At 46.1% G+C, this 71,701-nt stretch overlaps 3 protein-coding genes across 3 annotated transcripts in view; 2 read left to right on the top strand and 1 right to left on the bottom strand.

The window, feature by feature from the left end:
- LOC309669167 (uncharacterized protein) overlaps positions 1 to 6,210 on the top strand; it is a gene marked incomplete at both ends in the record, with an annotated part of 12,403 nt that extends 6,193 nt beyond the window's left edge. Inside the window, 3 exons of the mRNA XM_082479770.1 lie at positions 1 to 74; positions 178 to 359; positions 652 to 6,210. The exon at positions 1 to 74 is cut by the window's left edge and continues 130 nt beyond it. Coding sequence (XP_082335896.1) covers positions 1 to 74; positions 178 to 359; positions 652 to 6,210 — 5,815 coding nt within the window. The remainder of the gene's footprint in view (positions 75 to 177; positions 360 to 651) is intronic.
- Positions 6,211 to 17,625: 11,415 nt separating this feature from the next.
- On the bottom strand, positions 17,626 to 25,914 carry PTCHD3 (patched domain containing 3; the record flags this gene model as incomplete). Its single annotated transcript, XM_082479781.1, has 4 exons — positions 17,626 to 19,878; positions 22,377 to 22,522; positions 24,720 to 24,841; positions 25,189 to 25,914. 4 exons carry the CDS (start codon positions 25,912 to 25,914, stop codon positions 18,278 to 18,280), a joined length of 2,595 nt encoding a protein of 864 aa, XP_082335907.1. The 3' UTR covers positions 17,626 to 18,277.
- Positions 25,915 to 57,760: 31,846 nt separating this feature from the next.
- Positions 57,761 to 70,173, top strand: LOC309669166 (mycocerosic acid synthase-like; the record flags this gene model as incomplete). Its single annotated transcript, XM_082479769.1, has 6 exons — positions 57,761 to 57,821; positions 59,819 to 59,972; positions 61,477 to 61,637; positions 63,834 to 64,037; positions 64,141 to 64,322; positions 64,615 to 70,173. 6 exons carry the CDS (start codon positions 57,761 to 57,763, stop codon positions 70,171 to 70,173), a joined length of 6,321 nt encoding a protein of 2,106 aa, XP_082335895.1.
- Between the last annotated feature and the right edge of the window lie 1,528 nt (positions 70,174 to 71,701).

Genomic DNA, 71,701 nt, shown 5'->3' with positions numbered 1-71,701 from the left:
ATCACTGACGATTGACACTGCATGTTCGTCTTTTCTTTTTGCTCTGCACTACGCCTTGCGAGCAATTAAATCAGGTAACAGGACTGAAGAGAAGCTGGACAACAAAATTTGGATTGCTACAGTTTCTGTCTGTCATCTTGGACATCTCAACATGAGTATGTTTCTATTTTACTCCAGGAGATTGTGAGGCAGCAATCTGCGGTGGAGTGAACTGCATAATAGATCCCCGCACCTTTGTATCTCTCAGTAAAGCAAAAATGATCTCTCCGGAGGGAATAAGCAAACCCTTCTCCAAAAAGGCAGATGGCTATGGAAGGGGAGAAGGCTGTGGTGTTGTTTTCCTCAAACCTCTGAAAAAGGTAAGATGTCTTGTGAAGCAGCCTAAAGTAACACTGGTTGCTTACCTGAATTCTGCGTCTCCAATTCTCAAAATTAGTCCAGAAAAGATTTTCCATTTCAAGCTTAAGATTAATGAAGCGCCTTATTAAGCGTTAAGCATTTATGCGCTTTCCATACCATGGGGAAGGGCTCACGCATTTAAAAGTTAGTATTATACTCTGTCTGCTCTTGGTTTTGTTGGCTTGTGTTGTTTCCTCCTATAGAGAGAAAGCATGAGATTATTGAAGATAATTTTACCTTTTTATGAAACAGGCAAAGGAAGACTACAGCAAAATCTGGGGTGTTATAAACATCAGTGCAGTAAATCAGAACGGTAGGTCCATGACTCCAATCACAAGACCGTCTCCAATAGAGCAAGAGAAGTTACTGCGCAGCATTTATGGAAGTCACGTTGATCCCTCAGTTGTGCAGTACGTTGAAGCCCACGGTACAGGAACTGCTGCTGGAGATCCTACTGAAGCTGAAAGCCTAGGTAGTGTCATTTGTAGAAACAGGTCTTCACAAGTCTCCATCCTGAAGATTGGTTCAGTGAAAGGAAATATTGGCCACACTGAATCAGCTGCTGGAGCAGCAGGGTTAATCAAAGTGCTTCTGATGATGCATCATGGAAAGATTGTTCCATCCTTGCATTACTCGAAGGAGATGAGCAGCATCGATACAGAGAAATTAAACCTTGCAGTTCCCACAAGTGTAGAGCCCTGGGAAGAATCCAGTGAGTATGGAAGAGTAGCTGGCATCAACTGCTTTGGATTTGGAGGAACCAATGCTCACGTTGTAGTCAGGCAGATCAAGCAGCTAGAGCCTCTTCCTGCCTTTAAGAGGCCCCTTGAATTAGTTCTGCTCTCAGCAGCATCAAGTAAGTCCCTTCAGATGACAATGGCCGATACAGCTGAGCAGCTGAGCACAAGAAACTCTGTCACTCTCCCAAGCCTGGCCTATACGTCTGCCTGCAGAAGAAGCCACGCCAACTACAGGTACCGGAAAGCGTTTGTCACTAATTCTCTCCAACACTTGCAGCAAGAGGTGATGTCGGCCACGAGCACTGAACTTGCCACGTCAAAGGTGGAACCGCAGCTGGTGTTTGTGTTCTGTGGCAACGGCGTAACGCTGAAAGAGTTCAGCGAGGTACTGCTCAGCTCAGAGCCAGTGTTCAGAGACAAGTGTAGGGAAATAGAAGAGCTTTTTCAGAAACACGCTCCCATCAGCCTCCTGCCGGCAAGAGGTCACAGCCCAAAGGATTTGTTGAATCCAGAGCTTTCCCAGCCCTTGCTTTTTACCCTGCAGGTTGCCTTAGCTTGCCTTCTGAAATACTGGGGCATCAAACCAGTCACTGCTGTTGGCCACTCGGTAGGGGAAGTTGCTGCTGCGCATTTTGCTGGGTACCTTTCCCTGGCAGACGCAGTCAAAGTGATTTATCACCGGAGCCGGCTGCAGGCAAAGACTGCCAGTGGCAGAATGCTGGTGGTTGGAAACATCCCTGTTCAAGAGATTGCTGAATGTCTGCATCGCTACTCGGGAAAGGTGTGCATTGCAGCTTTCAACAGCCCAGTCTCCTGCACCTTGTCTGGGAATTCAGACTCTGTGGATGCTGTCCAGAGAGATTTAGCTCAAGCTTTCAGCCAGAGAAACATCTTTCTTCATGTTTTAAATGTCCCAGCTGCGTACCACAGCCCCAGCATGGATGTGATAGTTGGGGAGTTGGAAGAGAACATACAGCCTTTAGAAAAACAGAAGGGGGAAATTGAAGTGATTTCAACACTGACTGGGGTGGCTGCTTCTGGAAACGACTTTGCTCAGGGCAAATTCTGGGCCCGGCATACTCGTGAGCCTGTTGCTTTCACTCAAGCCATCAAAACTGCAGCTAGAGACAGGGAGAACTTGGTGTTTGTGGAAATAAGTCCTCACCGAGCACTGCAGAGAAGCATAAAGGAAACTCTAGGAAAAGGCGCAAAGGTGTTCTCTTCTTTGCAAACTGATGCGGAGTATCAGACGCTCTTCTCCCTGGTAGGAAATCTGTTTGAGCTGGGATATAATCCCAACTGGCAGCACTTTTATAACGGATACCAAAGCGTTCCAGTGGCCATTCCGCGGTATCAATTTGATCGCAGAAAACTCATGGCCTGTCTGGATATCCATCAACAAGCAAACCGAAGAGGCGTCAGTTCCAGTCATCCTTTGATTTATGGCATAAACAGTGACAACATGGAGTTTGGCTGCCTGCTGTCTCAGGACACGATATCGTACTTATATGAGCACAAGAACAATGATGTGGCTTTAGTCCCTGGTGCTTTTTATGTGGAGCTTGGCCTGGCCTCTGTCATGAGCAGCTCAAGACCTCGAGTGCCTCTGAGTACTTGCCAGATGAGTATCAGTTTTTCTGCGCCGTGTGTTCTCACACAGAATTCCCAAGTCTTGAGTATCAAGCTGAGTCCACAAAAAGCAGTGACAGCCTTTGAGATAGTCTCTTCCTCCAACGCAGTTTATGCTGCAGGCCATGTTACAAAGGGGCCTGAAGCTGTGGTGGAAGAAAGCACCATCTCCTTCCAAGACATCTATCAAAGGTGCAGGTCAGTGGTTAGCAGAGAGGAGGTTTATGAAGCACTGTCTCAGGTTGGCTTTCAGTATGGTTCCATATTCAGGCAGCTCGGTGATGTGCACTATTGCCAGGAACTAAAGGAAGCTATAACAAGCATCAGGGTGAACAAGGAGACTGTCAGAGAGATGTACAGCTACTGCATCCATCCAGTGCTGCTCGACTGTTTTCTGCAGATGACTGCTGTCATGACCTCAAGGACGTTCCAGTCTAGAGCAGGCTTTCCTTCAGGCATAGGCAGCCTGGTGGTGCTCCGACCGCTGGAGGAAGAAATGATGATATATATGAGAACAAGCAAATCCATTGGGAACTGCCTAGAGGTCTGTGGATGCTTTATGGACAAGCATGGCTCCGTTTTGGCTGAACTCAAGCGTGTTGCCATCACTTTCATGAAGCAAGCATCTTCCAGAGACAATGAGTTCATGTTTGAAAACAAGTGGAAAGAAGTCTCTCTTTCACAGACAACTGGATATGTGGGAGCTATGCCCAGAGTCCTAGTGTTTGCTGACAAATTCGGGATAGCCGAGCAGCTCAAAAAATATTTGCACCCTGGTTCGAGATACGTTATGTATGAAGACTGGGAAGCCCTCTTGGAATATCACACACAGAATAAAATGAGAGCAGAGGTTGAGGACTATGATGAAATTCTGTTCCTGTGGGGAATTCAAAAGTTAAACGAAGAGTTCCCAAGCAAAGTGGTAGACCAATTGGCAAAGTGTTGCGAAGCGTATCGCCAAGTGATTGTGGCATTAAGAGAGAAAACGTCCCGCTCTTCAGTGAGAGTGATCACCTACAGAACAACAGACAGAGATGTAGACCACGTAAACTGTGGGTTTGCATTGTATGGCATGACCAGAACCTGTGTTGTTGAAGTTCCAGAAATCACATTTCAGATGATTGACCTCAGCTCTTCCAGTTCCCTGGACATCTCAGTGCTAGCAGATGTTCTTGTCAAATACAAAGGCATGGACTATCCAGAAGTTCGCATCAGCCGAGGGAGAACTTATATGGCTGAAATCAGACGCACACCTTTTGTAGATGCTGACTACAGCGAACCCGTAAGATGTCTCCAGAAGGCAGAAACATTCACTTTGTACACTTCTGATCCGTACACAGCAAAAGACTTGTCTGCTGAATTACCCATCAGCACTGCTACTCAGCTTGACAAACAGAGCGTTGAAATCCAAGTGGACAAAATTTGTCTCCACTCAGAAGATTATTTTCCCGTCAGTGTTTCTAGTTGTAACTTTGGTAACACACTGTATTGGAATTCACAAGCAGTAGACAAACACAGACTTTTAGCTCTTGATTTCAGTGGCACAGTAACAGCAACAGGCAACGATGTGAAGAAAGTTAAAGTGGGAGATCGCGTGGTTTTATGTTATCCAGCTGCTGCGTCATCCAGAGTTCGGATTCCAGGAACAGTTTGTTTCAACGTAAAGAAATTCCCATGCTTTCAGAATGTCCCTTGTATGTCATACTTTATCCTTGCATGGGAAATCTTCAATCAGAGGTTACCCAAGGGGAAACATGGCAGAACACTGGGTATTATTTCTACAGAGCCATCATCAGTTTTGTGCCATGTTCTTTCTGTGGCAGCAGAATCCATGGGTTGGAGAACAGTACTTGCGAGGCCCACTCCCGATAAGTTCCAGTATATAAACTTATGCAATGCCCTTGTTGTTCTTCCTCCAGCAAACAAGCTGTCTCCGGAGGATCTGGCCCACATGTACTTTCTTAAAGATGTGGTGATAGTGTGTGGCAATCGACAGTCTGAATGTATCCAGAATGTCAGCGGAATTGATCATGAAAATATCAGCTTTCATACCCTTACACTTGCCAGCATTTTCCAGAAAGCATCTCTGAAGGAATTGCAAAAGACTGTGCACGCGTGGATCAGTTCCATGGATACGAAACAGTTTAGACATCTATCAGGTTCTGTTTTTCAGCAGACTGAAAACTTTGAAAGCATGAACTCTGTGATGTCCTATTTTACATGCAAATCTGTCCCACTTGCTGTACTGAGAAGGCAGAAGGACGTCACTGTGCTTTCAGATATACCATTGTATGAATCCCAGAAGCAGTTGTTTAAGCAGAATGCTGTTTATGTTGTAGTTGGGGGACTCACTGGGCTTGGCTTTGAAACGGTGAAGTTCATAGCTGAGAACGGAGGAGGCTGTATTGCAATACTCTCCAGGAAAATTCCAAGCAATGAGAAGCAAGAAGAGATGAAGGCTTTGCAGCAGCAGTACAAATGGAGCAAAGTAGTGTTTGTGCAGTGCGATGTTACTTCGACCAGTGATGTTGAGAAGGCTTTCCAGTCCATCGTGAACATCTTTGCAGGGAGTCCAATCAAAGGTGTATTTCAAAGTGCTGTTGTTTTACACGACGGCCATCTTGAAGTTCTGAACCTGGCTGACTTTCAGAAGGTGCTCAGCCCAAAAGTAGCAGGGACCCTAAATCTTCATTGGGCTACCAGAGGCCAGCAGCTTGACTACTTTGTGTGTTACTCCTCTGTTACTTCCTTCCTGGGAAATTCCACCCAGGCAAACTATGCAGCTGCAAACTCTTTCTTGGATGTCTTCTGTCTCTACAGGAGGAACTGTGGGCTTTCAGGCCAATCCATTAACTGGGGGGCTTTGAACCTTGGCATACTGCTCAATCAAACCCATATTCAGAACATTCTGGGATCCAAGGGCATAGACATTCTGCAAGTGGATGAAATCCACGAGTACCTCAGGAGGAGCTTACTTCTGAATAACCCGCAGCAAGCTGTCACCAAATTAAACTTTCAAGCTTTATTGCGTCATGTCTTTTCTCGGATTATTTCACTCAAAATTCGCTTCATGTCACTTATGTCAGAAGAATTCAGGAACAAGCTTGAAACCTCTGAGGAAACTCAAGTCCAGGATACTGCCCTAATCAAATCTGAAGACTATATCACCTCACTGGTGAGTGACCTCACCGGGTTGAACCCAGATGAACTAACCATGAATACACCGCTTTCATCCTTGGGCATAGACTCTATGTTAGCTATGACAATTCAGAACCGTGTCTTTCAAGAGAGAAAGGTGGACATACCTCTTCTGAAACTGCTTGATCCTCACACAACTCTGTCAAGTTTAGTAGTAGTTTTAGAAGAAACAAGCAATGCAAATGGAATAGTTGAGGAAAAAATGGCTGTGGTTGAAAGTGCAGAAAATGGGAGCTGGCTGTAGGAGTCTTCTCATTCAGGAACTGTGTAACTTTGACGATACCTGGACAGACCCTTTGCACTTTCTCAGAATATGTCGTTGCAGACAGGGTAGAACATGTGGTGATGCTGAATGGACTCTTCTGCGTCGACCCAGAAAAACCCACACCAGGTTCTTCTGCCATTGCACTAGCTGTATTAATTTCAGTCAATTGTTTGACTTGTTGCTTTCAAATATTTTTACCTTCATTTTTCTTAAAAAACTAGAAATAGGTTAATACATATACAATTTCATTTGGTAAATCATGTTCAATGCACATTGCACTTTTTAGATCGAAGTCCTGATGAAAACGATGTGTTTACACTTCTTAATAATGACTGTACATGTATAGCAGCGTGGGTTTATCACCATTTTTGTGGTTTTTATGTTTTTAATGTATTATTCTTGTTTTGAATATTATCAAATGTGTATAAATACAGGTATCTTTTTGAGACTTCTAGATATTGTGAATTTCAAAGTTTTCTTCTCAAAAAATTAAACTTAATTTTTTCCTTATGTCTGCAAAAATATTAAATGTGTACATTATATTAAACATGAATAAAAAATTAAAATAAGAGAAAGACAGACTTTAAGTTTTGCTTTTTAAATGTTTTTTACTCTTTTCAGTTTTTTGGGCTTTCACAAAAGATGGTTAATTAATGGTGTGATTAATTAATAACTCTGTTAAGCTATTTGTCCTTCTGAATAGTGGCCCTCCCCTTTGATGTGCTTAAGCTTGTATGTTTGCTGTGTCTCTATACATGGATAGACCTATGGGATATACATTTATACTTTTACTGAATTTGTATTCTGAGACATTTTTCAATCTCATAATGCAGCAGCTGTTAAAGCAAGCACTGCAGCGCCAAGTGTCACTGAGAAATCACAGAATACACACATTACTGCTCTGCTATGAAGTCTTAGTGTTTTTCAAGCTTCCAACAAAGTGGGCCTAACTACAAGCACAGCCCATAAATCATTTCCAAAGATCCAACCTGTGCCAAACAACAGCAAAAACATGGCAGCAAGTCCACAAAACTGTTGCAAGTGCTCTGGAGAGAAGGACAGCAAAGCCCCGAGCTTCTGAAGTCGTCTTAGTCTGCAAAGAAAAAGGTGGAATCAAAGGTTTCACATGGATCAGCGGGAGGTGGGTCTTCCCACTTGCTGGATTTCAGGAAGGCAGGGCTTTGGCTGTGACACAGAAACACCTCTTCTCTAGAGAGCAGCTGAAGGCTGATGACTGCACTACATAAGGAGGCATATTGTTATGCAATTAAAAAAAAAATTCAAGCCAGTTAATTGTTAGTTTCCAGACTTTTTAATATTTTGTTTAGATTTTTTAAAGGCAAGTTTTTATATTTGAAGATCGTTAGGGGTATTTCTCTAAACACGCTTTTATTTTCCCAGTAACCTTCTAGTACTGTGATTGTTGTACTCTGCCCAGACATTTTCTTTGATAATCTAAGAATTAAACCATAACCACATGAAGCACACCAAAAATTTCCATATAATTTTTATAGAGATGGTCTTACTATTTCTTTAAGGTGCCAAACATGTTATTGTTTGGTGATGCCCTACATTTGAAAGAGCGATCTGTTGTCACTCCGAAACAAAGTTTTCCACCCCGTGTTTTGTAAGCCACTAGTGCATTATGTTGATGGAATCAGAAGTGGAGATGAATTTGTGAAGCTAGAGGAGAAATGGGGAAGAGAGGATGAAGGGAGCCAGAGCTTGACAGGGTCATGCAAGTCAACATGACTCAGAGCTTGCATACTCAGGTCCTGAGGCTGGTGCACACGTTGATGAACGTAGATGGCCAAGTTGTGTTGTTCAGTAGCCATGAGAATCTCTCATACATCTCTGCATCATGTAGTTGCAATTGAACCTATTGATTTTAGTCTTGGGAAAGACAGGTCTGGTCTGGGTGACCTCTGGACATCCCTTCCAACCACAATCGTGCTGTGATTATCTGAAATCCATTGGCAGATGGATTTGATCATTTTCATTAGTTCAAATCTTGGGGAACATTTCTTCATCTTAGAGGAAATCATTCTAGATTAGTCCAGGGTGAGAACAGTACTTTGTATTAAATCCCTAGCAGAGATGAGAATAGCTGACACACTATAACGAGCTCTGAGCCTAGTTTAAAACAAAGCAGTTATTTAAAGATTAAAGGTGGGTGTTTCTGTGCACACCTATACATGTACCTGTATAAGGCCGTATACTGTACGTATGTGAAATATTTTCTGTCGAAAAAGTTGTTCCCAATTATTTGAGTTAATAAGGACTTGAGTTGCCTTAAATGTTATTTAGGGAAAATATCTTTTTACAGTTTACTGCCTGAAACTGTATTACAGCAAATAGAAGCCCTTTATTAAACTGAGTAGGCCTGCTGAAGCTAACAGATTTATGGTGTGTAACAACTCCTGGGTAGGGCTCCTCAGGTTTAAAAAGCTGGCCTGTGCTTAGCAACAAGGTATTTTTTGCAGCAGCAGCAAAATACTGAAAAGAATAGCGCAGGTCTTCAAACACAAGTTTATGTTTTTCAGAAAGGGATTTCTGACTTAATGGCAAGCTCCTCTTTAGCTGGTGTTTAGACCAGAAATGAATAAGCAGCAATTCCCTGGGCACTTCCTGGTGGGAAGATGATACTGTACCAGTCATGTATTTTTCACCCACACAGCAGCAAGACATTTGGAATTTGTGAAACGGGGACCAAAGATACAGATGCAAAGGCTTTTTTGCTCACAGAGTCAACAGTCTGAGGGTGAGACAGTTTTTACAACTTGAGATAATGTATCCCCTCAGATAGATAGAAGTAATTAAAATTTATGGAAACACTAGAGTCATTGAACACTAGAGTTAAAGTCACCATGGTAGGAACGGCTTTGATAATTCTCATTGACCCTTCTGAATTACTACTATGACTGCATTTTACAGATTATATGTTATAAACATTAGTGTGGCAAATTAGAACAGATGGTCCATACTCTGATTGCAAACCCAGCTCAGTCGCAAACAAGAAAGCCCCTTCTGCTCTATTTATCAAGTTGACCGTTCATAGACTCATAGAATCATATAAATGTTTTGGTTGGAAAAGACCTTTAAGATCATCGAGTCCAACTGTTAACCTAGCACTGCCAAGTTAGCACTAAACCATGTCCCTCAGCACTACATATACACGTCTTTTAAATACCTTCAGGGATAGTGACTCAACTGCTTTCCTGGGCAGCCTGTTCCAGTGCTTGAAAGTCCTTTTGGTGAAAAAATTTTTCCCAATATCCAATCTAAACCTCCCCTGGAGCAACTTGAGGCCATTTCCTCTTGCCTTATCACCTGTTACTTGGGAGAAACTGACCCCCAACACTCTACAACCTCCTTTCAAGTAGTTGTACAGAGCAATAAGGTCTCCCCTCAGTCTCCTTTTCTTCAGGCTAAACCACGACAGTTCCCTCAGCTGCTTGTGCTCTGGACCCCTCACCAGCTTCGTTGCTCTTCTCTGGACGTGCTCCAGCACCTCAGTGTCTTTCTTGTGGTGAGGGGCCCAAAACTGAACACAGTATTCCAGGGGCGGCCTCACCAGCACCAAGTACAGTGCCATTCTCCAGGAGAATGTTGTGGGAAATGGTGTCAAACGGTGTCTAAAGTCTGGGTAGACAACATCCACTGCCTTCCCTTCATCCATGAAGCCGGTCACCTTGTCAGAGACGGAGATCAGGTTAGTCAAGCAGGACCTGCCATTCATAAACACATGCTGTCTGGGCCTGATCACCTGGTTGTCCTGTATGTGACATGTGATGACACTCAAGACAATCTGCTCCATAACGTTCCCTGGCATTGAGGTCAGACTGACAGGCCTGTGGTTCCCCAGATCCTCGTTGCAGCCCTTCTCGTAGATGGGCATCACATTTGCTAACCTACAGTCAACTGGGACCTCCCTGGTTATCCAGGACGGCTGATAAATGATGGAAAGTGGCCTGATGAGCACTTCTGCCAGCGCCCTCCATACCCTTGGGTGGATCAACTGTTGAGCAGTCTTCACTAGTGCTTATCTGAAGACTGACTTGGTTAAAAATCTACTGGGGTTAATTAAATTTGCTTCTAATGATCATATCAGTTAAGAGATTGTTTGATATTCACATTCTTTACATATCTGTGTGGCACAGTAATGAAGAAGTGAACCCCCCTCTTTTCAGTATCTCTATGCAAATGAGAAGCAGCTGGTCAGTTTCGGATTGTATGGGGATGAGCTGGGCTACGTTATAGGTTTAGGAGAAACCAGGCCTCAAATGACTTATGCAAATACAGTCTGCTCCTTCCTGTAGAGGAGCACTGGAATTATTTCTCCTTTCTGCATTGAAAATAATACCTTAAATTCACAACAGAAAGCACAGCTGAGAAGCTGAATGCAGGAAATCAATTGCTCGCTCTGACCCCCCTCTTTTCAGTATCTCTATGCAAATGAGAAGCAGCTGGTCAGTTTCGGATTGTATGGGGATGAGCTGGGCTACGTTATAGGTTTAGGAGAAACCAGGCCTCAAATGACTTATGCAAATACAGTCTGCTCCTTCCTGTAGAGGAGCACTGGAATTATTTCTCCTTTCTGCATTGAAAATAATACCTTAAATTCACAACAGAAAGCACAGCTGAGGAGCTGAATGCAGGAAATCAATTGCTCGCTCTGGACTTGCCAAGTTACTTGCCCATCAAAATGCCAAGTTTGCTAGTGCTTTTCAGAAATAATTGGTTTTAGCGCTCACCAGAAGAAATGTCTGTCTTCATCTTTTAAATGTCCCAGTTGTGTTCCACAGCTTGAATCCAGCACTAGAAACCATGGGAAAAAACCAGCCTGAATTTATACCAACAGAATTGGATTCAACACTGCCTGGGATGGCTGCTTCTGCAGAGGAGGTCACAGAGCAATGCACAAAAAGCTTGAGATTTTGTTGTTTTCAGACAAGCAATAGCACAAAAATAGGAGAAAACGTGAGAGTTTGTAGAAACACATCCTCAAAGACACATGATATGTAATAGACACTCGGCCAAAAAGGAGGATTACTCCTCTTTGTGCGCTAGCACTGAATATTACAAGTCTGTTTGACTTGGGCTGTAATCCTGACGGGCAGCCTGTCTGTGCACCTTTTGCTCTTTAACTGAATCATTTATGAGACTGTCTGGGTGGCTGTTCCATGGTACCTGTTTGATCAGAAAAAACTCGTGGCCTGTCTGGACATTTCTGCTGCTGTCAAAGGCTCTTTCACCGCTAGCTCTGGACTTCAAAGGCAAGGCTGCAGTGGCAAAAATAAAAATGTTAAACAAAAAATTGGCATTTTTCTCAACTTAATTTCCATTACTACATTTGCCATATCAAGAGAAAGAACAGGTGCGTGACATCCGAGTGTTACAATAAAATTTGTTGAACGGTTAGGGTTGCTTTTATGGAACAGAGAGGAAACCTGAAAACAGTAACTACTGCTAGCAACTATAGAGTCACCTACATCTGTCTCCCGAAATTTTTATTTCCCCCTGCAAGTTTTGTTGTGTTCACAAAATAGTGCAGCTAGATTTGATGGACACAACAATATGAACAAATGCTGCCAAGAAGCAAACTAGTCATATATAAATCACAGAATCATGGAATTTTCAGAGTTGGAAGGGACCTGTAGAGATCATCTAGTCCAACTCCCCTGCTAAAGCAGGATTGCCCAGAGCACATTACTCAGGACTGCATCCAGGTGCGTCTTGAAAATCTCCAGAGAAGGGGACTCCACAACCTCCCTGGGCAGCCTGTGCCAGTGCTCTGTCACCCTCACCGTAAAGAAGTGTTTCCATGTATTTGAACAGAACTTCCTGTGTTCTAACTTGTGCCCATTACCCCTCATCCTGTCACTGGGAACCATTGAAAAGAGCCTGGCTCCATCCTCCTTCAACCCACCCTTTAGATACTTGTATGCCATAATAAGGTCTCCCCTCAACCTTCTCTTCTCCAGGCTAAAGAGTCCCAGCTCCCTCAGCCTTTCCTCATAAGGCAGATGCTCCAATCCCTTAATCATCTTAGTTGCTCTTTGCTGGACTCGCTCCAGCAGTTCCCTGTCCCTCTTGAACTGGGGAGCCCCAAACTGGACACAGTATTCCAGTTGTGGCCTCACCAGTGCAGAGTAGAGGGGGAGAATGACCTCCTTCAACCTACTGGCCACACTCTTCCCTATGCAGCCCAGGATTCCATTGGCCTTTTTGGCGACAAGGGCACATTGCTGGGCCATGGATAATTTACTGTCTACCACGACCCCCAGATCCTTCTCCTCAGAACTACTTCCCAGCAGGTCCGTCCCTAACCTACACTGGTGCTTTACGTTCTTCCTCCCCAGGTGCAGGACCTTGCACTTGCTTTTGTTGAACCTCATTAGGTTCTTCTCTGCCCAGCTCTCCAGCCTGTCCAGGTCATGCTGGATGGCAGCACGGCCCTCTGGGGTGTCAGCCACCCCACCCAGTTTGGTATCATCAGCAAACTCTGCCCCCTCATCCAGGTCATTAATGAATATATTAAACAAAATAGGACCAAGTATTGACCCCTGGGGGACACCACTGGTTACAGGCCTCCAACTAGACTCTGTGCCGCTGATCACAACCCTCTGAGTTCTGTCCCGCAGCCAACTCTCAATCCACCTCACTGTCACCTCATCTAGCCCATACTTTCTCAGCTTCCTAATGAGGATGTTATGGGAGACAGTGTCAAAAGCCTTGCCAAAGTCAAGGTAGATGACATCCACGACTCTCCCCTCATCCAGCCAACCAGTTATAACATCATAGAAAGCTATCAGATTGGTCAAGCATGATTTACCCTTGGTAAATCCATGTTGACCACTTCCAATAACTTCCTGTTCCTCAACGTGTTTGGAGATGACATCCAGAATGAGTTGCTCCATTACCTTCCCAGGGACAGAGGTGAGACTAACTGGTCTGTAGTTCCCTGGGTCCTCCTTCTTGCCTTTTTTGAAGATTGGAGCGATGTCAGCCTTCCTCCAGTCCTCAGGCACCTCTCCTGTTCTCCATGACCGTTCAAAGACGATAGAGAGTGGTCTAGCAATAACATCCGCCAGCTCTATCAGCACTCGCGGGTGCACGCCATCAGAGCCCACGGACTCATGAATGTCCAGCTTGGCCAAGTGGTCTCTGACCCGGTCCTCCTCAACTGAGGGAAAATCTTCCTCTCTTCAGACCTTCCCCTTTGCCTCCAGAGTATGGGATTCATGAGGGACAGCCTTAGCAGTGAAGACCGAAGAAAAGAAGGCATTCAGTAACTCTGCCTTCTCTGTGTCTTCCACCATTAGGGCACCTGTCTCATTCACCAGTGGGCCTACATTTTCCCTAGTCTTTCTTTTTCTATTGATATACTGAAAGAATCTCTTCTTATTGTCTTTAACTGCAGTGGCCAAGCTGAGTTCTGATTCAGCTTTGGCCCTTCTCATTTTCCCCCTACATAGCTTTGTTATATCTTGATAGTCCTCAAACTAGGATGTGTTCGGCCAAGGGTTAACTTGGTGTGCCGGCATCTGCACTGTGAAACTCCAGGGACACAGCTCTGCCGGGCATGGCATGGGCCGTGCTCAGGAGAAAAGCTGAAAGCAGTGGAAGTGTCACTTCTATTCTGGTCAGTATAATGAGGTGTGGGCCGTATCTTCGTTTCTATTTCAGGCATTTCTGTTGAAGGGTAGGACAAGGAAGTGGGTTCTGCTTTGACTCTATAGGCATCAAGTTTCCCCATTCCTTTCACTGGGGAGGTCCCAGTCCCAGAGCCATTTCTCAGCAATGATGCCTCCCATACCCAAGTGCTTCCCGGAGACTGATAAACCCCTGCTGTGCAGCAGTGCAGAGAGGATCACTGTAGGAAGCCCTCTGCCCATCCTGTCCTGTCTCCAGGGCTGGACGCAGTGCCTTGTTTCCCCTGACCTCATGTGGTCCATGCAGTACTGCGGTGGCATGCTCTCTCAAAGTCTTTGAGCCCTCAAAGTCTTTACTCCTGGCCCCGTGAGTGCCCCCAGGTCCACCCTGTCCCCTGACTCTGCTCAGGTATTCCACCCTTTCCAGCGACTGGAAAGCTGCCTGGTGGAAAAGGACCTGGGGGTTGGTCGACAGGCAGCTGAATATGAGCCATCAGTGTGCCCGGGTGGCCAAGAAGGCCAACAGCATCCTGCCTTGTATCAGATATAGCGTGGCCAGCAGGACTAGGCAAGTGATCATCCTCCCGTACTTGGCACTGGTGGGGCCACCCCTGGAATACTGTGTTCAGTTTTGGGCTCCTCACTACAAGAAAGACATTGAGGTGCTGGAGCATGTCCAGAGAAGAGCAATGAAGCTGGTGAGAGATGCAGAGCACAAGTCTTTCAACAAGCGGCTGAGGGAACTGGGGTTGTTTAGTCTTACGCAGCCTAAAGTCTGCCCTTCCAACATCCAGGACAGTAGCACTGCTGACAGTTTTTCTCATATCACCAAAGATTTAAAACTCAACCATTTCATGATCACTGTGGCCAAGACAGCCACCAATCATCACATCACCCACGAGACCATCTCCATTTAGAAACAACAGATCAAGGACAGGACCTTTCCTAGTCGGCTCCCCTAGTGTCAATATCAAAAAAGTTACCTTCAACGTGATTCAGGAATTTCCTGGGCCTGTCTGTTATGTGGACATGAATCTGGATCTGACCCATGAGTAAGCTTTGCCTGGGTCTGATGGGTTCATTTGACTAAGAGCACAGGCATCTGTGTCTGAACCAGGTTTCCAGATTCCCTTCACGTCAAGGCAGAGATAGGAACTTCTTTGGCAACTATCCACAAATAAAGTTTACATGCAGAAACAGGCCGAGGGCTTGAAACTTAAAGTCTTCTTTCTCTCTACTGAACATAAAAGGAGCATAATGTGACACGCTCAACCACGCATGTCTTCCATCTGTGAGGATTCCCTCATTGCTCTGGGAGATCCCATAGCTTTCTGCCATTCTCCTGGACACCAGCTTCCCTGTGCTGCTGAAACAGGCAGCAGTGACAGTGACATGGCCCACCTGATGGGTCTGGCAGCGCTGGGGCTGGTGAACTACTTTCTGCTGAGCTGTCTGCAGTAAAACTGTCCAGAAACCTCAACAAAAATTACTCTGGCAGCCCTGGAATTCTCATATTCCCCGTGGCACTGCAACAGGGAATGAATGAATGTCCATCTTGGCCAAGTGGTCTCAGTCGGCACATCCCCTTCAGTGCCATCGCGTGCCGACAGGGCACCTCGGCCACATCGCGACACCGGGGACACCTCCCCGCCACCCGTCGGCGGAGCCCGCTCGGGCCCGGCCGGTAGCATCGCCCGCCCGGGGCCCCCCCGCTTCCCCCGGCCGCGGCGGTGCCCCCGCGCGGCCAGCAGAGGGCGGCCCCTCGCGGGCGACGCGCGGGGCCGGGCCGGCGGCGGCCGGTGGCGGCGGGGCAGCGCTTCAGGCCTCGCTGGGCTGCGGCCGCCGGCGGACGAAGCGGGGGCGCCGCGCTCCGTGCAGGCAGGCTCCCCGGGGCCGCCTCCTCACGCCGGCGCTGGGTCGGGCCCCCAGCGGCGGCGGGTAAGGGCGACGGGATGGCGGCTCCAGCAAGCGGCTCCTGAAAATGTCTCAGCCGGCAGTAGCTTGCCTGGGTTTGGGTTTGGCTTTTTTGTGTTTATCTGTTTTGGTTGTTGTTTTTTTTTTTTTTTTTTAAATAACATTATTTTTCTGATTCAGTCTGATGTTCATTTACCACTGAGGCATTGACTTGACTTCCAGTCCACTCTCCTCTTAAACTGAGACAACATGAAGGAAACAGGATTCTGCCCTCTCTACTCTGCCTCCCACAACCGGTCAGAAATCCACGTGGAACACAGGCAGACCCCAGCTTCGTCACACTTGCTGCCTCTCTCAGAAGAAACACTCCACAGCTGCAGATTTGGACTGAATGATTTAATAACTCCTAGACCAGTTTTTCCAGAGTTACAGACATCGGTTACCATCATTCATGTGACTTCCAACAGGTAGCTCACTAAATTGGCGACAAATTATGAATTGACTTTTCATCCAGTGTCTTGTCCCTACAGGTTAAAAGACCACCTTATATATTCTTAGCTCTTATTCAGTGACACTCCTCTGCTCTATCGATGCGTCACAGGTTGGGTTGCCACTGATGAGCACAACAGAATTTATGGGTTTATAGTTGTAGGACTAAACAGCTTAAGCCTTCTTCACTTGGTCCCCAATCAGGGTGCGAGTCTCACTAGTGAATCCTTGCCCCATCATGCCATGGAACAGCGTCTTCCATGATGGTTACCCAGGAGATCCACACAAGTTCAATAACCTACGGCATATCCTGTCAAAAACTGCAGCCAACAGAAGCAACATGCAATCTCCTTTAAGCTACATGATGTATAATCATAGCCAGAAAACGGGACACTGAGAAAAAAAGGATTTGAATAGAAAATGTGAATCAGTTTGTCATCCCTAAGTGTGTCTCATTCTGCATTAGGAGTGTTATAAGTTGATCCCACAAAATTGATGTGAGACAGAGTCAATTAAAATTTGAAGTATTTATTAGCAAGCGGCAGCAAGCAAAAGAGCGCTGGGCAGCCCAGGAGTCTCACTCCACCGACGGCGCGCGCCCAATGCAGCGGCCTTCTCAAATATATATAGTACTTAATTACATAATCATAAGATTTTCCAATACGCTTATACATATGCATAACTTGTCTCCGCTTCATACTAAAATTAGCTCTAAGAAGTCATTTTCATAAACTCCTCCCAACTGCGCTTGCGCAATGCCTCCTGGTGGTGGTCGCTGAGGGTCATGAGGATGAAGGCTGCTGATTCCTCTTCATCACCGCAAGTAACTTTTTGTCCCTGCGCAGACTCAGTTCTTCTTTGGTCGTTGTCCAGACCACAGGGTTGGTTTCAGCCGCTTTTCAAGGCCTTCTCTTATTCGTTATCAGGAGCTGTCCTTGGCAATGTCTTAAGACTTCTTGCTTCATCTATTTTTTATCAGGCCTGTCTTTTAGGTTATGAATTACTACTAGTCAATTAGTACAATGAGTTATTGTCTCTACTATGTATTTTTGACTCAGTCCCCCCTTCTTCAAGTCCTCTTCACAATTTATCATACTTTGCTTACATAACCTGACTTTGAGTCTTAGCCCTGCCTGCACAATCATGCATATCCTGCCTACACAGCAAGATGTTGGCTATATTGCTACATCTTGTTAAGCAGTTACCTTCTTATGGAACAATGTGAGTTTTTAGGTTTGGTGAACAAACAATACTGAGCTTATCAGAGGAGCCTAAGCAGACATCGTCTCCTGAAGTCTTATGAATCACTGCAGTCTGAGACAGTTCTGACCTCTTGTAATCTTTCTGTAAAACCTCCAGATTTGAGCCTCTTGAGGGAAAATTGTCTTCAGGCTCAGCGTTGGGCTGAGATACAGCATCAAGATAAACAGCCAGGAAATGCAAACGAGTGGGACTTATTCTTCCCACCAGTATACACTGTCCGATCATACAGAGGTAGTCCATTAAGCTGATGCCGTGGCCAGTGCTTATAATTTTAATACATTCAGTAAACAAGTCACAAAAAAAGGTTTAACAACATTAAAGTGTTTGTCAAGCACACACAAAAATGAGAAATGCAAATCCATTCTGGGAATTTTCATTTATTCTTCTGTTATTTTTCCTGCTTGGCTTTTCTGAAGCCTTTGCTTCCCTATTCTATTTATTTTTCTGTCCTTCATTTTCTTCATTTCTTATATTCCCTGAAAGTCACTGCATTTTAATCTACATGTAATAAATATATAGTATTTACATTTAGTCATGGACAGTCTCTATCATTTCTAAACCTATGCTCTGGCTTTTTAGGTTTGGCATTGTGGGATGATCTGATAAAGACTCCAAAAAAGGTTAAAAACACCGGAATAAAAACAAGACCATGAAGAGCCCCAAACAAAATATATAGTATTTACATATATATATATAGTGTGTATATATACAGTATTTACATTTAGTCATGGACAGTCTTTATCGTTTCTAAACCTATGCTCTGGCTTTTTAGGTTTCGTATTGTGGGATGATCTGATAAAGATTCCAAAAAAGGTTAGAAACACCGGAATAAAAACAAGACCATGAAGAGCCCCAAACAAAATAACAAGGAACATGATCTTGAAAAATGTCCTAAAGATGTAGGCTTTTGCTGCAGCCAGGACAACTACTCCTAATATAGTAGAAACTGCACCTTGTAACACTGGGTAACCCAGCAGGGACAGAGCTTCGATTGCCCTTTTATTGGCTGATGACTCTCCACTCGTAACAAAGGCATAGGAAATATGAGCAGAAAAATCTACTGAAAACCCTATGCAAATGACCAGATTGATCATGGATATGGAATCTAGATTGACACTCCAAAATGTCATGAAACCAGCAACACCAACTATAACAGAAGCTATAGCGAAGGTCACCCACAAGCAACACAACGGGTTGGGAATAAGCAAAAGGGAGATGACGAGCATTGCCCCAGCAGCAACGACGACGTTCTGAATGGTGTTCTGCACTATTACCAGGTACTGATCGTAGTAGATGAACGCTGGGTGATACACCATTAATGGAATGGTACACTGCTCGGCTGTCTCTCTTAACTGATTGAGAAGATTCTTCTCATCAATGGCTGAGGTTACGTTCACCGTCTGGATGAAGAAACGTGAAGCTTCTATTGTATCCTGAGTCTTGTTAATGTCCCACTCAAAACTGGGAACAATTCGGAACAGTTTAGGTAGGTTATTAATGAAAAGAGTCTTGTTGCTTATATTTATCAAACCACTTTTGGCAAGACTTGTGTATACCCTCAACCATGACTCTGACAGGTTCTTATCGACATAGGAAATGCTCTCTAAATTCTGTGTGCAGTTCTCAATGATAAGACGAACAGACTCATTCCAGTACTCTACACTTTCAGTAATGACAACCATGACCCTGGGTCCGTATGTTGAGAAGTATTTGTCATCATCATCATAGTATGGAATAACATAAGAGTCATCACTCGCCAGATTTCGAAGATCAATGCCTTCCCTGATCTGAGTACATCCATAAATACTGCCACCCAAGTATGCTCCATACAGCAACACCACAAGTACCTTGATCCATTTATTTGTAAAAAAAGGACCATAATACTTTTTAAAGAATGTGCTCATTGGATGTTCACTTTCTGGCTGAGATGACTCCCCAGAACAGTTGCCGATACAGCAAGCATTGTACAAGCAGGACTTCTCAGCCTGACCTTCATCTACTCCCACAGGCATACAAGTTAGCCAGTGTCGGTTTCCTTGCTCCCTTTTATGATTTAATACAATAATTGCCCCAAAGAAGGTCAGGGTATATATATAGCAGAAGACAAAAGCCGTGCCTGTATAGAGACAAAATGATCTCACAGATGGAAAAGCAGTCCAGGTGCCAATGAAGAAGGCCAAAACATCTGTGAGAGTGGTGATGGTCACAGAAAGTGCTGCTTCTGTGTAGGTCTCGGCCAACCGAGATTTAACATTGGATTTCTCTTTTTTCCCTGAACTTTGTTCCCAGCAAGCAATCATGATGAACATGTCATCAACACCAACTCCTGCAAGAAGAGAAAAAGTTAACGCTGCATTGCAAATGGCAGCTTCCACTAACACCCAACAAAAGTACAAAGTGAATCACATTTATGTCTGCATAAAATTTTGAAAAATCAACTTAGGCTATTAACGTTGCTTCAGTTATTAACATTGCTTCAGTGCTGATGCACATTAAACTGACACAGGAAAACAGATCCTTTGCGTGTAGCTGAATTTATTACAGTTCAGAAGCTCCTGGTGACCTGATGGGTTGTTGATCCCTCACCCTACTCTGCTGAAGGACTGAGCACACCTAGTCAGTCCATCTCTGACAAGTGTCTGCTTGTCCAGGTGTCCAGTGATGTAGATTCCATAGATTTAAATACCTGACTTATTCTGATGCTCAACTATCCTTATCACTGGAAGCGTCCCCCATTACCTCTGGAATCTCTTTGTCACTGCAGCAAATTAGGCCAGTAATTTCTTGCTCTGCCTTCAGCAGACAGGGAGAACAGTTGTTCTCACATGGGAGAACAGTGTTCCCAGTTCTCCAGTGGTTTGCTTTTTTATGCTCTTTGCTCTCCACTGATGGTCTCTCCAGTTTATCTTTGAGCATTTATTCATGATTTATTATTCATTTATCTTCACATTTACACTGATGTGCTTGCATATATTACCCACCAGAGTCCTGGGAAACCCTGCCAGGAAGACTGGGTCCTGGGCTAGAGTTCCTGCTAAGACACAAGAATCAGCCAGACAAAGTTTGAAAAGGAAAAGCCAATGTGCTTCTCTCAGCTCTGCTAACTCTTGAGATTTTAATCACAGAGCTTTCAGTATTTTGCCAACGTTCCTCTATCAGGGCCTCTTCTATTCCCTGAAAATTAATCACACAAAAAGGAAAGCGAGACCACGTGAAGAGAGGAGCAAGCAGAGATAATATAGCTAAGCATAAAAGAATAGGTGAAATCAGTCTCTGCTGCCTGAACGGGCAATTGCCAGCAGACATGCAAAGATGAATTAAGCAGCACGTTAAAAGGTACTACTGGATGGCAGCGAGCCAGGCTGGTTCCGGAAAGCAGGCAGGCTTCAAAGCAGCTCATCTAATGTACTGATAATTGTTAGCCTAATGCAAGGAAGACAAAAGTCTGCATGTTATTTATAAAGATCTGAAGAGACTTGCTTAAGCCATTTCCCAGGCATACAAAGGGGTCTTTCTGAAATTTAGAGCCTCTGCAAGTGACAAGCAAACAAAAGCAAATATAAAAGGCGTTTGACTTATGCAGGAGACAAAGAAACCATGCGTGCCCTAAGGAGCATCTGCATTGGACATCTAGTATGACAGAGAGCCTCTATCAACCCGAGAGTTCCATGTACTTTCCTCAGCGTGAGACCAAGACCAAGAAAACATCACATGAACTTATCATATAGGAGACCAGATAAGGATTTTAAAAGCCGTAATTTATTTGCAGCAAGATTATCTAATGGTATTTGGAAAGTTCAGCACTGGCTGTCAAGCAGTCTGTGCAACTGTGATGCAACGATACTAACTTCCTTGTGTTTTGGGGGGGAGCTGGCTGCACGAGTGGTGCATCACTTCAGTCGTATAGTTAAATGAGACTGTTTAGTACACAGTCATTATATTGCAGAGGAAAGTTCACATCTTAACAAAACGTGATGGATTTCTTATTTGAAATTACAGACAGCCCTGCTCACTGCTTCAGCTGCATTCAGGCCCAGTTTTACCTGACCAAAGACCACACTCTGAAAATGGGACACAAAAACATATGGTAACTTACTTCCCATATTCACCCCATAATACAGGTACTGGGTTAAGTCAGTGCACGAATTGCACACTGGACGAACTGCACAGGTGCCGCTGTTGAGCTACCCTGAGGCTGACTAACAGTGGAGAAGTAGGGAGCTCTCACTGTACTGCAAAAAGAGGTGTTCAAGAGGTGGATGGTTTGGGGAAGACCTCTGCACCTGCTTAAATCGCTGACAAATTCAGCAGTCCCATAGAACAGTACTAACAACAAACTGTTTTGGGGTAGACAAACTTATCCAGAGCTAAATGCTTAGAGTATGCCTATGGAAGACAGCAGGGGATGATACAGGGAAATGTGGTGACAGAACCCTGTTGAGCTCACTTCAAGTATTAGCACCAGTTAAATAAATGATTAATCAGCATGGCTAAATCACCACGAATGCTAGAACAGTGCCAGAAGTGCTAATCGTACCACCCTCTCAGTTATAGTTTTCATGTCGTAGCAGTGGAACTAAAGCAGGCATTATCTTTTGGGTCCGCCAGGGCACAGCTCCAGTCCCGCTGTGGGTACGCTGAGCTGAGCAGCTCCCCTGCCTGTAGCAGCTCAGAGGAAGCTGCACCTCCAAGTGTCTCCTCCCCTCAATGCAGAACGGAACTGCGTGTGATCTGATACTCATATCATAAAAGACTAACACCATCCGGTTGTTTTAACACCACTTTAGTCTTCATATCTGAATCCGACTCACTTTTTCTACTTACCTAGAATAAGAAATGGTGCGTTTGCTACAGTGACCACAAATGGCACTCCACAGAAGAGCATCAATCCAAAGCTGCTTAATACAGCTAAACCAGAAGAAACCACGCCACAGCATGCAAGCCAGACATTATTTCTTATACAGCTCAGTCTGAAAATATTTTAAGGAATATCTTAGTTACATGTCAAAGATTTCACCAAAGCGTTTGGCATGACAAGTGCACAGATACCAATGAAAACCTGTCTGTGAAAAGAAATCTTGATGAAAGCTGCTAGGAGAGCTCCCCTGTGTGAGCACTGGACAAGATTAATTTATACAGGAGGTACTAAATACATTATTACTGCTGGACAATTATATACAAAGGAGTAAAGATGTGTATTGATCTTTGCATCAATAACAAGAGAGCTGGCAAAATACATAAACTCTACTAGTGACAGCCTATATATAGGGTGACTCCCAAAAAGATGAACTTTTAGCAGGTCTTTCCTTTTACATGGGCTCTTGGTGTAGCATCAGTGTAGTACGGAAGCATCTCCCAGGCACTAAGCGCTGTGTAGAGAAGCTTTCTCAGCAGACAGATTGGCTACTAGCCATTTGCCAAGACGCCCCTGAGGGCTGTCTCAAGGATTCCCCATGAAACGCTCCCAGTGGGAGTACTTTGCACTGCACTGAGGGGGTGGAGAGTTGCCTCTTGCCCGATTAGTAATCTTTTCCAGGCTGTAGACCATTTCTGAACTTTAAGAGAATCTCTTGTTTCCAAGACAAGAAGCGGGTGTTGGTGGAACTGCCCATGCTCTGACTGCACTCACAAACGACTGGATGCGAGACAGCTGATATCCAGGAATTGTACAGCTTAACGGGCATGATGCTTGATGCAAGTAGCCTGGAGAAGAGAAGGCTCTGGGGAGATCTTATTGCAGCCTTCCAGTACCTAAAGGGGGCCTACAGGAGAGCTGGGGAAGGACTTTTTACTAGGGCATGTAGCGATAGGATGAGGGGGAATGGCTTTAAACTGGAAGAGGGCAGTTTCAGATTAAACATTAGGAAGAAATTTTTCTCTTTGAGGGTGGTAAGGCACTGGAACAGGTTGCCCAGAGAGGTTGTTGAGGCCCCATCCCTGGAGGTGTTTAAAGCTAGGCTGGATGTGGCCTTGGGCAACCTGGTCTAGTAGGAGGTTTCCCTGCCTATGGCAGGGGGGTTGGAACTCGATGATCTTCAAGATCCCTTCCAACCTCAACCATTCTATAATTCCATGAAGTGTTAAACCAATAAGCCCACCCTCCAAGTATAACTTTATTTCTCAAGCACAGCACACAAATGCTGCCATACAGTGTCACACTGTCAAAATGGTTCACCTTCCACCAGCACAAAGAAAGGGCAGGCTAAGTTCTTTGTGGACAGCAGGTAAGGCTCAGACTCTACTAGCAAACAGAATGCCTAAAGCTGTACCCAGATTTGCAGTAATCTATGAAGCTAGCGCTCATCCATCTGTATCTTAATTGAGCAGGTGGCAGAAAAAAGGTGCAAACAGATCTTAACAGGGTATGATTCCTCCCCCCCCCCCCTCCCCCCCCCCGCTTTCTTCCCCTTTTTAACTGATCCTTATAAAGAATTAGCATCTTGTGGGCAGGATGAAGATAGAAGCTACGAATGAAGCAAGAAAGTAGTAGAATAACCTTAGCAATAGCACCACTTATTCCCTGCCCCCAAAAGGATGACTTTCTTGTTTCACTTCTATGCATCTTTTTGGTGAATGTCTCCACTGGGTATGCCATGCTGAGCTGTTAAGTTTTAATCAACAGAAGTGCTTGTGCAGAATTCTGTTGCTGCCAGGCTGGCTAGACCATGCTTCTGGCCCCCTTACCACAGAGGGTAAAGTAGAACCCTTTCATCATTAAAAGTATTTACTTTAACGAGTGTTTTTCAGTGCCAAAGCTACAGCCCCTCAGACCTCTTAAAAAGATAAAAAGCAGGGGGTTGTTTCAGTTATTTAAATAGTTCCAAAAATATCATCTACAAAAAGGGTTCTTATGAGGCAGGGAGTACAGAAATGACTGATGGCTTCAGAGAACAGACAAATGGATACTCGCATTCAAACTTTGCATGTCTGCACTGAGAGCTTGTTCAGGTATTTGGGTGGTACTTATCATAAACCCCATTTAAGCAGTTGGGAAATACACACGAGGAGAGAAACATCAAAGAAATACATTTTGCCTATTATTAAATGCCACGTGAAGTCTGCAGGTTCAAGAATGACTTCACTCAACAAGAACAGAAGCCAATTTAGCCAAGGTAAAGAAGAGCGGAGGTGACTTCTCATTGACCCATAGCTTACAAGACACTTTACCTTAGGCAAGAGATGATTGAAAATGTTATTGTCAAGAAATACGTTACGGAGAAGAGTGGGATCACGCTCTTGGTATTTCCTTCAAACTCCTGTTGTCTGGACAGTGAGGTAAAGTAAGTCACCTGTTGTTAAAAAAACAAGAAAAGAAAAGAAAAGATGAAGCACTTCGACTCTTTTTCTCAGTCTTTATACACACGCACAGGCGATGCTACATCTTGGCACTAACGCATTTCTGTGGCCCTCACAACCTCCAGAAGTGCTGCCTGCACTGAGCAGAGACCAAGGACAGTGCATTGCATGAGCAGCGCTGGGTGAACCACAAGGGAAGCATTGCCCGGTGCCCTGCAGCCAAGCCTGCAGGCCGTCCCCGCCTTTCCCCCCACCATCTCCTTTCCATTCGGGCGATGGGGCAGCCCGGGTATTTCGGGTCTCGCCGGCCCCCACACGGCTGTACCCACCCCTGCGTTACCTTAATGGCGCTGAATTTCTCCAGCTCCGACGGCATGTCCCGCAGGAAGCTTTCCAGCCACCGCCGGCTCTCCGCCGCCTCGGGGCCGTCCTCCCGCAGGAAATACACCAACTTCACGGCCCGCGCCGACAGCACCCGCCCGCCGGCGCCCGTCCGCACGCCGCCCAGAGCGGCCCCCAGGAAGCTGCCGTTGGTGATGGGGAAGGTGAGGTTCTCCAGGGCGGCACCCTGCAGCAGCGGCAGCAGCGGCTCGGGGCAGGGGCTGGCGCAGGGGCCACCGCTGCGGGCGCAGAGCTGCTCGTAGCCGCGGGCGCGCACCGCCGCGTCCAGACGCTTCAAGTCGCTCCGCGCCGCCGGGTCCAGGACCGACCCCCCGTCCGCCGCCACGGCGATGAGGGCGGCGTAGGCGCCCTCGGTGGGCAGCCGCGGGGCGGAGAAGCGCTCCGAGTCGTTGGTGGGGAAGTACCGCCGCACGAAGTCGCGGTCAGCCTTGGCGGGGCCCCCCGTCGGCGTGAACTGCCCCTCGATGTCGTTCGCCTGCCGCTGCGGCAGGAAGAGGAAGCCGGCGCCCAGCCCGGCGGACAGCAGCAGCGGCACCAGCACGAAGGGCCAGGGGCAGGCGGCCACGGCGCTCCCCAGCCCCTCGAAGAGCCGCCTCAGCGGCCGCTCTAGGCAGTCGGTGTTGCGGCAGGAGCAGCTCTCCGCGGGGCGCCGCGGCTCCGCCATAGGCGAGGCGGGAGCAAGGGCTGCCGGCGGCAGCTCCACCGACGCGGACGCCGCTCACGCCGGGTCCTGGCGGCGCGGGCTCTTGCTGCGCGGCGTGACAGCTGCCTTTTGCCCGCCGGAGCTGCCAACGTAATGAGCGTTCCTGACCTGCGCGGCCAGGGCCGTCCTGGCGGGCAGGCGGCCGCGCCCTCCCCCCGCTCTGACTCAGCGGAGCTCCCGCCGCTTCCCCGGAATAGACAGGCGGGGACACGAGGCTCCCCCCACTGCGCCGCGCCCCGGGCTCGGGTCTCCTACGGGCGGGCGCGTGCTCCCGCCGCACCCTGCCCGATTTGGCCCCGGGGGAGCTCTGTCCCGCCGTGGCCTCGGGGCCGTTAGAGCGGCCGTTGAGCTGAGCGCTGACAGAAGCCCGGTTCTGCCGCTGCCACCGTGCGGGACTTCCATGGTATATAATGAAAATGATTAGACTGTTGTTCGAATATTAAATCCAGACCCAGCTTCTGCGTTGTAAGAAGGAGGCTGCAAAATTCAAAAGCGAGGGATAAGGTATGGTGACCCTAAGCAGGAGACCATCGCATATTGAGGAGTTAAGAGATCGCATAGGAGTGAGCTGGTGGTGTGCTACATGCCCAGTGTGGCCTTCGTGCTGTGCCGCATGGCACCAAGCCCTTGGCCACAGGATAACCTCAGCCAGCCCATGGCAACAGGGGAATATGCAGACAGCTCCGACTTTTGGTACCAGCTATTAGTCCTTTACTACGTTCCCCAAATCTGCTGCAGTCATTACTTTGTCACTAAGGATTTTTCTTCTGCCTGGCAGCAAAACAGAAAGTGGTGATGTACATCTTGCTATGTTTACTCTCTCGGTAAACAGGTGGACAAAACAGGGGAGTGAGAGCTGGAGAAATGAAACAGTTTGAAACAAGGTTTAGCGATTGCAATGGGCAAGCCACAAAAATCTCAATGGTGTGGTACGCCAGAGCTTTGTGCATTAACAATGATCGAAGGCATCCTTCCAAGCCCAAAAAACACCCTGCAGCCTCATGTTCTTGACACTGGTAAGTGACAGTGACTGGAGTGCATTCGGGCTGAGGAGAACATTAAGCTCAGATGTGACACTTCTGGAGAGGTGTCTAGCCAATTAGCTAATGTGTTACAGACTGGCATTTTATCTTCTTGCCCTTCTTTGAAAGAAGCAACTCTCTCCTCTGCTGCCAGTACTTGCAAAGAAAACTTGTAGGTATTTCTTCTCTCTCATCCTAAGGAGACAGGCTTGCCACCTGTGAGCATAAAACAGACAGCCAGACTCTGAGAAGCATTACAGAATATAGAAACATTTAGGTTGGAAAAGACCTTTAAGATCATCGGGTCAAACTGTTAACCTGGCCCTGCCAAGTCCACCACTAAACCATCTCCCTAAGCAACACATCTACGCGTCTTTTAAATACCTCCAGGGATGGTGACTCAACCACTTCCCCGGGCAGCCTGTCCTAATGCTTGATAACACAGTCTGTGAAGAAATTTTTCCTAATATACAACCTAAACTTCTCCAGCTGCAACTTGAGGCCATTTCCTCTTGCCCTGTCACCTGCTACTTGGGAGAAACTGATCCCCAACACTCTACAACCTCCTTTCAGGTAGTTGTACAGAGCAATAAGGTCTCCCCTTAGTCTCCTTTTCTTCAGGCTAAACAACCCCAGTTCCTCAGCTGCTTGTGGTCTGGACCCCTCACCAGCTTCGTTGCTCTTCTCTGGACATGCTCCAGCACCTCAATGTCTTTCTTATAGTGAGGGGCCCAAAACTGAACACAGTATTCCAGGGGTGGCCTCACCAGTGCCGAGTACAGGGGGACAATCACTCGCCTGGTTCTGCTGGCCACACTATTTCTGGTACAAGCCAGGATGTTGTTGGCCTTCTTGGCCACCTGGGCACACTGATGGCTCATATTCAGCTGGCTATCGACCAACACCCCCAGGTCCTTTTCCACCAGACAGCTTTCCAGTCACTCTTCCACAAGCCTGTAGCGCTGCATGGGGTTGTTGTGGCCCAATTGCAGGAACCTCACACCATTGCTTCGCCCCATCAATCCAGCCTATCCACATCCCTCTGCAGAGCTTTCCTACCCTCAAGCAGATCAACATTCATGCCCAACTTGGTGTCATCACAAAGACACAGTAGGAAGCTGTGCACTCCCAGCAGTGGACAGCAAATGTTGGACACTGAGCGCTATGGCTTCAGGAGGAAGGTAAGGCCTCAGGGGTGTGGCACCAGGGCATGAAGTTCTCAGGATGGCAGCCATCAAGCGAGAGAGACAACTTCGCAGCAAACTTTCTAATTTATAATGAGTGTGACGTTGATGGTATGAAATAATCCTGTTGGCCAGCTTGGGTCAAGTGCCCAGGTCTTGCCCCTCCTCATCCCTGCGCCTGGCTAGCTTGAAAACACTGAGACCTTGAGACCCACACATCACAGCCGGCTGTAAAGGAAATATTTTCACAAATTCAGACACTGGAGTCTTCTAAAAGTGCAGTTTTCCCAAGCATTAGAAGAGAAATTAGTCCTGCGTCTCTCAAACCAGGACACCCACCCAGCCCCAGAGACTTGTGTGTGTCTAAGTGGTGTAGCAGGTTGCTAACCATTGCCGCTTGGATTATGGGGGCTTCATTCTGCTCCCCGTCCCTGTCTTCTGGCTCAGGGGACTGGGTACCCAGAGAATAATTGGTCTTACTATTAAAGACTGAGGCAAAGGCAGCATTATGTACCTCAGCCTTTTCCTTACCCTTTGTTACTATGTTTCTCCCGCATGCAATAAAGGATGGCAATTCTCCTTAGCCCTCCTTTTGTTGCTAATGTATTTATAGAAACATTTTTATTGTCTTTTACGGCAGTAGCCAGATTCAGTTCTAACTGGGCTTTGGTCCTTCTAATTTTCTCCCTGCATAACCTCACGACATCCCTTTGACGTCAGGGGGGTCTGTGACACCTCTGTGAAAATGTCCTAATGTAAGGGTGGTAAACACTAAGTGAAAGGAGGAACAAGGCCAGAGCTGAGAGGGGCAGCCGGAAAGGTGCTGCTCCAGGTGAAAGAACCACCATGCACACACTGGTCCCAGTCTCCTGAGCCACCCACCGCCTCACCAATGGGGCTGAGCACGGCGTGTGGCGAGGGGACTGAAGAGCAAAAAGGGCAGGGGGAAGAGGTGTCTGAAGGGAAGCGGGAGGGGAGGGGGGGTTCTACGGGTTTGTGGGTTATTTTCAGTTGTCTTTGATCCTGGAATCAGTAATTAATAGGTTCTTAACTGACAAATAAATTACATTCATGGAAATTCCCTGAATCAGTAAACAGGTTTTGCTTGTGACAAGATCTCACTGGAATTTCTCTTGATCCAACTTCTGATGGCTGGTCCTTGTGCTTTCCCAGCACGTCTCTGAGAACAGTCTGGCTCTGTCTTCTCTGCACCATCATCACAGTGCTGAAGACAGCAAGAAGATCCTTCTCGCCCTTGGTTTTCTCCAGACTAAATCTAGCTCTCTTGGACTGGTACGCTGTGTGCTCCAGGACCCAGCCATCATAGTGGCCCTTCACCGGTCTCACTCCAGTAAGCTGATATCTCTCTTGTACTGGGGAGCCCAAGCTTGGGCAGAGTAGTGCTGATGAGGTCTCATGTGCTGAATGGAGGAAGATAATCACTTCCCTTGAAGTGCTGGCTATGCTTTTGCTAATTCAGTCCACTGTGGTCAGTGGTCACCACAACAAGGTTGTGTTATTCATACACTGCTGACTCATGCTTGGATGTGTGGGTGGTGAGCATAGACTTAAAATAAAATTAATGCGTAAATTCTTAAGAAATAAGGTGGAGGAGACTAAGTCATGTAGTCAGCACTCTTTAGTTTCTTAGTCCCATGAGTATTTGTTTCCAAGCTTGCATTAATGAAAATCCCTCTCTGCTCTGTGATTTCTGTCTTTTCAAGAAATCCCTGTAGCCTAAAGTACTTTCCATATACAACTGCAAAGATCTAGAATCATGTTATTTGAAATAGAATGCCATGCGATAGCATTTCATATGCTGTGGCGGTGTGCTCCACCACCAACCTGACCTTTATCTCCCATATTCCTGCCCAAGCGATAAACACCAGTGGTGGTCATAATGGGTGCATCTCGTCGTGACGGCTGCATCCAGCTCAACAGTGATGGTTTGTGCCCATGACAGTATCTTACTGCAATTTCTTGTGATACAACTTCTGACAGTTGGTCCTTGTCCTTTCCCAGGACAAGGACATTTGCACTTTCAAATTCTCAGAACTTATAAGCTCTGAGATGGCTTATTTCTGCCTCTCTCTTTGGAACTGCAGGACAGAGGGGCATTTTCGTATCCAGGCCGCCTGTGGAAAGTGCTTTGCCAATTGTGTGAGATGCACTAGACCCTGCAATAAAAAAAAAAAAATTGATATCAGGAAGTCTTTTATGCCATTCTTCCCACCATAATGCAACATCAGGTATGCCTTTGCCATTTCTGTAGGAAATTTGACTAACCTGTTCTTTACGCTGCCCACCATACTACCCGACAGACAATGACAGGGAAGTTGTCTCTTATCCTATCCTATCCTATCCTATCCTATCCTATCCTATCCTGTCCTGTCCTGTCCTGTCCTGTCATTTCCCTCCATCTGGATGAGGCAGGAGTGCTCTGTGGGTTGCCTAGCTACTGCCTGTTTGCATGCATGCCTGGGTGGAATTACCTGTGCCAGGCAGTGACAGTCTGTGGCCCTGATGGGGGCTGCAGATGTCGTGGGAAATGCAGCGCTTCAAAGCCCTGTATCCAAAGCAAGCAGTCTGATTATCAAACTGTGGGCTATCAGTTGGGAGATGTTTGCCCACTGTGCCCTCACCAGTCAGAGTGCAAGAAAGAATTGCGTTTCAGGAAAATGCCCACAAAGGAACAAAGGGCAGTGGCCTTGTGATGAGGACGGCCAGGTGGGAGGGGAATTCCTGGTTTACTCCAGGGCAGCTTATCTCTTTAGAATACACGATTCCAAAGAAAACCCAGAAGTTATTCTGGCACCAAGACCTGGAACTGACAGATGTTTATTCATTATAAAGGTCTACTCTTCGTCATTTTGGGAGTGCACAGGGACTGTGAAATTGTCATCCGCTGGGCGCTATGCTGCTGCTCCTCTGCTAGATGATGAGGCTGGTATTTGCTGTGAATATGGTAACCTTAGGCAGCATGTAGGAGGGGACAACATCAACACAGATGCAGCCGTTGCACAAAAAGCTGTCACTGCCTTACATGATGTCCTCGAGCTATCACTATGTGTTAGGCATGTTCTGAGGCCATCTTGGTGTGAGGCACTTCAGGAATTTCTATGTTCATTTGAGTTTTCTTTTTGTATTTTTAGGAAGAATCTCGCCACCACCCTGTCACTCTAACCTTGGCATGTCATCCCACAGCTTGTCATGGGCAAGCCATATATTGTCCCCCTCCCCCCTCAAGCCTAGTTTAAAGCTCTGTCAATGGGCCCCACTAACTTGTGAGCAAAGACCCTCTTCCCCCTTTCAGAAAGGTGAATCTCATCTGATGCCAGCAAGCCTGGTGCCATGTAGGCCATCCCATTATCGAAAACCCAAAAATTGTGTCGGTGACACCAGCCATGAAGCCATGTATTAATAGACTGGGCCTGTCTGTTTCTTTCAATGTCACTGCCCGCAACTGGGAGGAGAGAGGAGAAAACAACCAGTGCTCCACGTTCCCTTACCAACCATCCCAAGGCTGTGAAGTCTCTTTTGATCACCCTTGGACTATGCATTGTGGCTTCATTGCCACCCACGTGGAAGAGCAGTAATGGGTAATAGTCTGAGGGCCGTACCAGGCTAGGAAGTTTCCTAGTGATGTCCTTGACCTGGGCCCCAGCGACGCAGCAGACTTCCCTAAGAGGAGGGTCTGGCCAGCATATTGGATCCTCTGTTCTCCTCAGAAGGGAGTTGCCTACAACTATAAGCCATCTTTTCTTCCTCGGGGAGGTGGTCGTGGGCGGTAGGCCTTTCTGACCTTGGCAACACCTCTGATGCAGATGGGCCGTCATCCACATCATCCATTGACAGGTTTTCCACATCCAGAGCCTCATATCCGTTGTACTAAGGCACCTGGGAAGGTGAGGTGGGCAAGGAGGTGGTGTGCCTGCCGTCCCGAGTGTGGACTTGCCTCCATTTGCTCCTTTCCTTTAAGCTGCTGCCTTCAGCATGGTGGGGAGAGGATACAGGATCCCCTTGACCTTGGTTTGTTTTTTTTTTTCTGATGGCTGTTCGTGTTTCTCTCTCAGGGAGGGCAGAGCTTGGTTCCACCAGTCTCTCTATTTCAGGCTTCCTGATGCTCCTTAACGTTTCTACTTCCTCTCCTAGCTCTGCAACCAGGCTGAGCAGATTGTCCACCTGGCCACACCTCACACAGCTGTTCTCAAAACTGCCATCCATTACCAGTGAAAGGCTCTGGCTCTCTCTGCAGCCTAAGACCTGGATGGCTGCATGTTTTCATGGGAGCTGTGTCTGGGTTGCCACATTAATTCTGCTGGGTGCACAGGGTGTGGTTTTCCACCGGGTGGATGCCATAGCTAAGCTCATTTTGAGCGACCACCAATTGAACTCACCTCTTGAGCTGGTAGGGTGACTATGCCCTACCTGTGCAAACTGCCATGCAAACTGCCACGCAAACTGCCGTGCAATGCCCTGGCTGACGCGCCATGCTCTGTTTGCCCACTCTCATCACTCACATTTTGAAGGGATCAAGTCCAGCAATCTCAGCTGGAAAGATCCGTTAGATCTTTTGTAGCTATACTGGTCCATTTACCAGCATACGTTGGGGGCTGCCCACCTGGAAAGCAGCTTTGCAGGAAAGGACCTGCAAAGTATAGCTACAATAGTATCTACAACAGGTCTGTTGCAGCTATACTAGATTTCAATAGCTACTCCAGGATTTAAGTGAACGTTAGGCACTTAAAATACAACTTGATTAAAAAATAAGAAAAACTTGCTTACCCAGCAGTCATCTAATCCAGAGGCCAATGATAAGATGCCTCTATATGCAACCCCAAAGATCTCTGAACTCCTGTTGTTGCCATTCTGTTCACACTCAGAAGTGCTGTGGCCACTGGTAGGCAGGACTTCTTCCCACTCCTTAATCTCTGCACTTGTTGTTGTTCAGCCTTCTGTGGCTTCCGTTTCATCATCACACTGGGGGACTACAGTCACCTACCTTTAGCTTCTGGATTCACTGCTAAAGGCTGTAGGCCTATCAGCTAGGTGAATGTCCACCACCAAAGTCTTAAAGTGGACCTACCCACCAAATGACAGTTTATCCCTCTTTCTGGTTATAGTCTTCCGTATAAATCTACAATTCTCTTCAGCAAGCAAGGTCAAAATGACACAGTTCCCAAGGGTTTTATTTACCCTTCCCTTCTCCCAGTAGAATCAGTGGGGGTCTACCAACAGAATTCAAACAATGCAGGGAATATATGGAAATTTCTACTGTGCTGGGAGGAAAAAAAACCCAACAAACAAACAAAAACTTTAGAAAAAGAGGCCTGCAATATATCATGGCTCTAGAAAAGCAAATTATCCCCTTGCTGACTCCACACCAGCCTAAGATGACTGATGGTGCCTTTGAGTGACCTGTTTATTCCTGCAGGGCCTATGTGGCCCAAAGTGCATGACATGGTTATCTTCTTCTGCCCCACACACAGACAGGCTGTATGCAAATGGTGGAGGATGCTTACCAGGTACCATTAGGGAGCAATTCCTCCAAAAATTTCCATTTAATCCAGGATAAAAGCCAGAAGAGAAGTGACCATCTCCCCTGCTGAAGGTTTTTAGGAAACGCTAGTAGTAGTAGTAGTAGTAACTTCTGATTTCTTCAGAAATGGAATAGACACAGTTCGTCCTACCCTGTGGAGAGCAACAAACTGATGACCTTTCAAATTCCCTTCTGATGCTATGACAATGCGACAAATGTCTCTGTACCTCACAGAAGAAACTGAACACTTTTCAGAAGTGAACCACAATGAAGAAAAAACTCTGTGCTAGATTTCCAGCATGGGCAGCAGAGCAGAAGCAGTCCAGCTCTGCCCCTCATAATCGGAAATTGCAGAGATCAGTTCTGGCTGCCATAGCAAAGCTAGACAGTAATTTTTCTTTATAGCTGGGTAAATGTGACATTCTGTGGTGAAGTCACCACAGCCATCGGTTAAGACCCCACCCAGTCACTCGCTCACTCTCCACTGAATGGGATGGGAGGGAGAATTGGAAAAAGCAAGTTAAAGACAGTTTAATAAGTGAAGGAAAAGGAGAGAATAAAACCAAGTGATGCAAAGGCAATCACTCTCTACCTCCCATGAGCAGACTGGTGCCCAGCCACTCCCCAGGCAACTGCTACTTTGGAGAAACTTCCCCCAGTTTTATTGCTGAATGTGGTATGAAATAGGTCTTTGGTCAGTTCAGGGCAGCTGTCTCAATTGTGTCACCTCCCAGCCTCCTGCCCACCCCCAGACCACTGTGAGGGGTAGAGTGAGAAACAGGAAGACTTGATTCTGTGCAAGCACTGCTCAGCAATAACCAACCCATATTGGCCACAAATCTAAAACACAGTACCATATGGTCCGCATGAAGAAGATTTAACTCCATCCCAACCAGACGCAGGACACAGCCATATACATGTACAGCGCACCAGCACAGCACAGAGATCTGCCACAGAGCACAAGGACTTTTGGACGGAAGAAAGATAAGTAAGCAAAGGCTGCATACAGCCTTTAGATATATAGTAAAGAGGAAGATCTAGGTGTGTCCCTGTTTGTACATGTAGCTTGTCAGTCACCCTGAAGTAGGTGCTCAAGGGGTCTCAGGCAAAAGAAGCAGCAAAAGATGCAGCAGTTCTGCAAGTTCAACTTTTGGCATTGCTTGTAAACATGAATCCTATTACAGCTCAGACCTCAGCTGATAGCAATGTTTTTCTATATAGTAGAGCATATAAAACAAAAGAGCCTATGGCTTCCCAAAGTGTCAAACATTCACCAGCAATTTTCTCTCCCAGACACTGGTGGTGCTTTTTCTGGGCCAAGGTATGATCACGGATGTGACAGAAGCTGAACTGAAGACAAGGACTCTCTCTGCTGCATTCATAAAACACTAAGAAATCACATTATGCTGTCTTGAAGGCCTGGGTCTGTCCTACATTAAAAAGGTTTCTCTTTGAAGGTAAAATAAAGTTATACCATACTTTGGTTTACAAATTCCATGCGGCATACCCTTCCAAAGCATTTATAACGTTCAGTGTTGATACAGCTGGTTTTAATGTGTAAAATGTCATAAACTAGAATTGCCCGTGACCATAATTACAGACTTTATACCGAGGCCACATAAAATAAAAGAACTTCCCAAAAAGATAGTTAATTATTATTCCTTATTGTACTGAAATATTGAGAAAAGTTCAAACAATTTATGGTTTCTTCTGAAAGCTATAGAAAAGGTTCAAAGTGACAAGTGAAATGGCATTTTGTTGCACATTATGTCATAGAAAATTAACCTAGAAGGAAGCATAATCTAATCTTCGTCACCTGCATATATTCCTGCATGACCTAAAGAAACAACCACAAACACCCAAGGAGACACAAAACCGCCCCTTTGAAACCTCCAAAATCACAGAGGAGACCCCATTCAGGGACAGATATCATCACGTTGCTCCAAATGAAAGCATAAAGACGATGATGCATACTTTACCCAATTTTCCCCTAAGGGTGAATTCCCCTGCTTATCCCTCAGCAGGGCACTCCCCACCAGGGTTATGTTACCTCGCATATCTTGCATGACCAGAACTCCCTGAGAGGGCAATCACAAAGCTGAGAAAGGAAGACAGGTAATTAGAGATCCTAGAATCATAGAATGGTTTAGGTTGGAAAGGACCTTGAAGACCATGGAGTTCCAACCCCCCCTGCCATAGGCAGTGACACCTCCCACTAGACCAGGTTGCCCAAGGCGACGTCCAGCCTGGCCTTGAACACCTCCAGGCATGGGGCCTCAACAACCTCTCTGGGCAACCTGTTCCAGTGCCTTACCACCCTTAAAGTGAAAAACATCTTCCTAATGTTCAATCTGAACCTGCCCTCTTCCAGTTTAAAGCCATTCCCCCTCGTCCTGTCGCTACATGCCCTGGTAAAAAGTCCTTCCCCAGCTCTCCTGTAGGCCCCCTTTAGGTACTGGAAGGCTGCAATAAGATCTCCCCGGAGCCTTCTCTTCTCCAGGCTGAACAGCCCCAACTCTTTCAGCCTCTCCTCATAGGAGAGGTGCTCTAGCCCTCGGATCATCCTCGTGGCTTTCCTCTGGACACGCTCCAGCAGGTCCATGTCCTTCTTCTGTTGGGGATTCCAGAGCTGGATGCAGTACTCCAGGTGGGGTCTCACGAGAGTGGACTAGAGGGGCAGAATCCCCTCCTTTGACCTGCTGGCCACACTTCTTCTGATGCAACCCAGGATACGGTTGGCCGCCTGGGCTGCGATCGCACACTGCTGGCTCATGTTGAGCTTCTCATCAATCAGCACTCCCAGGTCCTTCTCCTCAGGGCTGCTCTCCAGCCATTCTCCTCCGAGCCTGTATTTGTGCTTGGGATTGCCCCGACCCAGATGTAAGACCTTGCACTTGGCCTTGTTGAACTGCATGAGGTTGGCTTGGGCCCACCTCTCCAGCCTGTCCAGGTCCCTCTGGATGGCATCCCTCAAGGAGGTTTTGGGAGAGTAACAATAATGTACTGCTGTGCTAAAACTAATCACTCCTTTGGTCTGCCTGCCTGTTGAGGTCCTGTTCCACATCAGTATACAGTCCTCCCCAGTAAAGAATGGGCTGGTTTGCTGGTCTTTTATTGATTTTTTTTTAACTCGCCCCATTCACAATAATGCACGAGATCTCAAAGGGATTTGAAATAGAATCATAGAATGATAGAATGGTTTGGGTTGGAAGGAACCTTCAAAGGTCATCTAGTCCAACCTCGCTGCAATGAGCAGGGACATCTTCAACTAGATCGGGTTGCTCAGAGCCCCGTCCAGCCTGACCTTGAATGTTTCCAGGATGGGGCATCTGCAATCTCTCTGGGTAAACTCTGCCAGTGTTTGACCACCCCCATTTTTAAAAAGTTCTTCCTTATATCCAGTCTAAATCTTCCTTGTTTTAGTTTAAAACCAGTACCCCTTGTCGTATCGCTACAGGCCCTATTAAAAGGTCTGTCCGCATCTTTTTTATAACCCCCTTTAAGTACTGAAAGGCTGAAATAAGGTTTCCCTAGAGCCTTCTCTTCTCCAGGCTGAACAACCCCAACACTCTCAGCCTTTGCTCATAGGAGAGGTGCTTCAGCCTTCTGATCATTTTCGTGGCCCTCCTCTGGACCCACTCCAACAGGTCCATGTCTTTCCTGTGCTGAGGGCTCCAGAGCTGGACACAGTACTCCAGGTGGGGTGTCACGAGAGTGGAGTAGAGGGGCAGAATCACCTCCCTTGACCTGCTGGCCCAGCTTCTTTTGATGCAGCCAAGGATACAGTTGTCTTTCTGGGCTGCAAGCACACATTGCTGGCTCATGTAGGTATTCATCCACCAGTACCCCCAATGCCTTCTCCTCTGGGCTACTCTCAATCCCTTCATCCCCCAGCCTTTATTGATACTGGAGATTATCCCGACGCAAGTGCAGGACCCTGCACTTCACCTTGTTGGACCTCATGAGGTTTGCATGGGCCCACTTCTCGAGCTTGTCCAGGTCCCTCTGGATGGCATTCCATCCCTCAGGCATCTGAGTCAACTGCACCACTCAGCTTGGTGTCATCTGCAAATTTGCTGAGGGTACACTCGATCCCACTGTCTATGTCATTGATGAAGATACTAAGCAGTACTGGTCGCTATATGGAACCCTGAGGGGCACCACTTGTCACTGATCTCCAGCTGGACATTGAGTCCTTCACCACTACTCTCTGGATGTGGTAATTTGCCTCTTTCTAAAAAGTTATTTCTGTAATCCTGTAGTCTTAAAATAAGACAGAAGAATCTGGACAGCCTACTTTTGCTTTACTGTCAGAACAGTCCTTTATGAGAAATTATTCTTCTAAACAGACTTTATGGAAATGGCAAACAGGCACATGAACTGCGAAGGGGGAGTCTGCTGCAGATTTAAATAGTAAGTGTAGCACGCATAAATCTTTACCTAGAATTGCCCACCCACTCTAGATGGTGAAGGTATAAGCTTCTACTTACACTGGAGACGAGTGTCTAAGCGCCTTTTACAGTTTATGGCAGTCTGGTCAACAAAGGCAATGGAGCGTTGCAGAGAGTTGGCCGTTCGACCAGTGCAGGTGGTCACTGCACTCCCACTCCAAGTGGAAGCAATGAGAGCTTGAGGAATGGCCTGGGAAAGGAAGGAAAAGGACTCTGACAGTTAGAGGATAATTCCTATCCAAGAAAGGGAAATGGAAAGGAAGAAAGCCAGGATTACATTTGTGTCTTACAATTAGTAATCTGAGAAGATTGCTAACCGAACAGGAGTGATTTCCCTGAAGAATATTGCAGTAGGTGAAGTAGTGAAGAAAAAGAAAAGGGTGAAGGAAGGTGAAGGTACCAGGGGAAGACCAAGGTGGTATCAGGATGCCCTCTGGTTCATTCATGAGCAGTAATATCTGACATGGCTGTCACTACTCAGGGACCAAAGAGGTCTTTTCCCAAGGACATGCAGTCTCTGTGTGACATGTCAACATTCTAGGGAATGTGCTCCCAAGCCGACAGGGATTCAAGAATCTGAAATTCTCCACAGGTTTCTGGCATACTGTAGGTAAAGCAGGTTACCCCAGTTCTGACATTTCTGCAAACATTCTGGCTCCCAAAAAAGTTTAAAATGACATGTCAATAAAAACATATAGACACAGTGTCCTGGTTTGAGGTAAAACAGAACCAATTTTGTTCAGTAACTTCGCTTCTTAGCTGGGCCTCTTCTAACTACTGAAATTAACTGCATATTGTGCAGTGTTCACTCTCTCTGAGTGGTAAGACCTATGTTTATAGCTGATGCCCAGGCACGGTATGCAGAGAGGCTCTTGCTTATACTTATTGCTATAACACCCAAGGCCAACCAACTTTGTTATTTGCCCCGTTGGAGGGTTGGAAGCAGAAAAGCATAGTGGGGTCCCACCTGCGGGGAGGAGCGGACAGGACAGGTGACCCAAAACTGACCAACAGGGTATTCCATCCCATCTGCCTCATGCTCAGTATAAAAGCTGAGGGATCAAAGGGTCAGCTCTCTTCCTTCAATGGCCGACGTCTGAGGAGGACTCTGTTTGTCTGCCTGTGATCCCAATCCTGAATCCAGATCCGGAATCCAGTTCCCGTCCGTCACTGAGTCCAGCCGGTGACGTGATTGTCATCTCGGGAGCTTGATACGGTTTTATCTATTTTTCATTATTTATTTTTATTTTATTATTAATATTTCATTAAAGTAGTTTAGTGTCTTCTAAACTCACAAGTCTCTTTTTCCTCCTCTGCCTCTCTCTTTGAAGGGGGGTAGAGGGGAGCATCTGTCGGTCCCATCTGGGGTCCCTCAGGTCCCCAGTAGTGGATTTTGGCCTAAACCACGACACACAGATAGGTCCACACAAGCAGACCTCATACAATTCCATGTTTGCATTAGCAACAGAAGAAAATATTACTCTGAAATGCACACCTATAATAAATAAAGATAAATGCCAGGAGGACCTGAATTGACCTGAGAAGGAGATAACTTCCCTAACATCCTGTTGGCACAGAAACACTGGTGCAGAAGGGCAATGACTACATCAGTTGTGTGGTTAGCAGAAATTTTCTATCTCAGGGAAGTATAAAATTACCTTCCCATAAAGGAAATGGGCGAGAGTTATGAAAGGTCATCCCTTAAATGGATAACAGAATAAATGCTCACATTAGCCCCTCTGATCTCTTTGTTGTGTGCACGCGCTCTGCTGAATCAAAGTTTTGCTTGTGCTCAGATCAGTATTCTCTGATACATAACTATTAAAGATAATAAGTTATTGTTTAAAAAAAACTAAAAAAAACTCCAAACACAGCCCAAAGATGGACGATCTCTTTCTAAATACTGCCATCTTCTTAAAAGCAAAACAAATAGAATATCCAGAAGTCACCTGAGTTAATTCTAACCTGTCTTACTACTAAGTAACAACTTAATTTGTGTAACTGTAAGTGCACCTTATTTATGGAGTAAAACTGCAGAGTAAAACTGCTGTGCCTCTCTCTTAACTCTTGCTTTGAACAGCCAATGTCTGTTTGGGCTTTGTTTGGAGTTTTTTTCCCAAACCATCCATGACCTTTCATAACTCTCACCCATTTCATTTATGGGAAGGTAATTTTATACTTCCCTGAGATAGAAAATTTCTGCTAACCACACAACTGATGTAGTCATTGCCCTTCTGCACCAGTGTTTCTGTGCCAACAGGATGTTAGGGAAGTTATCTCCTTCTCAGGTCAATTCAGGTCCTCCTGGCATTTATCTTTATTTATTATAGGTGTGCATTTCAGAGTAATATTTTCTTCTGTTGCTAATGCAAACATGGAATTGTATGAGGTCTGCTTGTGTGGACCTATCTGTGTGTCGTGGTTTAGGCCAAAATCCACTACTGGGGACCTGAGGGACCCCAGATGGGACCGACAGATGCTCCCCTCTACCCCCCTTCAAAGAGAGAGGCAGAGGAGGAAAAAGAGACTTGTGAGTTTAGAAGACACTAAACTACTTTAATGAAATATTAATAATTAAATAAAAATAAATAATGAAAAATAGATAAAACCGTATCAAGCTCCCGAGATGACAATCATGTCACCGGCTGGACTCAGTGACGGACGGGAACTGGATTCCGGATCTGGATTCAGGATTGGGATCACAGGCAGACAAACAGAGTCCTCCTCAGACGTCGGCCATTGAAGGAAGAGAGCTGACCCTTTGATCCCTCAGCTTTTATACTGAGCATGAGGCAGATGGGATGGAATACCCTGTTGGTCAGTTTTGGGTCACCTGTTCTGTCCGTTCCTCCCCGCAGGTGAGACCCCACTATGCTTTTCCGCTTCCAACCCTCCAACGGGGCAAATAACAAAGTTGGTTGGCCTTGGGTGTTATAGCAATAAGTATAAGCAAGAGCCTCTCTGCATACCATGCCTGGGCATCAGCGATAAACATAGGTCTTACCACTCAGAGAGAGTGAACACTGCACAATATGCAGTTAATTTCAGTAGTTAGAAGAGGCCCAGCTAAGAAGCGAAGTTACTGAACAAAATTGGTTCTGTTTTACCTCAAACCAGGACACTGTGTCTATATGTTTTTATTGACATGTCATTTTAAACTTTTTTGGGAGCCAGAATGTTTGCAGAAATGTCAGAACTGGGGTAACCTGCTTTACCTACAGTATGCCAGAAACCTGTGGAGAATTTCAGATTCTTGGAGTGGGAGTGCAGTGACCACCTGCACTGGTCGAACGGCCAACTCTCTGCAACGCTCCATTGCCTTTGTTGACCAGACTGCCATAAACTGTAAAAGGCGCTTAGACACTCGTCTCCAGTGTAAGTAGAAGCTTATACCTTCACCATCTAGAGTGGGTGGGCAATTCTAGGTAAAGATTTATGCGTGCTACACTTACTATTTAAATCTGCAGCAGACTCCCCCTTCGCAGTTCATGTGCCTGTTTGCCATTTCCATAAAGTCTGTTTAGAAGAATAATTTCTCATAAAGGACTGTTCTGACAGTAAAGCAAAAGTAGGCTGTCCAGATTCTTCTGTCTTATTTTAAGACTACAGGATTACAGAAATAACTTTTTAGAAAGAGGCAAATTACCACATCCAGAGAGTAGTGGTGAAGGACTCAATGTCCAGCTGGAGATCAGTGACAAGTGGTGCCCCTCAGGGTTCCATATAGCGACCAGTACTGCTTAGTATCTTCATCAATGACATAGACAGTGGGATCGAGTGTACCCTCAGCAAATTTGCAGATGACACCAAGCTGAGTGGTGCAGTTGACTCAGATGCCTGAGGGATGGAATGCCATCCAGAGGGACCTGGACAAGCTCGAGAAGTGGGCCCATGCAAACCTCATGAGGTCCAACAAGGTGAAGTGCAGGGTCCTGCACTTGCGTCGGGATAATCTCCAGTATCAATAAAGGCTGGGGGATGAAGGGATTGAGAGTAGCCCAGAGGAGAAGGCATTGGGGGTACTGGTGGATGAATACCTACATGAGCCAGCAATGTGTGCTTGCAGCCCAGAAAGACAACTGTATCCTTGGCTGCATCAAAAGAAGCTGGGCCAGCAGGTCAAGGGAGGTGATTCTGCCCCTCTACTCCACTCTCGTGACACCCCACCTGGAGTACTGTGTCCAGCTCTGGAGCCCTCAGCACAGGAAAGACATGGACCTGTTGGAGTGGGTCCAGAGGAGGGCCACGAAAATGATCAGAAGGCTGAAGCACCTCTCCTATGAGCAAAGGCTGAGAGTGTTGGGGTTGTTCAGCCTGGAGAAGAGAAGGCTCTAGGGAAACCTTATTTCAGCCTTTCAGTACTTAAAGGGGGTTATAAAAAAGATGCGGACAGACCTTTTAATAGGGCCTGTAGCGATACGACAAGGGGTACTGGTTTTAAACTAAAACAAGGAAGATTTAGACTGGATATAAGGAAGAACTTTTTAAAAATGGGGGTGGTCAAACACTGGCAGAGTTTACCCAGAGAGATTGCAGATGCCCCATCCTGGAAACATTCAAGGTCAGGCTGGACGGGGCTCTGAGCAACCCGATCTAGTTGAAGATGTCCCTGCTCATTGCAGCGAGGTTGGACTAGATGACCTTTGAAGGTTCCTTCCAACCCAAACCATTCTATCATTCTATGATTCTATTTCAAATCCCTTTGAGATCTCGTGCATTATTGTGAATGGGGCGAGTTAAAAAAAAATCAATAAAAGACCAGCAAACCAGCCCATTCTTTACTGGGGAGGACTGTATACTGATGTGGAACAGGACCTCAACAGGCAGGCAGACCAAAGGAGTGATTAGTTTTAGCACAGCAGTACATTATTGTTACTCTCCCAAAACCTCCTTGAGGGATGCCATCCAGAGGGACCTGGACAGGCTGGAGAGGTGGGCCCAAGCCAACCTCATGCAGTTCAACAAGGCCAAGTGCAAGGTCTTACATCTGGGTCGGGGCAATCCCAAGCACAAATACAGGCTCGGAGGAGAATGGCTGGAGAGCAGCCCTGAGGAGAAGGACCTGGGAGTGCTGATTGATGAGAAGCTCAACATGAGCCAGCAGTGTGCGATCGCAGCCCAGGCGGCCAACCGTATCCTGGGTTGCATCAGAAGAAGTGTGGCCAGCAGGTCAAAGGAGGGGATTCTGCCCCTCTAGTCCACTCTCGTGAGACCCCACCTGGAGTACTGCATCCAGCTCTGGAATCCCCAACAGAAGAAGGACATGGACCTGCTGGAGCGTGTCCAGAGGAAAGCCACGAGGATGATCCGAGGGCTAGAGCACCTCTCCTATGAGGAGAGGCTGAAAGAGTTGGGGCTGTTCAGCCTGGAGAAGAGAAGGCTCCGGGGAGATCTTATTGCAGCCTTCCAGTACCTAAAGGGGGCCTACAGGAGAGCTGGGGAAGGACTTTTTACCAGGGCATGTAGCGACAGGACGAGGGGGAATGGCTTTAAACTGGAAGAGGGCAGGTTCAGATTGAACATTAGGAAGATGTTTTTCACTTTAAGGGTGGTAAGGCACTGGAACAGGTTGCCCAGAGAGGTTGTTGAGGCCCCATGCCTGGAGGTGTTCAAGGCCAGGCTGGACGTCGCCTTGGGCAACCTGGTCTAGTGGGAGGTGTCACTGCCTATGGCAGGGGGGGTTGGAACTCCATGGTCTTCAAGGTCCTTTCCAACCTAAACCATTCTATGATTCTAGGATCTCTAATTACCTGTCTTCCTTTCTCAGCTTTGTGATTGCCCTCTCAGGGAGTTCTGGTCATGCAAGATATGCGAGGTAACATAACCCTGGTGGGGAGTGCCCTGCTGAGGGATAAGCAGGGGAATTCACCCTTAGGGGAAAATTGGGTAAAGTATGCATCATCGTCTTTATGCTTTCATTTGGAGCAACGTGATGATATCTGTCCCTGAATGGGGTCTCCTCTGTGATTTTGGAGGTTTCAAAGGGGCGGTTTTGTGTCTCCTTGGGTGTTTGTGGTTGTTTCTTTAGGTCATGCAGGAATATATGCAGGTGACGAAGATTAGATTATGCTTCCTTCTAGGTTAATTTTCTATGACATAATGTGCAACAAAATGCCATTTCACTTGTCACTTTGAACCTTTTCTATAGCTTTCAGAAGAAACCATAAATTGTTTGAACTTTTCTCAATATTTCAGTACAATAAGGAATAAAAATTAACTATCTTTTTGGGAAGTTCTTTTATTTTATGTGGCCTCGGTATAAAGTCTGTAATTATGGTCACGGGCAATTCTAGTTTATGACATTTTACACATTAAAACCAGCTGTATCAACACTGAACGTTATAAATGCTTTGGAAGGGTATGCCGCATGGAATTTGTAAACCAAAGTATGGTATAACTTTATTTTACCTTCAAAGAGAAACCTTTTTAATGTAGGACAGACCCAGGCCTTCAAGACAGCATAATGTGATTTCTTAGTGTTTTATGAATGCAGCAGAGAGAGTCCTTGTCTTCAGTTCAGCTTCTGTCACATCCGTGATCATACCTTGGCCCAGAAAAAGCACCACCAGTGTCTGGGAGAGAAAATTGCTGGTGAATGTTTGACACTTTGGGAAGCCATAGGCTCTTTTGTTTTATATGCTCTACTATATAGAAAAACATTGCTATCAGCTGAGGTCTGAGCTGTAATAGGATTCATGTTTACAAGCAATGCCAAAAGTTGAACTTGCAGAACTGCTGCATCTTTTGCTGCTTCTTTTGCCTGAGACCCCTTGAGCACCTACTTCAGGGTGACTGACAAGCTACATGTACAAACAGGGACACACCTAGATCTTCCTCTTTACTATATATCTAAAGGCTGTATGCAGCCTTTGCTTACTTATCTTTCTTCCGTCCAAAAGTCCTTGTGCTCTGTGGCAGATCTCTGTGCTGTGCTGGTGCGCTGTACATGTATATGGCTGTGTCCTGCGTCTGGTTGGGATGGAGTTAAATCTTCTTCATGCGGACCATATGGTACTGTGTTTTAGATTTGTGGCCAATATGGGTTGGTTATTGCTGAGCAGTGCTTGCACAGAATCAAGTCTTCCTGTTTCTCACTCTACCCCTCACAGTGGTCTGGGGGTGGGCAGGAGGCTGGGAGGTGACACAATTGAGACAGCTGCCCTGAACTGACCAAAGACCTATTTCATACCACATTCAGCAATAAAACTGGGGGAAGTTTCTCCAAAGTAGCAGTTGCCTGGGGAGTGGCTGGGCACCAGTCTGCTCATGGGAGGTAGAGAGTGATTGCCTTTGCATCACTTGGTTTTATTCTCTCCTTTTCCTTCACTTATTAAACTGTCTTTAACTTGCTTTTTCCAATTCTCCCTCCCATCCCATTCAGTGGAGAGTGAGCGAGTGACTGGGTGGGGTCTTAACCGATGGCTGTGGTGACTTCACCACAGAATGTCACATTTACCCAGCTATAAAGAAAAATTACTGTCTAGCTTTGCTATGGCAGCCAGAACTGATCTCTGCAATTTCCGATTATGAGGGGCAGAGCTGGACTGCTTCTGCTCTGCTGCCCATGCTGGAAATCTAGCACAGAGTTTTTTCTTCATTGTGGTTCACTTCTGAAAAGTGTTCAGTTTCTTCTGTGAGGTACAGAGACATTTGTCGCATTGTCATAGCATCAGAAGGGAATTTGAAAGGTCATCAGTTTGTTGCTCTCCACAGGGTAGGACGAACTGTGTCTATTCCATTTCTGAAGAAATCAGAAGTTACTACTACTACTACTACTAGCGTTTCCTAAAAACCTTCAGCAGGGGAGATGGTCACTTCTCTTCTGGCTTTTATCCTGGATTAAATGGAAATTTTTGGAGGAATTGCTCCCTAATGGTACCTGGTAAGCATCCTCCACCATTTGCATACAGCCTGTCTGTGTGTGGGGCAGAAGAAGATAACCATGTCATGCACTTTGGGCCACATAGGCCCTGCAGGAATAAACAGGTCACTCAAAGGCACCATCAGTCATCTTAGGCTGGTGTGGAGTCAGCAAGGGGATAATTTGCTTTTCTAGAGCCATGATATATTGCAGGCCTCTTTTTCTAAAGTTTTTGTTTGTTTGTTGGGTTTTTTTTCCTCCCAGCACAGTAGAAATTTCCATATATTCCCTGCATTGTTTGAATTCTGTTGGTAGACCCCCACTGATTCTACTGGGAGAAGGGAAGGGTAAATAAAACCCTTGGGAACTGTGTCATTTTGACCTTGCTTGCTGAAGAGAATTGTAGATTTATACGGAAGACTATAACCAGAAAGAGGGATAAACTGTCATTTGGTGGGTAGGTCCACTTTAAGACTTTGGTGGTGGACATTCACCTAGCTGATAGGCCTACAGCCTTTAGCAGTGAATCCAGAAGCTAAAGGTAGGTGACTGTAGTCCCCCAGTGTGATGATGAAACGGAAGCCACAGAAGGCTGAACAACAACAAGTGCAGAGATTAAGGAGTGGGAAGAAGTCCTGCCTACCAGTGGCCACAGCACTTCTGAGTGTGAACAGAATGGCAACAACAGGAGTTCAGAGATCTTTGGGGTTGCATATAGAGGCATCTTATCATTGGCCTCTGGATTAGATGACTGCTGGGTAAGCAAGTTTTTCTTATTTTTTAATCAAGTTGTATTTTAAGTGCCTAACGTTCACTTAAATCCTGGAGTAGCTATTGAAATCTAGTATAGCTGCAACAGACCTGTTGTAGATACTATTGTAGCTATACTTTGCAGGTCCTTTCCTGCAAAGCTGCTTTCCAGGTGGGCAGCCCCCAACGTATGCTGGTAAATGGACCAGTATAGCTACAAAAGATCTAACAGATCTTTCCAGCTGAGATTGCTGGACTTGATCCCTTCAAAATGTGAGTGATGAGAGTGGGCAAACAGAGCATGGCGCGTCAGCCAGGGCATTGCACGGCAGTTTGCGTGGCAGTTTGCATGGCAGTTTGCACAGGTAGGGCATAGTCACCCTACCAGCTCAAGAGGTGAGTTCAATTGGTGGTCGCTCAAAATGAGCTTAGCTATGGCATCCACCCGGTGGAAAACCACACCCTGTGCACCCAGCAGAATTAATGTGGCAACCCAGACACAGCTCCCATGAAAACATGCAGCCATCCAGGTCTTAGGCTGCAGAGAGAGCCAGAGCCTTTCACTGGTAATGGATGGCAGTTTTGAGAACAGCTGTGTGAGGTGTGGCCAGGTGGACAATCTGCTCAGCCTGGTTGCAGAGCTAGGAGAGGAAGTAGAAACGTTAAGGAGCATCAGGAAGCCTGAAATAGAGAGACTGGTGGAACCAAGCTCTGCCCTCCCTGAGAGAGAAACACGAACAGCCATCAGAAAAAAAAAAACAAACCAAGGTCAAGGGGATCCTGTATCCTCTCCCCACCATGCTGAAGGCAGCAGCTTAAAGGAAAGGAGCAAATGGAGGCAAGTCCACACTCGGGACGGCAGGCACACCACCTCCTTGCCCACCTCACCTTCCCAGGTGCCTTAGTACAACGGATATGAGGCTCTGGATGTGGAAAACCTGTCAATGGATGATGTGGATGACGGCCCATCTGCATCAGAGGTGTTGCCAAGGTCAGAAAGGCCTACCGCCCACGACCACCTCCCCGAGGAAGAAAAGATGGCTTATAGTTGTAGGCAACTCCCTTCTGAGGAGAACAGAGGATCCAATATGCTGGCCAGACCCTCCTCTTAGGGAAGTCTGCTGCGTCGCTGGGGCCCAGGTCAAGGACATCACTAGGAAACTTCCTAGCCTGGTACGGCCCTCAGACTATTACCCATTACTGCTCTTCCACGTGGGTGGCAATGAAGCCACAATGCATAGTCCAAGGGTGATCAAAAGAGACTTCACAGCCTTGGGATGGTTGGTAAGGGAACGTGGAGCACTGGTTGTTTTCTCCTCTCTCCTCCCAGTTGCGGGCAGTGACATTGAAAGAAACAGACAGGCCTAGTCTATTAATACATGGCTTCATGGCTGGTGTCACCGACACAATTTTTGGGTTTTCGATAATGGGATGGCCTACATGGCACCAGGCTTGCTGGCATCAGATGAGATTCACCTTTCTGAAAGGGGGAAGAGGGTCTTTGCTCACAAGTTAGTGGGGCCCATTGACAGAGCTTTAAACTAGGCTTGAGGGGGGAGGGGGACAATATATGGCTTGCCCATGACAAGCTGTGGGATGACATGCCAAGGTTAGAGTGACAGGGTGGTGGCGAGATTCTTCCTAAAAATACAAAAAGAAAACTCAAATGAACATAGAAATTCCTGAAGTGCCTCACACCAAGATGGCCTCAGAACATGCCTAACACATAGTGATAGCTCGAGGACATCATGTAAGGCAGTGACAGCTTTTTGTGCAACGGCTGCATCTGTGTTGATGTTGTCCCCTCCTACATGCTGCCTAAGGTTACCATATTCACAGCAAATACCAGCCTCATCATCTAGCAGAGGAGCAGCAGCATAGCGCCCAGCGGATGACAATTTCACAGTCCCTGTGCACTCCCAAAATGACGAAGAGTAGACCTTTATAATGAATAAACATCTGTCAGTTCCAGGTCTTGGTGCCAGAATAACTTCTGGGTTTTCTTTGGAATCGTGTATTCTAAAGAGATAAGCTGCCCTGGAGTAAACCAGGAATTCCCCTCCCACCTGGCCGTCCTCATCACAAGGCCACTGCCCTTTGTTCCTTTGTGGGCATTTTCCTGAAACGCAATTCTTTCTTGCACTCTGACTGGTGAGGGCACAGTGGGCAAACATCTCCCAACTGATAGCCCACAGTTTGATAATCAGACTGCTTGCTTTGGATACAGGGCTTTGAAGCGCTGCATTTCCCACGACATCTGCAGCCCCCATCAGGGCCACAGACTGTCACTGCCTGGCACAGGTAATTCCACCCAGGCATGCATGCAAACAGGCAGTAGCTAGGCAACCCACAGAGCACTCCTGCCTCATCCAGATGGAGGGAAATGACAGGACAGGACAGGACAGGACAGGATAGGATAGGATAGGATAGGATAGGATAAGAGACAACTTCCCTGTCATTGTCTGTCGGGTAGTATGGTGGGCAGCGTAAAGAACAGGTTAGTCAAATTTCCTACAGAAATGGCAAAGGCATACCTGATGTTGCATTATGGTGGGAAGAATGGCATAAAAGACTTCCTGATATCAATTTTTTTTTTTTTATTGCAGGGTCTAGTGCATCTCACACAATTGGCAAAGCACTTTCCACAGGCGGCCTGGATACGAAAATGCCCCTCTGTCCTGCAGTTCCAAAGAGAGAGGCAGAAATAAGCCATCTCAGAGCTTATAAGTTCTGAGAATTTGAAAGTGCAAATGTCCTTGTCCTGGGAAAGGACAAGGACCAACTGTCAGAAGTTGTATCACAAGAAATTGCAGTAAGATACTGTCATGGGCACAAACCATCACTGTTGAGCTGGATGCAGCCGTCACGACGAGATGCACCCATTATGACCACCACTGGTGGTTATCGCTTGGGCAGGAATATGGGAGATAAAGGTCAGGTTGGTGGTGGAGCACACCGCCACAGCATATGAAATGCTATCGCATGGCATTCTATTTCAAATAACATGATTCTAGATCTTTGCAGTTGTATATGGAAAGTACTTTAGGCTACAGGGATTTCTTGAAAAGACAGAAATCACAGAGCAGAGAGGGATTTTCATTAATGCAAGCTTGGAAACAAATACTCATGGGACTAAGAAACTAAAGAGTGCTGACTACATGACTTAGTCTCCTCCACCTTATTTCTTAAGAATTTACGCATTAATTTTATTTTAAGTCTATGCTCACCACCCACATCCAAGCATGAGTCAGCAGTGTATGAACAACACAACCTTGTCGTGACCGCTGAAGACGCAGTGGGCTGAATCAGCAAAGGTGTAGCCAGCACTTCAAGGGAAGTGATTATCTTCCTCCATTCAGCACATGAGACTTCATCGGCACTACTCTGCCCAAGGTTGAGCTTTCCAGTACAAGAGAGATACCAGCTTACCGGAATGAGACCGGTGAAGGGCCACTATGATGGCTGGGTCCTGGAGCACACAACTTACCAGAACTCCCCCACCCCCACCTGCTTCCCTTCAGACACCTCTTCCCCCTGCCCTTTTTGCTCTTCAGTCCCCTCGCCACATGCCATGCTCAGCCCTGTTGGTAGGGCGGTGGGTGGCTCAGGAGACTGGGGCCAGCGTGTGTGTGGTGGTTCCTTCACCTGCAGCAGCAGCTTTTGGGCTGTACCTCTCAGCTCTGGCCTTGTTCCTCCTTTCACTCAGTGTTTACCACCCTTACTTTAGGACATTTTCAGAGGTGCCACAGACCCCCCTGAGGATGGGCTCAGCAGTGCCCTGTGCTGGATCCATTGGAGCCCGCTGGAACCGGCTGTGACCGGCTCAGGGCAGCCCCTGGCTTCTCCTCACAGACGCTGCCCTGCAGTCCTGCTACCAAATAACCCGCCAGTTATGAGGGGGAAAAAGTCATGATGAAGGTAGTCAAACACTGGAACAGGTTGTCCAGAGGCTCTGGAGTCCCCAGCCTTGGTAGTCCAAACCCAGCTGGACAAAGCCCTGAGCAGCCTGGCCTGACACCCACGCCAGCCCTTCCCTGAGGGGGGCCCAGATGAGATCAGTGCCAGAGGGCCTTCCCAACCCAAATTATTCTGTGATTCTACAAATGGTTTTAATTGCTTCCATTCTTAGTAAATGTTTGGAAGACAAAGGAATACAGAGACAGACCAGAACATGTTTGTCTCTGCATTACAATAATTATTCCCACAGAGCAACAAAGACAGGCAGGCACAGCTCGAGCAGGAGACAGATCCTATTTGAAGTAGAGGGAAATGGAGGCTGAGGTGGCAAAGTGAAAAAGAGCTTTCAAACAATAAAGGTTGCGAAGCAGGGAGTCTCACCAGCCAGGCATACGTTGTTCCTTAATTTCACAGCACTGTGCAGAAAGTCCCCCAGGCTAGAAACTGCATGTGCTCTCCCTACCCTGCTGTCTCTTCAGCCAGGAGCTGGTTCAGCCCTGGAGCCATCGTGACATTCGAGCCATGACCAAAGCCTTGTCTGCATCTGCGAGCCTTCCTGGGGTGTAGCTGAGGGAGATATGGTCTAATTTCTCCTCCTTTCTCCATGCTTCTTGCAGGGTAAAAATGCCTCAGTGCTGGTCAGTGGGCCCTGCTGTGGAAAAGAGAAGATTCTGGCACCTTGGTTTGAGGGTGGGCTTGAGCCTAGGTCTCCTGCCCTCCTGCCAGGTTATCCTAGAAGTCTTCTTGGTGTCTGGCTAGGGCATGGGTGTGTCTCTATAGTTTATTTCCAGACACAGGTCTGTTTTTCTCTGGAGTTATCTCCACAAGGAGCGATTATCTTATCTAGCTGGGTAAAATTTGACAAGAATTTGTCAAAGGTGTACGTGACATCAAACAGCTCACTCCTTTTCTCTGAGAACAGATTCCTCCTATGTGAAGAGCCCTTACTCTAATGTGATATAAATCTGTTCAAGGAAACAGACAACAGAACATGGGAGAAGCTACAAGTTAGGAGTCAGATTCATTAAAAAACTTTGATTTTGACAAGTTAGGAGCTACAGGAAATAGCTTCTAAGTGCCGATCTCCCACAGAGAAATTCAGAACTGACGTACCTTCCTCAGAACACCTGTGCATGGAAAAGGGACTTACCAGGAACCAACATGAGCTAAATGCTGGGCATAGTGGGAGACGTTTGAGGGCTGGTGTGCTAGCGAGGTCCTTCAGTCTGCCATCTCAGTGGAGGAAGAGAATGGAGATTGTCCTGGTTTGAGGTAAAACAGAACCAATTTCCTGTTCAGTAATTTTACTTTTCAGCTAAGGCTGTTATCATAGACTCATACAACCACAAAATGTTTTAGGTTTGAAGGGACCTTAAAGAACATCTAGTTCCAACCCCCCTGCCATGGTCAGGGGCACCTTCCACTAGACCAAGCTGATTAAAGCCCCATCCAACCTGGCCTTGAACAGTTCCAGGAGTGGGGCCTCCATGACTTCCCTGGGTAATTTGTTCCAGTGCCTCACCACCCTCATAGTGAAATTTTTTTCCTAATATCTATTCTAAATCTACCCTCTTCCAGTTTCAAGCCATTACTCCTCATCCCATCACTACATGCCCTTGTAAGAAGTCTCTCTCCAGCCTTCTTGTAAGCCCCCTTCAGATACTGGAAGGCTGCTATAAGGTCTCCCTGGAGCCTTCTCTTCTCCAGGCTGAACAACCCCAACTCTCTCAGCCTGTCTTCACTGGAGATGTGCTCCAGCCCTCTGATTATCTTTGTGGCTCTCCTCTGGACCCACTCTAACAGGCCCATGTCCTTCTTATGTAGAGGGCTCGAGAGCTGGATGCAATATTTGAAGTGTGATCTCACAAGAGCAGAGTAGAGGGGCAGTCACCTCCCTCGACCTGCTGGCCATGCTGCTTCTAATGCAGCCCAGGATATGGATGGCCGCCTGGGCTGAGAGTGCACACTGCCTGCTCATGTTGAGCTTCTCATCAACCAACACCCCCAAGTCCTTCTCCTCAGGGCTGCTCTCAATCCATTCTCTGCCCAGCCTGTATTTGTGCATGGGATTGCCCCAGCCCACATGCAGGAACTTGCACTTGGCCTTGTTGAACTTTGTGAGGTTTGCACAGGCCACCTCTCAAGCCTGTCCAGGTGCCTCTGGATGGCATCCCTCCCCTCCAGTGTGACAACCACTCCACACAGCTTGATGTCATCAGCAAACTTGCTGAGGGTGCACTCCATCCCAACATCCATGTCACCAACAAAGATGTTAAACAGCACCACTCCCAGCACCGAAACCCTGAGGATCACCAGTTCTCACTGCTCGCTACCTGGATATGGAGCCGTTGACGGCAATTCTTTGAGTGCGACTGTCCAGCCAGTTCCTTATCCACCAAGTGGTCCATCGGTCAAATCCATGTCTCTCCAATTTAGAGAATCAAATCCATGTCTCTCCAATTGGCCATAAAAGCCAATAAAAATGTTTCTATAAATACATTAGCAACAAAAGGAGGGCTAAAGAGAATTGTCATCCTTTATTGCATGCGGATGAAACATAGTAACAAAGGATGAGGAAAAGGCTGAGGTACATAATGCTGCCTTTGCCTCAGTCTTTAATAGTAAGACCAGTTATTCTCTGGGTACCCAGCCCCCTGAGCTGGAAGACAGGGATGGGGAGCAGAATGAAGCCCCCATAATCCAAGGGGCAATGGTTAGCAACCTGCTACACCACTTAGACACACACAAGTCTCTGGGGCTAGATGGGGTCCACCCAAGGGTATGGAGGGCGCTGGCAGAAGTGCTCACCAGGCCACTTTCCATCACTTATCAGCAGTCCTGGATAACCAGAGAGGTCCCAGTTGACTGTAGGTTAGCAAATGTGATGCCCATCCACAAGAAGGGCCACAACAAAGATCCGGGGAACCACAGGCCTGTCAGTCTGACCTCAATGCCAGGGAACGTTATGGAGCAGATTGTCTTGAGTGCCATCACACAGCACGTACAAGACAACCAGGTGATCAGGCCCCATCAGCATATGTTTATCTGTTCAATATATTCATCAATGACCTGGATGAAAGGATAGAGTTGTATGATCAGAAAGTTTGCTGATGACACAAAACTGGGAGGCGTGGCTGACATGCCAGAAGGCTGTGCCGCCATACAGCATGACCTGGACAGGCTAGAGAGTTGGGTGGAGAGGAACCTAATGAATTTAAACAAGGGTAAGTGTAGGCTACTGCATCTGTACAGGTTAGAGGCTGACGTCCTGAAGAGCAGCTCCGTGGAAAGGGACCTGGGAGTCCTGGTGGACAACAGGATTACCATAAGCCAGCAATGTGCCCTGGTGGCCAAGAAGGCCAATGGCCTCCTGGGGTGCATGAAGAAGAGTGGGGACAGCAAGTCAAGGGTGGTCGTCCTCCCCCTCTACTCTGCACTGGTGCAGCCCCATCTGGAGTATTGTGTCCAGTTCTGGGCTCCCCAGTTCAAGAAGGACAGGGAACTGCTGGAGAGGGGCCAGCAAAGGGCTACTAAGATGATTAGAGGATTAGAGCATCTTTCTTACAAGGAAAGGCTGAGGGACTTGGGTCTTTTTAGTCTAGAGAAAAGAAGATTGAGGGGGCATCTTATCAATGCTTATAAATACTTAAAGGGAGAGTGCCAGGGGGATGGGAACAGTCTTTTTTCAGTGGTTCCCAGTGATAGAACAAGAGGTAACGGGCACAAACTTGAACATAGGAAGTTCGTTTTAAACAGGAGGAGGAACTTCTTTACTTTGGAGGTGGCAGAGCACTGGAACAGGCTGCCCAGAGAGATTGTGGAGTATCCCACACAGGAGACATTCAAAACCTGCCTGGACACCGTCCTTTCCAACCTGCTGTAGGTGACCCTGCTCTGGAAGGGGGTTTGGACTGGATGATATCCAGAAGTCCCTTCCAACCCTGACCATTCTGTGATTCTGTGATTCTGAATGGCAGGTCCTGCTTGACTAACCTGATCTCCTTCTAAGACAAGGTGTCTCGCTTCTTGGACGAAGGGAAGGCTGTGAATGTTGTCTACCCAGACTTTAGTAAAGCCTTTGACACCGTTTCCCACAGACTTCTGCTGGAGAAACAGGCTTCCCATGCTTTGGACGGGCTGGGTAAAAAACTCGCTGGATGGCCAGGATAAAAGAGTGGTGGTGAATGGAGTTAAATCCAGGTGGTGGCTGCCCACAAGTGGTGGCCCACAAGGGCTCAGTATTGTGGCCAGTTCTGTTTAATGTCTTTATCAATGATCTGGACGAGGGGATTGAGTGCACCCTCAGTAAGTTTGCAGACAACACCAAGTTGGGCATGAATGTTGATCTGCTTGAGGGTAGGAAGGCTCTACAGAGGGATGTGGATAGGTTGGATTGATGGGGCGAGGCCAATGGTGTGAGGTTCAACAAGGCCACACTTGGGTCATGATAACCTCATGCAGCGCTACAGGCTTGTGGAAGAGTGACTGGAAAGCTGCCTGGTGGAAAAGGACCTGGGGGTGTTGGTTGATAGCCAGCTGAATATGAGCCATTAGTGTGCCCAGGTGGCCAAGAAGGCCAACAACATCCTGGCTTGTACCAGAAATAGTGTGGCCAGTAGAACTAGGCGAGTGATTGTCCCCCTGTACTCGGCACTGGTGAGGCCACCCCTGGAATACTGTGTTCAGTTTTGGGCCCCTCACTATAAGAAAGACATTGAGGTGCTGGAGCATGTCCAGAGAAGAGCAACGAAGCTGGTGAGGGGTCCAGACCACAAGCAGCTGAGGAACCGGGGTTGTTTCGCCTGGATAAAAGGAGGCTGAGGGGAGACCTTATTGCTCTGTACAACTACCTGAAAGGAGGTTGTAGAGTGTTGGGGATCAGTTTCTCCCAAGTAACAGGTGATAGAGCAAGAGGAAACGGCCTCAAGTTGCACCTGGATAGGTTTAGATAGGATATTAGGAAAAATTTCTTCACAGACTGTGTTATCAAGCATTAGGACAGGCTGCCCGGGGAAGTGGTTGAGTCACCATCCCTGGAGGTATTTAAAAGACACGTAGATGTGTTGCTTAGGGAGATGGTTTAGTGGTGGACTTGGCAGGGCCAGTTTTATGGTTGGTTTTGATGATTTTAAAGGTCTTTTCCAACCTATGTGTTTCTATGATACCTCCAATTCATTATTTTGCTATCTCTAAGAAGCTAGATAAGAGAGATTTTACTCTTTTCCTGGTGTAAAACCTGATTGCATCAAGAATTTACTACTTCAGGGAAGTAGTTTTGAACTTTAGTCTGGGTCACTGACTAATCGCATGACTCATTTGCTTTTTTCACGTTGAAAGGCGTTAACAATTTCACCACGTTTTAGCATACGTATTTCAGTAAGAAACCTTGCAGAATCCTATATAAATGACTTCCAAACACTCGGCCTATTAGTACATCCTACTGGGATGATATAAGGTAAGAGTTACATAGCTGACTGGATAACTCTATAGATGCCAAAGACATATGTTATGTTAAAATCGGACGGTCCTTATTTTTCTATGATATGCTATTTAAGTGCTAACTTAGAAACAACGCTTAAATGTACCTTTGTGATAAGAGTAGCTACGTTGGGCTTTGCAGCTTTAGGTTAGCAATGAAATTAAAACAGGAAATAGAAAAAAACATAGAAATCATAGACAATTTTGAAGGAACTACAAGAAAACAATTGTTATGGTATTTTTTAATTGGTATTATTGGTAACATAGACTTGACTGCTAGAAAGTCAGATTCTGGTCTCCTTATTTTTGCACGGTGGCCTTTTATCTTTCTCTGTCTTAGCTAATGGACCTGAGAAGTAAATTTTTCAAAGTGTGAATCTGAGCAGTCGTTTTTAAGTTCTTGTTTCAAAGCAAACCTCCAAGAAATGGTAGCTATGAAGGATGTGTGGGGCTGCAAGACAGCCTCATCTCTGCTTAACTGCCATCAGTCAATAACTGAGAAGGGACCTACTGTGGTGTCATTGAGACGAGAATCTATGACCACTGCCAAGAATCTCCCAAAATCCCTTTCAACATGAACCTTCTTCCCTTTGTGGGCTGAAGCAAGTCCAGGAGGACTGAAGGGTTCTGTGGTGGGCATCCCAGTGAGTTCTAATGAATTGAATTGCACTGAATTTTATCTCACAAGTTCCCTTCCCAGAATTAAGGGGGAAAATCAGCTTTAATTTCTATACTGATGTATTTAATTTCATCCCAAACAATTTTTTTCTTTTGCTGAAAAAAATCACATTTTATTTTGAGTTGCCTCACAACAAAAAGCTTTCCCTGTGAAGCTGCAAATGAGGTGAAAGGCCAGTTATTGGCATGGCTGTAGTGAGGCTGCCTGGAGACTGCATGATGTCAGGAAGACAAAGATCTTGTAGCTTTTGGTGGCTTTGGGCACGGTTTGGGGGGGGTTAACCGCTGACTACGAAAGCTAAGCAGCCTTGGGATCAAGCAAGCAGAGCTCTGAATAAGGTTTTTCTTTCCAGGCATTTTTCCAGCGTGTGGAAGATGCGTCTTTTGTTCCTTCAGCTAGGTGGTTGTCTGTTGCTTGTTTACGTGGTCTGACTTTAACTGGTAATTTGCAGAGTCTGCTTGGGAGATCTGCTTAATGGATAGAGATAGTGCTGAAAGCGTTACTTGGTCAATGCATAACTCTCTTCTGTATGCAAGAAGCAAAGCAGGACTGATCTCAGGAGAGGCTCAAGAGCAGATCAGCTGGTGGCAGGAGTAGCAGGAGTTAACAGTAAAAAGGAAGTGTTTGTGAATGAGAGAGTCTGGGGAATTAGTCCGGGATTTTCCTCTAAAAGTAGAGACAACCAGAAAAATACGGCGCAGCTCTGGTCACCTGTGGGGAGTGTCATTTCTCGTCACAACTTAAAACAGGTCACTCGAGTCATCAAGCTTTGAACAAGTACGTGCGTTTATGGGAGGTTCACCTTTTAATCTAATATTTATTTAGTGGTAAATGTGTAATTGTTTGAGCTGTCTGACACTTATACCTGTATTGTACAGCGCAGGAGATGGAGATCGAGACTGCGGATGAAATTGCTATTGTGGGAATTGGATGCAACTTTCCTGGAGGTAAGTTTTGGGTAAAAGCAAAGCAGGCTGCTGAGTGAACACTGAAAAGCACAGTCATTTATTAATGTTGGAATGGAGGAAAACAACATGTTTCTCCCTTACTTTTGTAGAATTCCTTGCTTTGCTACTTGTAGGTTCTTTTTAAAAGGTCACGCTGTGGTGGAAACTAATCGGTTCAAATTTGTCCGCTGACAGAGAGACCTGCAGTAGTGCTGACTGTGGGCAGGGCACTGAGCTGCCCCCGTGAAACTCCTGCAAATGAATTGGGTGCGTCCAGCATGATCTGAGTTTTCTGCACATGCGCTGGCTGGCTGATTGTGTGTTGTGGCAGGACTATGCATCCATAGGGACAGGACAGATCGAGGGCCTGTCAGTATCACCAGCTCTGCCCGTAATATAAATAAGTTGGGTCTTACTAAGAGAAAGCTTCCTCCTTTGTTACAGTGTTCTCTTTGCAAGGCCCCAGAAGAGAGCAGAGCTAGATAAATACAGCTCTGTCTCTAGTCAGATTCTGCCTCTTACAGATACAAACCTGAGTACTGCCTCTTGTACGAGCCGGGAAGCTGACTTCGGTAAAGAACTGATATTACCTACTGTAATAAAAGACACCAGCCTGTACTACAGCAGTCTCATATTTACAATCTTAGTTACATTTGGGCCCTATGAAAGTCACAGTTGACTTTATATGCTGAGATTAGATGGTTGACTGAAATTAGATAGGTGGAGACGTTTCGATTGCTGTGAGAGATTTCTAGGTTCTGGCTGCTGCTGTCAAACTGTCCATGCTTTTTACATTAGATAGATACAGATTTTAAAACCCCAGAAACAATCCAGAGAATGGAATACAGTTCTGTCCTCGCAAGTCATTGTTCAGCCCCTTCCCTTGATTTCTGTCTTGCTCTCCCCACATTTCAGTTCCGGGCTTCGTTTTGTACAAGATTCAATAGGTTTATGTGGTACAGCGATAATCATGTGGCCCATAGCTAACTGTGAGCAAACAAGAAAGGTTCTGAATCTAGTAAAGTGCTTGTAAATACATAGCAGCAGTCTATTGCCCAAGCATTAACTACTAATTTGGTGCAAGCTGTTTATTGGTCCAGACATGCCAGTAAAGGGACCGTCTTCAGAAACGTAGTGCTTAATTGCCTCACCATGCTGTAAGTGAACACGTGTCCCAGTCCTGCCCTGTGCATGCTCAGAACTGCGTTTCTGTATTTGCCTGAAAAGAACCATTGAGTGATGGGAGCTGTTAAAAGTACCCCATGTGTGGCTAGTGTCTGAGGCTGGGTCTGTGATGATGGACTAACCATGGGAGGGCTTTGGTGGGAATGCTGTCCTGCGGTCACTGTTACTGACTGCTAGCACAGTCCCCAGCCCAGCGCTGGCCCCCATCAGTTAGAGCTCCCCCGGTCAGTGCTCGGGCATGCTACAAGTTAGCACCTGCAAGGGACTGCTTCCCAAGTGAGTGCGGGTGCGGCCAGTACATATGTTGGGGGAAGTGGAAGCTGGGAGGAGGAGAAGTGTGGGCCACTGTGTGGATGCCGTGTAGCTTGGTTTCAGGGCTAGGAAGAGGGCCCGGACATCTCCTTAGTGCCTGGAGCTTCAAAGAGCTCATGTCAAGAGATGACCTTTTGCTGCCAAAGGAGCTGCCTGAGGAGTGGTGCTGTAGAGCTACAGGAAGACTTCATAGTACCCATGTGGTGATTAAGGCCACGATGCATGTATACAGTAGATGCAGTGCCATGGCAGGGAAATGGGGACAGCAGAAGATTAAGGATTTTGTGAGGTTCCTTTGCTTTTAGTCAAGCCGTGAAGGGATCGGTCATACCTTTCCATTTTCCCCTCACCAATGAGATGATCATTTCTTTCTCTGGTGATTCTACTTGAGCAACCTAGATTTATACGTGGGAGTTCCTTGTAACTGAATGTGCATTTCTGAGTCCACATGGGGAGGGGGAGCACATAATTTAATCTACTTTAAAACCTTTGTACCACAGGTGATGGAATTGACGGTTTCTGGAAAGTCCTGGAGGAAGGCAAAAACTGCACAGTAGAAATCCCCCCCGAGAGATTTAATGCCAAAGAGTGGTATGATCCAGATGATAACAAGCCAGGAAAAATATGTACAACGCGAGCTGCTCTTCTCAATGAGTGAGTCCGTTACTATGTGATGCCACTGATCTTTTTTGCACTTAGACTAGTGTGTCGAACCTTTCAGAGGGTGCAGGGCACAGGGAGAGCTTATAAATGGGACCTAGGAACCGGCTTTCTTTTATCTCACATGATGAACGTGCGGTTGTCAAACTGCAGGAATTCCTGGCGCGTGACATTGATGAGCAAATTGAGTTAAGCACAGGCCGTGTTAAGCACATATGTACGTGGCTGGGAACACATATGTCCTTTGATTACATAATCGAACAGGTATGTACGTACCCAGCATGTGCTGAGCTGTCACCTGTCATGTGACGGGTGTGTCTGCATTTTGGGTATACAGAAGTAGACTTGCATTACGCGTGAGGGCGCGTATACTGGATCTGAGGTGGGCTCTAGCCTGCCAAATAATTTGTACTGCCCATAGTATTGAGGACTGTGGAGGAAGGTGGCAGAGTATGGACTCTGAGCTGTAAGAACCGCCTGCTAAGTCTCCTTCAGTTTCAGCCTGAAGGTTAGCCAGCTTTGCTGGACCTCAGGACCTAATCCTGTGCTTGTGGCGATAGTCAAGAAGGGGATCTTGTGCTTAATTTGAGTGTTATGCTTGCTTGTAAACCTGAACGACTCATAATTTCATAAGAATCTTGCTTTTCTCTGGGCACATACTGTCATGTCTTAAAAAAAGACATTTTTTCTTTATTCTGAGTCACTCCTCCGTAATACCGAGGGATTATGTGTGTACAAGTATCCGGTAAAGATACTAGTGTAAAGAGAAGTCCTGGAGGAGCAAACTACAGTATGCATCCCTTCACTTGTGTCCTCATGTCAGATTATCCCAGAGATGTGGGTACAGCTGTACAGGGGCTATGCCTAATGCGAAGAGTAGCAAGTCACAGTAAGATCAACATAAGTGTCTTTTATTTTAAATCCACATTCACCTCAAATCCTCAGGCTGTGATGCTTTATTCAGACGAGAAGTTCACATGCACAGGAGCCATCTTATTGGCTCCTGAGAATCATACTTAGCAGTTTAGAATCGTAGGACCCAGAATTACTTCAGTGATTAGTCCCATCTTAGATATTGAATTCTCCACTGAAATCAAGACATTGTAAAGCCATTGGCCCCCATTGCCTTAAAATAATTTAGAAGACAATATGTGTTTAAAACTTGTTGGCTAAGACCCCATTACAGCAGAGGGAGTCTCATTCTGCAGATTTTCATAATCCGAGGAATCCTGTTGGTACTCCTGGGGTAACCATGTGAATAAAAATTTCTAGGAGTGGGCTCATAACTCTGAAATGCAGAATCATTGATAAAAACATATGTTTTGTGGTGGGACATAAAACATCCTTGGCCTAGGGACATTTTCTTCTGAATTTCATAAGTGGGAACACTAGTTACCGCTTTGCTTTTCATGAAATTGCAAAAAAATGTGTGCTTTGAGTCTTGAAGTAAATGCATATTTTATATATATTGTACTGTTTTCTGGCCTGTGTATTTTAGATTCAATTCGTTTGACAACCACCTGTTTGGGATTCATAATATGGAAGCTGAACGCATGGATCCACAACAGAAGTTACTGTTAGAATGCACATACAAAGCCCTGGAGGATGCAGGAGTCCCTGTAGAAGCTGTCAGTGGGACCAAAACAGGCGTTTTTATTGGTAAGGTGAAAATTTCATAGTGAAGAAAGTACATTTGAACCTCAACAAAAATTAGAGCACTCCTTCATAAAATTTACATGTGTATCTGGCACTGGAGATGTAAGGTTAGTGTGCTATGATACTACTGGTTATTTTTGGTAAGGATTGCTGGGCTACTCCAGAATTTCATGATCTAATTCAATTCTAGGCGCTCCTCTTAGTGTCTTCGGGCACTGAAGCTGAAGCAAGAAACAGTTAAACTCGCTACCCATCCCAACCCTTCCCAGGAACGATGCTCTCAAGCCAAGCTTACACTTTTTTCCAGTATACTGTTTTCCAGTATAACATTGGTTAAGGTGGTTGTGGGGGTTAAGATCCTTTTAAACCAGCAGAAAGCCTCACGTAGTTATTAGTATGCTACCAAGGTGCACTTGTCCAAGTACTTACCTCAGTACCTGGAAAAGTTATAGAGAAGATTATACTGGGTGCTGCTGAAAGACAGTTAAAGGACAATGCAATTGTCAGGCACAGTCAACATGGGTTCACAACAGGAAAGTTCTGCTTAATCTGATACCCTTCTACCATAAGGTCGTGCGCCTAGTGGATGAAGAGAAGGCGCTTGATGTAGTTTTTCTGGATTTTAGTAAGGCTTTTGATACTGTTCCTCACAGCATCCTTCTGGACAAGTCCAACTCTGAAATGACCAGGTACACAGTGTGCTGAGTGAAGAACTAGCTGAACGGCAGGGCTCAAAGGGTTGTAGTGAATGGGGCTACATCTGGCTGGTGACCAGTCACCACCAGTGTTCCTCAGGGCTCAATTCTAGGGCCAGTCCTGTTCAAGATTTTTATCAATGATCTGGATGCGGGAGTTGAACGCAACATTAGTAAGTTTGCTGGTGATACTAAATTGAGAGGTGCTGTTGACCCTCTCAAGGGACAAGAGGCCTTGCAGAGGAATCTAGATAGATTGGAGCATTGTGCAGTCCACAGTGGCATGACATTTAGGGATGAAGTAACACTGGACACAAGTCTAAATGGGGAGAGGAGTGGCTGGAGAGCAGCCCTGCAGAAAAGGATCTGGTGCATTAAATACAGTATAACCAGACGGTCAAAAGAGGCAATTATACCGCTGTATTTAGCATTGGTGCAGCCTCACCTCGAGTATTCTGTGCAGTTCTGGGCCCCACAATTGAAAAAGGAGGTGTCCAGAGGAGGGCAACAAAGCTGGTGGAAGGGCTGGAAGGCATGTCCTCTGAGGAGCAGCTGAGGACTCTGGGCTTGTCTGGTTTGGAGAACAGAAGACTGAGGGGTGAACTCTGCGCCCTACAACTTTCTGAGGAGGGGAAATGAAGAGAGAGGTGCTGATCTCCCTGGGATCCTGTGACAGGATGCATGAGAATCACAGAATGGTCAGGGTGTGAAGGGACCTCTGGAGATCATCTAGTCCAACCCCCCTGCCCAAGCAGGGTCATCTACAGCAAGTTGCACAGGATGGCATCCAGGCGGGTTTTGAATGTCTCCTGTGTGGGAGACTCCACAACCTCTCTGGGCAGCCTGTTCCAGTGCTCTGCTACCCTCAAAGTAAGGAAGTTCCTCCTAATGTTAAGATGGAACTTACTATATTCAAGTTTGTGGTTCAAAGCTGCATCAGGGGAGGTTCAAACTTGATGCTTGGAAGCAGTTATTTACAGATGGAGTGATCAAAGACTGGAACAGGCTCCCTAGAGGGGTGGTCAATGTCCCAAGCCTGCAGTGTGTGAGGCATTTGGACAATGCCCTTAATAATAGGCTTTAACTTTTGGTGAGCCCTGAATTGGTCCGGCAGTTGGACTAGATCATTATAGGGCCATCCCAACTCCTCTCCTCTCCTCTCCTCTCCTCTCCTCTCCTCTCCTCTCCTCTCCTCTCCTCTCCTCTCCTCTCCTCTCCTCTCCTCTCCTCTCCTCTCCTCTCCTCTCCTCTCCTCTCCTCTCCTCTCTTCTCCTCTCCTCCCTTCCCCTCCCCTACCCTCCCCTCCCTTAATTTCAAATGTTAGGTGTGTTTGTGTAAGGTGGGTCCAGGGGAGTTGCTGGGAGTTTTGCCTTTGACTTGCGTTGAAGCAAAGTGTCACCGCAGGAGCACTGATGTCCTGTAGTTTCCATGCCTGTAATTTAGAGCTGTACATCCCTTTTTTTTGCTTGGGTTAATGTGACGTGTATTTGTGTTATTTTTACAGGTCTTATGAATCGAGACTATGAAATTGTAACAAGCAGAGCAGTGAGTGAAATAAATCATTATGACGGCACTGGAGCAGCAATGAGCATTGCTGCTAACAGGGTCTCATTCACATTTAATCTGACTGGACCATCACTGACGATTGACACTGCATGTTCGTCTTTTCTTTTTGCTCTGCACTACGCCTTGCGAGCAATTAAATCAGGTAACAGGACTGAAGAGAAGCTGGACAACAAAATTTGGATTGCTACAGTTTCTGTCTGTCATCTTGGACATCTCAACATGAGTATGTTTCTATTTTACTCCAGGAGATTGTGAGGCAGCAATCTGCGGTGGAGTGAACTGCATAATAGATCCCCGCACCTTTGTATCTCTCAGTAAAGCAAAAATGATCTCTCCGGAGGGAATAAGCAAACCCTTCTCCAAAAAGGCAGATGGCTATGGAAGGGGAGAAGGCTGTGGTGTTGTTTTCCTCAAACCTCTGAAAAAGGTAAGATGTCTTGTGAAGCAGCCTAAAGTAACACTGGTTGCTTACCTGAATTCTGCGTCTCCAATTCTCAAAATTAGTCCAGAAAAGATTTTCCATTTCAAGCTTAAGATTAATGAAGCGCCTTATTAAGCGTTAAGCATTTATGCGCTTTCCATACCATGGGGAAGGGCTCACGCATTTAAAAGTTAGTATTATACTCTGTCTGCTCTTGGTTTTGTTGGCTTGTGTTGTTTCCTCCTATAGAGAGAAAGCATGAGATTATTGAAGATAATTTTACCTTTTTATGAAACAGGCAAAGGAAGACTACAGCAAAATCTGGGGTGTTATAAACATCAGTGCAGTAAATCAGAACGGTAGGTCCATGACTCCAATCACAAGACCGTCTCCAATAGAGCAAGAGAAGTTACTGCGCAGCATTTATGGAAGTCACGTTGATCCCTCAGTTGTGCAGTACGTTGAAGCCCACGGTACAGGAACTGCTGCTGGAGATCCTACTGAAGCTGAAAGCCTAGGTAGTGTCATTTGTAGAAACAGGTCTTCACAAGTCTCCATCCTGAAGATTGGTTCAGTGAAAGGAAATATTGGCCACACTGAATCAGCTGCTGGAGCAGCAGGGTTAATCAAAGTGCTTCTGATGATGCATCATGGAAAGATTGTTCCATCCTTGCATTACTCGAAGGAGATGAGCAGCATCGATACAGAGAAATTAAACCTTGCAGTTCCCACAAGTGTAGAGCCCTGGGAAGAATCCAGTGAGTATGGAAGAGTAGCTGGCATCAACTGCTTTGGATTTGGAGGAACCAATGCTCACGTTGTAGTCAGGCAGATCAAGCAGCTAGAGCCTCTTCCTGCCTTTAAGAGGCCCCTTGAATTAGTTCTGCTCTCAGCAGCATCAAGTAAGTCCCTTCAGATGACAATGGCCGATACAGCTGAGCAGCTGAGCACAAGAAACTCTGTCACTCTCCCAAGCCTGGCCTATACGTCTGCCTGCAGAAGAAGCCACGCCAACTACAGGTACCGGAAAGCGTTTGTCACTAATTCTCTCCAACACTTGCAGCAAGAGGTGATGTCGGCCACGAGCACTGAACTTGCCACGTCAAAGGTGGAACCGCAGCTGGTGTTTGTGTTCTGTGGCAACGGCGTAACGCTGAAAGAGTTCAGCGAGGTACTGCTCAGCTCAGAGCCAGTGTTCAGAGACAAGTGTAGGGAAATAGAAGAGCTTTTTCAGAAACACGCTCCCATCAGCCTCCTGCCGGCAAGAGGTCACAGCCCAAAGGATTTGTTGAATCCAGAGCTTTCCCAGCCCTTGCTTTTTACCCTGCAGGTTGCCTTAGCTTGCCTTCTGAAATACTGGGGCATCAAACCAGTCACTGCTGTTGGCCACTCGGTAGGGGAAGTTGCTGCTGCGCATTTTGCTGGGTACCTTTCCCTGGCAGACGCAGTCAAAGTGATTTATCACCGGAGCCGGCTGCAGGCAAAGACTGCCAGTGGCAGAATGCTGGTGGTTGGAAACATCCCTGTTCAAGAGATTGCTGAATGTCTGCATCGCTACTCGGGAAAGGTGTGCATTGCAGCTTTCAACAGCCCAGTCTCCTGCACCTTGTCTGGGAATTCAGACTCTGTGGATGCTGTCCAGAGAGATTTAGCTCAAGCTTTCAGCCAGAGAAACATCTTTCTTCATGTTTTAAATGTCCCAGCTGCGTACCACAGCCCCAGCATGGATGTGATAGTTGGGGAGTTGGAAGAGAACATACAGCCTTTAGAAAAACAGAAGGGGGAAATTGAAGTGATTTCAACGCTGACTGGGGTGGCTGCTTCTGGAAACGACTTTGCTCAGGGCAAATTCTGGGCCCGGCATACTCGTGAGCCTGTTGCTTTCACTCAAGCCATCAAAACTGCAGCTAGAGACAGGGAGAACTTGGTGTTTGTGGAAATAAGTCCTCACCGAGCACTGCAGAGAAGCATAAAGGAAACTCTAGGAAAAGGCGCAAAGGTGTTCTCTTCTTTGCAAACTGATGCGGAGTATCAGACGCTCTTCTCCCTGGTAGGAAATCTGTTTGAGCTGGGATATAATCCCAACTGGCAGCACTTTTATAACGGATACCAAAGCGTTCCAGTGGCCATTCCGCGGTACCAATTTGATCGCAAAAAACTCATGGCCTGTCTGGATATCCATCAACAAGCAAACCGAAGAGGCGTCAGTTCCAGTCATCCTTTGATTTATGGCATAAACAGTGACAACATGGAGTTTGGCTGCCTGCTGTCTCAGGACACGACATCGTACTTATATGAGCACAAGAACAATGATGTGGCTTTAGTCCCTGGTGCTTTTTATGTGGAGCTTGGCCTGGCCTCTGTCATGAGCAGCTCGAGACCTCGAGTGCCTCTGAGTACTTGCCAGATGAGTATCAGTTTTTCTGCGCCGTGTGTTCTCACACAGAATTCCCAAGTCTTGAGTATCAAGCTGAGTCCACAAAAAGCAGTGACAGCCTTTGAGATCGTCTCTTCCTCCAACGCAGTTTATGCTGCAGGCCATGTTACAAAGGGGCCTGAAGCTGTGGTGGAAGAAAGCACCATCTCCTTCCAAGACATCTATCAAAGGTGCAGGTCAGTGGTTAGCAGAGAGGAGGTTTATGAAGCACTGTCTCAGGTTGGCTTTCAGTATGGTTCCATATTCAGGCAGCTCGGTGATGTGCACTATTGCCAGGAACTAAAGGAAGCTATAACAAGCATCAGGGTGAACAAGGAGACTGTCAGAGAGATGTACAGCTACTGCATCCATCCAGTGCTGCTCGACTGTTTTCTGCAGATGACTGCTGTCATGACCTCAAGGACGTTCCAGTCTAGAGCAGGCTTTCCTTCAGGCATAGGCAGCCTGGTGGTGCTCCGACCGCTGGAGGAAGAAATGATGATATATATGAGAACAAGCAAATCCATTGGGAACTGCCTAGAGGTCTGTGGATGCTTTATGGACAAGCATGGCTCCGTTTTGGCTGAACTCAAGCGTGTTGCCATCACTTTCATGAAGCAAGCATCTTCCAGAGACAATGAGTTCATGTTTGAAAACAAGTGGAAAGAAGTCTCTCTTTCACAGACAACTGGATATGTGGGAGCTATGCCCAGAGTCCTAGTGTTTGCTGACAAATTCGGGATAGCCGAGCAGCTCAAAAAATATTTGCATCCTGGTTCGAGATACGTTATGTATGAAGACTGGGAAGCCCTCTTGGAATATCACACACAGAATAAAATGAGAGCAGAGGTTGAGGACTATGATGAAATTCTGTTCCTGTGGGGAATTCAAAAGTTAAACGAAGAGTTCCCAAGCAAAGTGGTAGACCAATTGGCAAAGTGTTGCGAAGCGTATCGCCAAGTGATTGTGGCATTAAGAGAGAAAACGTCCCGCTCTTCAGTGAGAGTGATCACCTACAGAACAACAGACAGAGATGTAGACCACGTAAACTGTGGGTTTGCATTGTATGGCATGACCAGAACCTGTGTTGTTGAAGTTCCAGAAATCACGTTTCAGATGATTGACCTCAGCTCTTCCAGTTCCCTGGACATCTCAGTGCTAGCAGATGTTCTTGTCAAAAACAAAGGCATGGACTATCCAGAAGTTCGCATCAGCCGAGGGAGAACTTATATGGCTGAAATCAGACGCACACCTTTTGTAGATGCTGACTACAGCGAACCCGTAAGATGTCTCCAGAAGGCAGAAACATTCACTTTGTACACTTCTGATCCGTACACAGCAAAAGACTTGTCTGCTGAATTACCCATCAGCACTGCTACTCAGCTTGACAAACAGAGCGTTGAAATCCAAGTGGACAAAATTTGTCTCCACTCAGAAGATTATTTTCCCGTCAGTGTTTCTAGTTGTAACTTTGGTAACACACTGTATTGGAATTCACAAGCAGTAGACAAACACAGACTTTTAGCTCTTGATTTCAGTGGCACAGTAACAGCAACAGGCAACGATGTGAAGAAAGTTAAAGTGGGAGATCGCGTGGTTTTATGTTATCCAGCTGCTGCGTCATCCAGAGTTCGGATTCCAGGAACAGTTTGTTTCAATGTAAAGAAATTCCCATGCTTTCAGAATGTCCCTTGTATGTCATACTTTATCCTTGCATGGGAAATCTTCAATCAGAGGTTACCCAAGGGGAAACATGGCAGAACACTGGGTATTATTTCTACAGAGCCATCATCAGTTTTGTGCCATGTTCTTTCTGTGGCAGCAGAATCCATGGGTTGGAGAACAGTACTTGCGAGGCCCACTCCTGATAAGTTCCAGTATATAAACTTATGCAATGCCCTTGTTGTTCTTCCTCCAGCAAACAGGCTGTCTCCGGAGGATCTGGCCCACATGTACTTTCTTAAAGATGTGGTGATAGTGTGTGGCAATCGACAGTCTGAATGTATCCAGAATGTCAGCGGAATTGATCATGAAAATATCAGCTTTCATACCCTTACACTTGCCAGCATTTTCCAGAAAGCATCTCTGAAGGAATTGCAAAAGACTGTGCACGCGTGGATCAGTTCCATGGATACGAAACAGTTTAGACATCTATCAGGTTCTGTTTTTCAGCAGACTGAAAACTTTGAAAGCATGAACTCTGTGATGTCCTATTTTACATGCAAATCTGTCCCACTTGCTGTACTGAGAAGGCAGAAGGACGTCACTGTGCTTTCAGATATACCATTGTATGAATCCCAGAAGCAGTTGTTTAAGCAGAATGCTGTTTATGTTGTAGTTGGGGGACTCACTGGGCTTGGCTTTGAAACGGTGAAGTTCATAGCTGAGAACGGAGGAGGCTGTATTGCAATACTCTCCAGGAAAATTCCAAGCAATGAGAAGCAAGAAGAGATGAAGGCTTTGCAGCAGCAGTACAAATGGAGCAAAGTAGTGTTTGTGCAGTGCGATGTTACTTCGACCAGTGATGTTGAGAAGGCTTTCCAGTCCATCGTGAACATCTTTGCAGGGAGTCCAATCAAAGGTGTATTTCAAAGTGCTGTTGTTTTACACGACGGCCATCTTGAAGTTCTGAACCTGGCTGACTTTCAGAAGGTGCTCAGCCCAAAAGTAGCAGGGACCCTAAATCTTCATTGGGCTACCAGAGGCCAGCAGCTTGACTACTTTGTGTGTTACTCCTCTGTTACTTCCTTCCTGGGAAATTCCACCCAGGCAAACTATGCAGCTGCAAACTCTTTCTTGGATGTCTTCTGTCTCTACAGGAGGAACTGTGGGCTTTCAGGCCAATCCATTAACTGGGGGGCTTTGAACCTTGGCATACTGCTCAATCAAACCCATATTCAGAACATTCTGGGATCCAAGGGCATAGACATTCTGCAAGTGGATGAAATTCATGAGTACCTCAGGAAGAGCTTACTTCTGAATAACCCGCAGCAAGCTGTCACCAAATTAAACTTTCAAGCTTTATTGCATCATGTCTTTTCTCGGATTATTTCACTCAAAAGTCGCTTCATGTCACTTATGTCAGAAGAATTCAGGAACAAGCTTGAAACCTCTGAGGAAACTCAAGTCCAGGATACTGCCCTAATCAAATCTGAAGACTATATCACCTCATTGGTGAGTGACCTCACCAGGTTGAACCCAGATGAACTAACCATGAATACACCGCTTTCATCCTTGGGCATAGACTCTATGTTAGCTATGACAATTCAGAACCGTGTCTTTCAAGAGAGAAAGGTGGACATACCTCTTCTGAAACTGCTTGATCCTCACACAACTCTGTCAAGTTTAGTAGTAGTTTTAGAAGAAACAAGCAATGCAAATGGAATAGTTGAGGAAAAAACGGCTGTGGTTGAAAGTGCAGAAAATGGGAGCTGGCTGTAGGAGTCTTCTCATTCAGGAACTGTGTAACTTTGACGATACCTGGACAGACCCTTTGCACTTTCTCAGAATATGTCATTGCAGACAGGGTAGAACATGTGGTGATGCTGAATGGACTCTTCTGCGTCGACCCAGAAAAACCCACACCAGGTTCTTCTGCCATTGCACTAGCTGTATTAATTTCAGTCAATTGTTTGACTTGTTGCTTTCAAATATTTTTACCTTTATTTTTCTTAAAAAACTAGAAATAGGTAGGTTAATACATATACAATTTCATTTGGTAAATTTTCATGTTCAATGCACATTGCACTTTTTAGATCGAAGTCCTGATGAAAACGATGTGTTTGCATTTCTTAATGATGAATGTACATGTAAAGCAGCATGGGTTTATCACCATTTTTGTGGTTTTTATGTTTTTAATGTATTGTTCTTGTTTTGAATATTATCAAATGTGTATAAATACAGGTATCTTTTTGAGACTTCTAGATATTGTGAATTTCAAAGTTTTCTTCTCAAAAAATTAAACTTAATTTTTTCCTTATGTCTGCAAAAATATTAAATGTGTACATTACATTAAACATGAATAAAAAATTAAAATAAGAGAAAGACAGACTTTAAGTTTTGCTTTTTAAATGTTTTTTACTCTTTTTGGGCTTTCACAAAAGATGGTTAATTAATGGTGTAATTAATTAATAACTCTGTTAAGCTATTTGTCCTTCTGAATTTTTTTGGGCTTTCACAAAAGATGGTTAATTAATGGTGTAATTAATTAATAACTCTGTTAAGCTATTTGTCCTTCTGCATAGCGGCCCTCCCCTTTGATGTGCTTAAGCTTGTATGTTTGCTGTGTCTCTATACATGGATAGACCTATGGGATATACATTTATACTTTTACTGAATTTGTATTCTGAGACATTTTTCAATCTCATAATGCAGCAGCTGTTAAAGCAAGCACTGCAGCGCCAAGTGTCACTGAGAAATCACAGAATACACACATTACTGCTCTGCTATGAAGTCTTAGTGTTTTTCAAGCTTCCAACAAAGTGGGCCTAACTACAAGCACAGCCCATAAATCATTTCCAAAGATCCAACCTGTGCCAAACAACAGCAAAAACATGGCAGCAAGTCCACAAAACTGTTGCAAGTGCTCTGGAGAGAAGGACAGCAAAGCCCCGAGCTTCTGAAGTCGTCTTAGTCTGCAAAGAAAAAGGTGGAATCAAAGGTTTCACATGGATCAGCGGGAGGTGGGTCTTCCCACTTGCTGGATTTCAGGAAGGCAGGGCTTTGGCTGTGACACAGAAACACCTCTTCTCTAGAGAGCAGCTGAAGGCTGATGACTGCACTACATAAGGAGGCATATTGTTATGCAATTAAAAAAAAAATTCAAGCCAGTTAATTGTTAGTTTCCAGACTTTTTAATATTTTGTTTAGATTTTTTAAAGGCAAGTTTTTATATTTGAAGATCGTTAGGGGTATTTCTCTAAACACGCTTTTATTTGCCCAGTAACCTTCTAGTACTGTGATTGTTGTA

The sequence above is a fragment of the Vanellus vanellus genome (genome assembly GCF_965231255.1).
Source record: "Vanellus vanellus genome assembly, chromosome: 2".
NCBI lineage: Eukaryota > Metazoa > Chordata > Aves > Charadriiformes > Charadriidae > Vanellus > Vanellus vanellus.
The sequence above is the reverse complement of the archived record's forward strand: the minus strand, read 5'-3'. Positions and strand labels throughout refer to the sequence as shown.